The sequence below is a fragment of the Sorghum bicolor genome, chromosome 6 (genome assembly GCF_000003195.3).
Source record: "Sorghum bicolor cultivar BTx623 chromosome 6, Sorghum_bicolor_NCBIv3, whole genome shotgun sequence".
Lineage (NCBI taxonomy): Eukaryota > Viridiplantae > Streptophyta > Magnoliopsida > Poales > Poaceae > Sorghum > Sorghum bicolor.
The window spans coordinates 51532392-51600840 of NC_012875.2; the positions used below are offsets into that span (position 1 = coordinate 51532392).

General features: G+C 45.0%; 7 protein-coding genes across 16 annotated transcripts; 5 read left to right on the forward strand and 2 right to left on the reverse strand.

The window, feature by feature from the left end:
- LOC8082869 (WD repeat-containing protein 44) lies at positions 17844 to 23366 on the forward strand. 2 transcript variants are annotated; one of them, XM_021463232.1, is made up of 8 exons: positions 17844 to 19650; positions 20696 to 20801; positions 20894 to 20953; positions 21037 to 21194; positions 21274 to 21325; positions 21412 to 21494; positions 21598 to 21691; positions 22211 to 23366. In XM_021463232.1, the coding sequence occupies exons 1-8, from the start codon at positions 18307 to 18309 to the stop codon at positions 22759 to 22761; spliced, it is 2448 nt and encodes an 815-aa protein (XP_021318907.1). In that variant the 5' UTR covers positions 17844 to 18306; the 3' UTR covers positions 22762 to 23366. The 2 variants fall into 2 exon arrangements, with proteins under 2 accessions (XP_021318907.1, XP_002446829.1); XM_002446784.2 differs by lacking the exon at positions 20696 to 20801 and having other exon boundaries at positions 17848 to 19650; positions 20863 to 20953.
- On the forward strand, positions 26980 to 35632 carry LOC8082870 (RNA polymerase II C-terminal domain phosphatase-like 1). Of its 2 annotated transcripts, none has more exons than XM_021462378.1 (17): positions 26980 to 27639; positions 28674 to 29153; positions 29642 to 29852; positions 30033 to 30190; positions 30288 to 30358; positions 30533 to 30638; positions 30744 to 30830; positions 31500 to 32066; positions 32176 to 32242; positions 32778 to 32908; positions 32987 to 33040; positions 33250 to 33346; positions 33682 to 33887; positions 33963 to 34043; positions 34315 to 34380; positions 34687 to 34760; positions 34961 to 35632. In XM_021462378.1, the coding sequence occupies exons 1-17, from the start codon at positions 27373 to 27375 to the stop codon at positions 35064 to 35066; spliced, it is 2829 nt and encodes a 942-aa protein (XP_021318053.1). In that variant the 5' UTR covers positions 26980 to 27372; the 3' UTR covers positions 35067 to 35632. The 2 variants fall into 2 exon arrangements, with proteins under 2 accessions (XP_021318053.1, XP_002446830.2); XM_002446785.2 differs by having other exon boundaries at positions 32811 to 32908.
- Positions 43182 to 45144, forward strand: LOC8082872 (uncharacterized protein At4g19900). Its single transcript, XM_021463324.1, has one exon. It carries the CDS (start codon positions 43331 to 43333, stop codon positions 44852 to 44854), a length of 1524 nt encoding a protein of 507 aa, XP_021318999.1. The 5' UTR covers positions 43182 to 43330; the 3' UTR covers positions 44855 to 45144.
- On the reverse strand, positions 45410 to 49680 carry LOC8082873 (probable polyol transporter 4). 2 transcript variants are annotated; one of them, XM_021463322.1, is made up of 2 exons: positions 49203 to 49680; positions 45410 to 47145 (listed from the first exon to the last, which is right to left on the reverse strand). In XM_021463322.1, the coding sequence occupies exons 1-2, from the start codon at positions 49402 to 49404 to the stop codon at positions 45743 to 45745; spliced, it is 1605 nt and encodes a 534-aa protein (XP_021318997.1). In that variant the 5' UTR covers positions 49405 to 49680; the 3' UTR covers positions 45410 to 45742. The 2 variants fall into 2 exon arrangements, with proteins under 2 accessions (XP_021318997.1, XP_002448219.1); XM_002448174.2 differs by lacking the exon at positions 49203 to 49680 and adding an exon at positions 47616 to 48036.
- On the reverse strand, positions 49979 to 52603 carry LOC8056039 (general transcription factor 3C polypeptide 6). 6 transcript variants are annotated; one of them, XM_002448176.2, is made up of 5 exons: positions 52185 to 52603; positions 51554 to 51726; positions 51351 to 51401; positions 50753 to 50804; positions 49979 to 50360 (listed from the first exon to the last, which is right to left on the reverse strand). In XM_002448176.2, exons 2-5 carry the CDS (start codon positions 51686 to 51688, stop codon positions 50164 to 50166), a joined length of 435 nt encoding a protein of 144 aa, XP_002448221.1. In that variant the 5' UTR covers positions 51689 to 51726; positions 52185 to 52603; the 3' UTR covers positions 49979 to 50163. The 6 variants fall into 6 exon arrangements, with proteins under 6 accessions (XP_002448221.1, XP_021319003.1, XP_021319002.1 ...); XM_021463328.1 differs by having other exon boundaries at positions 51554 to 51753; positions 52185 to 52592; XM_021463327.1 differs by having other exon boundaries at positions 49979 to 50357; positions 51336 to 51401; positions 52185 to 52573.
- On the forward strand, positions 55541 to 61537 carry LOC8056040 (expansin-B17). 2 transcript variants are annotated; one of them, XM_002446788.2, is made up of 4 exons: positions 55541 to 55990; positions 57335 to 57641; positions 58658 to 58787; positions 60753 to 61537. In XM_002446788.2, the coding sequence occupies exons 1-4, from the start codon at positions 55807 to 55809 to the stop codon at positions 60954 to 60956; spliced, it is 825 nt and encodes a 274-aa protein (XP_002446833.1). In that variant the 5' UTR covers positions 55541 to 55806; the 3' UTR covers positions 60957 to 61537. The 2 variants fall into 2 exon arrangements, with proteins under 2 accessions (XP_002446833.1, XP_021319153.1); XM_021463478.1 differs by lacking the exon at positions 60753 to 61537 and adding an exon at positions 59902 to 60214.
- Positions 62475 to 66399, forward strand: LOC8082874 (adenylosuccinate lyase). The gene is made up of 10 exons (XM_002446789.2): positions 62475 to 62636; positions 62733 to 62915; positions 63057 to 63272; positions 63357 to 63539; positions 64153 to 64374; positions 64516 to 64632; positions 64759 to 64902; positions 65079 to 65180; positions 65660 to 65728; positions 65859 to 66399. Exons 1-10 carry the CDS (start codon positions 62475 to 62477, stop codon positions 66090 to 66092), a joined length of 1632 nt encoding a protein of 543 aa, XP_002446834.1. The 3' UTR covers positions 66093 to 66399.

Consider the following 68449-nt stretch of genomic DNA (forward strand, 5'->3'; position numbering starts at 1 on the left):
TGATTAACTACTTAATATGCTCGCAAAAAAAAGATTAACTATTTAATAGAGAATGACACTTTGCAAGGAAGACTACACTCTTTGTTCTCATCTCTTATTGCAACGAATACTAAGCCGTGCTTATAATATCTTCTCCAATCTCCTGGCTAAAGAAATAGAGACACTCAGGGTTTGGTGGTAGTCAGTCGTCACTACCTGCAGAATAAAATCGGCAGCTAATCAGCGGCTCCGATGAAACACCAGCCAGATAAAACAGGAACTGGTCGCTCTTATTTGTCCTGGGCTTTTAGCTGATGATTAAGCTATTCGTTTTTTTAAAAAACAAAAAAAAACAGATGATCTACGCTAGATATCGATTCCTTTCATTCTCAAGCTGGAAGGCGGAAGCTCATCAGCATTATCATATCTCATATGGACCCTTGACTTTGCTTCGACGGCACATGTACGATTGCTCAATACTAAGCTAATTGTGCAATCATACAAAATGGCAAGGAAATGCGACATCTCATGATGAGCTCTCTCTTTACCTACCGAGGACAAGATTGACAAGTATATATACTCCGTTGGTAGAAGGTTCCCGGTATATATGGCCTCGGTCCTCGCCTCCTCGGAGGCTCAGCTGAAAGCCTGACAATTTCACTCAAATGTTCGGAAAGCGTATATGAATGACTATGAGCGCCCGCCTCATCTCTTAATTAAGGTTCTGAATTTCGAAACGCTTGCTCACGAGCCACTACGCAGGGGCAGCTAATGTGCTAAATTTACATGAGATTTTCATGAAAACTACTTTACTTCATTTTGACATGATAAGTTGGTCAACTTGACCGGTACGTAAAGCGGTAACCAGTCCGGATCTTTCAAAAAGAAAAGTTGGTCAACTTGTGCAGAGAATTGTTCAAATAAGCTTTCAGAACAATTCGTTCAATTAACTTTATTATAAAAAATTTTTCTAACTAAATCTCATGCCTTTTCATGTGGATTGTGTCAATTAAAGAAAGGAGTCAGCCATGGAACACAAGGTGAAACAGCAATCCTGGCGACTAGGAGTTCTACGATAGCGACACACTCGTACAGTTGTACTGATGAACTCGTCACCCCACGGAGCTGGGTGCTCCGTGCTCTATATCTTCCTGCAGCACGAGGGCGTGGAGATCCACTGGACCCAAAAGTCACAAGCAAAGAGATAGGGACCAGATTGTGCCGTTCTAATAAAGCAGGCCCTTGAGGCTAGTTCCATCGAGAATCCAAGCCCAGGATGCAATACGAAAGCCTCGTCTCCATTACATACAGGGTCCAAGGAAGCCTTCCAGGAAAGGCCCGTGGTGGGTTCCTTACAGAAGTAAAGGCCCATGGTCCATGGAGAACTATGTGTTTTTCGATCAAAAGTGTTAAGCAAGGAACTCCCAATCTTGACGTTGTCTACTTGTCTCTAGTCTACTAGTCCGGTAGGAACTAAAAGTTAGGGTGCTGTAAGAATGTATAGGATGCACATAAATCCATTATTGTTTGTATGGATGTAACAAGGCGCACATAAAAATGCTTCTGTTGCGCAAGAACATACTCCCTCTTTGATCACAAATGCAAATGTCACACATATATGTTGAAATGTATTTCACAAGAGTATATATATTTATTGTTATTGATGACAAGTTATGTAGTTATCGTTTATGAGTGGGAGTAATTTACTCTCTCCATTCTAAATTATAAGCCATTTTGTTTTTTTTTGATAGATTTATTTTGCTATGCATTTAGGTGTAATAATATGATCAAATACATAGCAAAATGAATGAAAAAAAATCAAAACGACTTAGCAGGCTAACAAATACTTTTTTCATTACAAATTATATATCGTTTTGATATTTTTTTTGTTCATTCTTGCGCCGATTCCTTGCCCACGTGCTAGTGTATCGTTTGTTAGACTTTTACCTGAAGTTCCGCTCTGGAAGAGCCGAAAGACAGCGGCCTTCACGGCCATGCAAATCTCGAAACAAACCGACAGGAAGTCTGCGAAACAACGAGCGCCACAGTATCATGCAACTTCTGGGCGCCAAGAATGATACAGTACAGTGGTCGGCATTCAGAGAAGGCCCAAGGCCCATCCCCAGTGGAGCGAGTCAGTGGTGTCACTTCACTTGGGTAACGGGCGCGGCTGGGGTCCGGTCGAGTCGCTGCCCCTCACCAACCTGCCAACATCCACGAATCACGACCGAACCCTGTGGACTTCTGCTTTGGAGTTGGACGACGAGTCGACGACACATCTCTCATCCGGGGGCTGCCGGAGACCTGAGCCACCACATATAACCTTAAAAAAGCTAAGCCTACAGCTACTAGCTAGCAAGGCCAACGAACACACCTAGAGCTAGCCTAGGATCCTGCCCTCCGGTCCCTCGTGCAGTTTTCTTGCTTGTCGCCGCCCGGCTGTGAATGGCGCTCGCTGTACGTGTCCGTGAGCCGTGACCAGTCGAGAACAAAGCACGCACAATGATTGAGCCCACACACGCGTAACTGCTCAACCATCTCGGCTCTGGAGTCACATCGACCAACGTGGTCCGCACCATGCGAGCTATGCACTGTAATCCTAGATACAGCAAACTCAGCAATTTTCGCGTCGCTAGAACTATAGTGCAAGTGAAATTGTGCCGGTGCTCTGTACTCGCCGCCTTCGTGACCTGAAAAATGAGCAGCAATAGGACTACTCTGCTTCCCTGCTGTTGGGGTTCTGGATCAGATGTACATCGATCTGCATGCACGGCAAAAGCTGCCCCGGAACTAATCAAACGGGCGCGACAAACATACCGGCAGTAACAAACTTGCCAGGCATGCTTATTTCACAGTGAAATATACTCACCGTCAGCTAGCGCAGCCGGCAATCCCCGCTCTGATTGACAGCAAGAGCCTTTGCCGTCATGCATCACAAGTCGTGTCTCGCAGTGAGAACTGAGAACAGACTAGGGTTTTCCATCGATCGACGACCATCCACTACTACGCGCTGTGCTGTGCTTCCCGTAGAACAGGGGATGTGGGGGGGGAAATGACCAGCGAGCACGGAGCGAAGCGCCAGAAACCTGATTGTCGTGGTGTCCGGGACGGACCATCCTAACAGCAGTCAGCAGTGTGATCCAACAGTTGGTGGTGGCCAGCACGCAATAGTAGTAGTACGATGCAAAGGACAATCTTTCACTGTCAGACTGACACGGTAGCTAGAAGTTCGTTTTGGTGCGTGTCACCTTCAGTTTCAGATATCTTTTCTTTTTACGCACCTAAAGGTGCATCAACGTACGTATCTGCTTTGTAATAAGAGCCGTATATATGTACACGGGGACAAAATGGTTCCCAAAAAAACCCCGTATATATGGGGAAGAAAAAGGACGGGCCGGCCGCCGCAGCAAGCAACGGGAGACGGCCCAAAACTCAACTGGCTGCACTGCACCAGGGATCGGTGACACCATGACATGGACAAAGCCCGCGAGGCCGCGGCGACGTCGGCAACGGCCAACCGGACATGGGCAAACCTGCCGCCCGCTCGCCCGCGGCGCGACACCGTCGATTCGATCCTCGTCCCATCTGGGTTCTGCCCATCGCCGCCCCACGCGGCCCTATCAGTCATGGACTCATGGTGCAGGACAAAGCGGCCGGCAGCGGCTGTTGTGGAGTGGCTTTCGGGGCCCTAAACGCACTGACATGGACGGGAACAGGAGACGGTTGGGAACTTGGGATGGAGTGGAGTGGACGAAGATCCCTGGCGCAATGCCTCGGCGTCTTTAGATCGAGCAAGCTGTATGCACGCATCGATCGACACATAATGTCCGGCCATGAAGCTTGAGGAATGCATGGGAGTGGAGCTCGTGAGTTTGCTGAGCATTATTGCGTACGTCTGCTGTTTCTGCTCCACTGCCTCGGCATCTCTCTGAGTTTTTTTTGTTGGACGTGGTAAGGAGTGTTGTTGTTGGTCCATATATCCACACATGCCGCATGCAAACTATCATGCGTGTGTGTGCTTTCGAGACGGAATAATGCCTGTTCTTGAAATGTCTTATAGCCAGACGGGTAGCTGGTTGGCTAGCTCCATGGCACGTTCATGGAAGATTTAATAAAAGTAGTTTAAGATATTCGTGTAATTTTTTCTAAACTAGATCAAAGTTAGAGAAGGTCAACTTAGGCTTTTTCCAATGCACTTGTATCATGTCATTGTTAAGATATGGATTAAAGGCTTGGTGGGTTGAGGGGATCAAATTCCCTACAGATCAAAATATCTTTAATCCCCTTTTGGTCTTGTTCGATCAGTTAATTCCTCTCAATTCAATTGGTTTAAGGATTAACCGAACAAGCATTAAATGTTCTTGGCAAAGGAATTAATCAGGTGTTTAGAGGAATCTCAACAGCAGGATGGCTTGGTGGTGACAAAAAAAAAATGCGGTGGTGGATGATGCTGACCAGAGGAGCGATAGCCTGGTTGCAGCAGGGCTGCAAGCATCAGACAGTGGCATGCGCATGTTGGGTGGCGGTAGCGTGGGTGCAGGATCGTCACGAGCATGAATGACCATGCTGCTATGTAATCGGGGAATCGAAGGCCCAACATTGAGTAGAGGGCTAGAGGCCGTAGATAGAGGATAAAAAAGTTGTTACCCGAGTGGCCATATGTGTAGAAATAGTAGAAGATAATACTTCCCAAAACAAAAGGCATTGAAGCTACGTATGGTGATTCACCTATCTGTGTATTACAATTAGATCGATCTCTGTAAAGATGCATTAGAGTGGTTGAGAGTTCAACAAGTATTGATAGACGTACGTGCAAACCGTCTTCTACTAAGTCTGAGGCTCCGATGCACCGTGGACACATGCATCTGGTGCGTGACGACTGACGATCAGTCTGCACTCTTCAGTCCCGTTTTTTTCTCAATAATGGTCATCCATCCGTACTACATGCAGTGGACCGTATATGTGATACTAGTACTGTACTCATTCGTCATTCTTTTTTTCTTCTGATTCACGGGCGGGCTAAACGTAAGCCTGTACATACTACTCCTACTGCGTTGCGTAGCGTAGCTCGTGGTCATGGACCAGAACAGAGCCACTGACACAGTACATATGCTTAAAGACCTGCCAAAATTTTGGGTCCGATCTCGTGTAGAGTCTACACGTCTAGGACCTGAGTTAAAGGCCCGCACTTCCAATGCTAGAAACTATATATAGTTTCTATATTATATTCATTAATTTCTATAGACACTATATATAGAAACTATGGTCTCAATGGATAGTTTCTATAGAATATTTTTATATCCAATCGCATTCATTCTTTCTCCATTCTTAGGCCCTGTTTAGTTTGCCACCCAAAATTTTTTCATCCATCCCATCGAATCTTTGAACACATGTATGGAACATTAAATTTATATAAAAAATAAACTAATTACACAGTTTGGTTGAAAATCGCGAGACGAATCTTTTAAGCCTAGTTACTCCATGATTAGCCTTAAGTGCTACAGTAACCCACATATGCTAATGATAGATTAATTATACTTAATAGATTTGTCTTGCAGTTTCCTAACGAGCTATGTAATTTGTTTTTTTATTAGTTTCTAAAATACCCTCCCGACATCCTTCCGACACATCTGATGTGACACCCAAAAAATTTTCATCAGCAATCTAAACAGGGCCTTAGCCAATCATATCACTTCATGTCTTGGATTTTGTGTAGACATGGTTTCTAACACCCAGTTTCTATGATTTTTACTCTCTCTTCAATAACTACATTGCCACATCAGCAAAATGCTTAGATGGCACTATAATTAATGTGGTTTCTGCATTGGGAGTGGTGTTAAGTGCTAGCTGCCGCTGGACGTAGTAGTCGTAGTACCCATATGCATCAACCGGGCCGGGTCCTGCTCGTGGCTAGCTGATAGACCACTTCTGAGTTCTGACCGGGGCCGGCCGCCGGCGTTAATGCGATCGATGCGCACAGCACAGCTGCCGCCGCCGGCGTGGGCGCACTGCACCACCTAGGGCGCCTATGCCCGGTCCACGGGGAACGGATCACGCGCTCGGTGCACGCAGACGCCGCGCACGCTCTCACTCTTCCTCGTGCCACGCATGCAGATTGCAGAGGCGCACCGGCGCGCGGCTGTGCCTGCCTTGATGCCGTGCGAGTGCGGCTGCGTAGTGCAGGTGCAGCCACCATGCCGCAGAGGAGGCGCGCACGATTGTTCGGGGGGCGGCAGCGCCGAATCCGTACCGCCTGCTGTGGCGCTGGCCGATCCATGGGTAGGCGTACGGGGTACGGCACAAGCCCATGCCAATATGCCATGCATGCCGGGTGAATGGTGATCTGATCGCGCAGCGGCGTGGGGAGGAGGGTTTCGGGATCGGGCGCATGCGCCATGCGCGGATCTGGAATTATTGGCAGAACTGGTGGCCGATGGATCCGGCCGTCGTCCGTCCGTCCGTCCGTCCGTTGTTTTCTGGCCACCTTTCTATGAGCGCGGTACGTGATCCTTGATGATGGTACAATAATGTGGAGGCGATCCGTCCCGGCCCGACTAGCGGGCTAGCGGCTAGCCAGTAGTGGCTGCGTGGGCTGTGGCTCTGCCCTCTGCGTTCCATATGATGTGCCATTGCAGTTGCAGCGTTCCTTCGGTCTTCTTCCTTCCTTGCTTCCTCGAGGACGTACTGTACCCAGTTCTGTTTCTGACATGGATGTGCTCTGGGCAGCATCACGGAGTAGTAGCTGAGCGCCAGTGCTAGTCACCGGTCAGTGTGCATCGACCCGATAGCCGCGGAAAGGTCAGCGCCAGCGGTAGCTATGGCGAGAAGAAGCACTAACGGAGAAGCAGGTCTTCCGTGCGGAAGTGAGGTTCAGAGCCTTTTCTTTTGACGGCAACTGGAAGCACGGTGCTGCCGGCCTAGCCTCCCACGCAATAGTATTTAAGCTTGTTTTTGGTTACGTTCATTGCGAACCCAAGCAAATCTATTATACATCTATATCCATATCTACTTTTTTTTTCAATTATGCAAAGGACTTGTACATCTTTGTAATTAAGGTAGAAGGCTAGAAGTACAACTCCTCCCAACCCTAGGCGGCATATGGAGAGAGAATAAATCAAGAGGTAACGGTTTTAGTCCATCGTGTTGTTTCTTGGTTCCTAAATCTCTCGATGTCCTCTTGATTTTACTAAAGAGTAGTACGTACTAACCTAAAGGTAATAGTTTTAGTTAATTACTGTCTTGTCTGTGAATGTGATATGAACACACAAAGTCATGCTCATATTAGTTAGAATATAATGGATGTCTATGTACAAGTTCTATTCTAAAAGTATCTCCAATGTAAGAGGCAGGTGCAAACTCTTACATGTCATCTTATCCTACATGTCCCACATGTAAAATGTTATTTGTTCTATATATATCTCTAAGCAAAGAGAAGATAGAAAGTTTGAGCCATTTTTTTTATCGGAGCAAGTTATTTACTCATGGTAACTCAAAGTTTTTCTTTTCGCATGACATCTAATGATAGTCCACAACACCATTGGAGATGTCCTACGACGTATTGCAATAGATAAAGTAAGCTACATATTTCATGCAACGTGCATGTATGTTTTTTTTTACAACAGCAAATTATATATATATTTAAGCAGCCGTTTTACAACTAGGTCCTCCGCAGAGAACCAAATTACAACAAGATCCTTTGACCGGATAAGAACAACCACAACAACAGTGATGTTGACGCCAAAGAGTTCACCGGCGATGGGCCGTAGGGGCACCGATGGCGCATACACCCAGATGGAAAAGCCGCGCTTTGCGACGGTTCGCGTTGCGACGATTGAAGTTGGGCCGACAGAGCCGAAGAAGAAAGACTTTTCAGACGACCGAAGAGTAATTTTGATGCCGTCGCCGGATGTTGACGATGAAGCTCGGTGACGAATCCCAGGGGATGGCAAAGATGTCAGGCCAGCATCGGTTGAAGAGCTGCCATGGAGTCTGGATCGACCGGATTGATGGTTGCAAGATAAAGGTGTAGGCGGAGGCGATCTGCAGAGGATGCGAGTCGGAGCTCGGATCTAGCGGAGCGGAGGTAGAGGACGGAGGATCCGAGCCGCAGTAGGGGCAGGCGAGGGGATGATGGAACGATTTTATTTTATTATCACTTACCTGGGTTGCGATTTGGACGACGACGACGAAGCCGATGAACACGACAACCGCGACAGCGACGGCGACGGCGGCACTTCCCGGGCAGCGGAAACCACAAGGAAAAAACACCATGAAAGACACTCTAAAGAAACTACACAAACTAAGACTACTATAGCTGGCTGCCGGAGCTGAAGCGCCGCTCCCGACGCGCTCCGCCGGAGGCGGACGGGAGGGAGCCTGGTGGGAGGAGTCGGAGAGAACTAGAAGGCTTTCCTTCGAACCCACATGCATGTATGTTTGCTAGTAATACAAATAGGCAACACCTCAACATAGACCAAAGGCCTCTACATAGACCAAAGTTTCCAGTGGACTTGATTAGCTTTGCTATGCTGAACCGTAGAAGACGATGTCAAAACACTTGTCGTGTTTTTCTTAATTTATTTCATGATTTGACTTTATTTAGGGTTCACAATATATGTTAGGAGGTGTTCGGGACTGTTCCACAAACTCTGCTTCACAAACTCCACCGTAGAGTAGCTCTACAAAAAAACTAGAGTTTGTGGAGTACCTCTTTAGACATTGTTTAGTTCTGAAACTTTTTTGGTTTTTTGTACTGTAGTAATTTCGTTTTTATTTCACAAATATTGTCCAATCGTAGACGAACTAGATTCAAAAGATTTATCTCACGATTTACAGGTAAACTGTGCAATTAGTTTTTATTTTCGTTTATATTTAGTGATTCATGCATATGTCGCAAGATTCCATGTGATAGGGAATCTTGAAAAGTTTTTGGTTTTTGAGATGAACTGAACAAGGCCTTAGGTACTCTCACAACTCCACCATTTTTCCTCAAACTGAATGCGTGGAGCTGAAACTGTTTGGCTAAAAAAACGTGGAGCGGAGCGGAAAACATGAAGCTGAACAGTCCCAAACACCCACTTAATAGCTATGGGCTTTGCTTGGCAGAGTTCCGACTCTCAAAAAAAACTCTAGATCTACATATCCACACAGCTTTACTACAGAGCAGTTCCAAAATATTTTTCAAAATCGGAACTGTAGCTTTTTCGTTTGTATTTGACAAATATTGTCCAATCATGGACTAACTAGGCTTAAAAGATTCGTCTCGTCAATTTCGACCAAACTGTACAATTAGTTTTTATTTTTGTCTATATTTAATACTTTATGCATGTGTCTAAAGATTCGATGTGATGAGGAATCTGAAAAATTTTGCAAAATTTTTTGGAAACTAAACAAGGCCTAAGATCCTCGAAAAGCGTTTAGTACAGCTCCAGGTTTTTCTCCATCTCACTACAATCTAGGGCCCATGCGACAGAAAAAAAAATAAAAAAGAGCCTATCTTCTTCCTCCCGATGGGCTCAAGCGTCGGTGCGAGCAGGGGTTGTTCGAGGTGGTATCTTTAGCTAAAATCACTGTTTTTTTCTGCATTTTTGAGGTGGTGCATTTGCAGCCCTAAATATAAGCCTCTGTCTCAAAGGTGCAGAGGAAAGATGATTGTTATATTCATAATTAAAGCTTATTGACCGGGTCATGAAAGAAAGGACGCAAAGAATCAAACACGTCATGCTTAGTACTTGGATTTGGAAAAGCTCAACTCAGTTGAAACATATGGAAAACTACGGGGAGCTTCCATTGCTACGGACGCATCATGCTTAGTACTTGGTTTTGAACATCTCAAAGGTGCAGTGCAGTGGAAAAGCTCTGACACATCTTTTGGCTTTTGTTGAAAGGTTAGATTAAATACCAGTGACCTGTTAGGAGGAATAATACGGACCTTGCAAGCTACAAAGGTATTCTTTGTTCAAATGTCAACGAGACACTTGAGCACCTCTTTCTCCACTATATATCATTATATATTTTTATTTAAAAAGCCGTTGGATCTCTATTGATTTGCATGAGTCTGATGATTTGTACCGTTTTGAGGTGCTCGCATGTCCTTCAAGTTACAATTGGCACGGCCTTTTTTCCATTTAGATTACCACTAAAAGATTTTAGAGCATATGGTCAGCCAACCCTGAAATGCCCACATCTTTAATCACAAATCACAAGTGTATTCAGTTCAAGCCTGCAGAAAGGACACCTTCATTTTTTCCCCCAAAACTCATTATATTAAACAAGGCATTACAAGCAGAGTACCGAGATCAGGGATAGAAATCCCTGAGTACATGGAAGCAGCCAAATTACAACATGACATAAGACCCTTAACTGCTCTCTTAAGTCTTTAAGGAATAAGGAAAGCACATCGATCTGGAGGGTAGTGCATGACAATACAAACTTGAGTAATATCACCAAAATCAAATCTTTTTTGAACGTCACCAAAATCAAATCTCACAAAAGGCTCGGAGAGTCTTTATATTATGATGATGTCCCATTAGGAACGAACAAACACTATACATTGTCGGACAACGGTGACAAAGACACCTTCATTATTATTCATGCGTTTGCACTGGACCACTGCTTATTCATCGCGTTAAGAAGGAATAATTTTTCACAGATTTCTTATGTAATTTTATTTCCTTTCGAAGTACAAGGATAACCGCATGTATCCGTATATTCGTACCTGTATTATGCGCGGTTGAATTTGATCGATCTTTTTTCTTTTTCTTTTTGTTGTGTGTGTGTGTGTGGTCATGGTGGTGGTGGTGGGGGGGGGGGGGGGGGGGGGGGGGGGTCGACCCGTATGTAAGCGATTTTTGCTGCAATGCTCGTACGTACGCATGCAACCCATCCCAATCATAGAAGAGCAGAATTAAGCCAAGGATCGAGGCATACATATCGAGCTAGCTCCTTCAGTCCTTCACGATTTGCGCCACCAACCAGGCGCGTGACATGTTCTTCCCAGATCCCTTTCGTACGTGTGCCGGCCGGCTGTCCTGGCCTGCTGGCCTCATGGTCCAACTAATCCCTAGCTTAGCGAACGCGTGTCCTACTACATACGTAGTGTCCCTATCACACATCTAAACTCTTATAGCCCACAGCCTTGGCTTTGCCACACCATCTTGGCATCTTCAGCTAAATTAAACCCCCTACGTTGATCTTTCCCTTTGGTTTACACAGATGCACATGGTTGGTGAAACGGGCAGGCAGCGCGGGTGGCCTAGCTCTAGCCAAGCTACTAGTAGCTAGCAACCGATCGATCGAGCGCAGGACGTACGGCGAGCGATTGATAAAAGCATAGCGGTACGAGCAAGCGCGTTCTTGGCCAGCAGCAACGTGCCAACGTCACCCTCTCGCGGGCTGGGGGCGGCTCCGATCCCTGGCGCGTGGCCGCGCGTGACCCGGCCATCTCGAGAGGGGGCGCCATGAGATCGACCTCGACCGGCCGGCCGCGCCGCACGCCCGCACATGATGCCGCGCGCGCGAGAGCACACGGAATCACGGATCGGCAGGAACCAGGAAACCGCGCGCGCGCGGCAGCGGCAAGCGGCATGCATGTTCGTGGTTTCTCTCGACAAAAGAGCGAACAACGCCGGCACGTCGCGGGGTGCCTAACCAACCTTCTGCCGCCTGCCGGGGTGTGGAGGGGGAGGCCCATGATTTGGTCGGGCAAACGACGAAACCATCGATTACCAAGCGGATCGAAGTGACCGGCCTCTCAGTCTCTATCCCCTACAGTGGAGGGTGCCTGTGTTCTGCATGGTGCAATATGCTTGCCTACAGTAGAGGGGCATGGTGCATGCATGGTCCGGAGCGATCGAGATTCGTGTCGTTAAATATACGAGCTTTGGTCTTGTGTAATACGTATTAGCGGCGAATTGTCCATACGCCACATGTGGTCAATTGTGTCGACCGCTGTCACCTACGGGCTACTACGGCGGAGGCTTCACCCTCTACCACTGTAATTTTCTTCGTCAATCAAAAAACAAAAACAAACTATGCACAGGCAATGTCTTTGGATCAGTACGCTGGCCGGGATGCATCGATCTGAAAAGCATCGGATACGTTTGGCTGAAGCGCACAGAGAAGAAGAATTACGCGCGCGCAGACGGACACTTTAGAGGCGCGCAATGACAGAAGCATCGCCATCGATCGACGGCAGCCAGCCGCCGCCCGGATGGCAAACCGGAAGGCTTTTCTACATGCATTGAACATGCACCTTCAGCGCGCCAACTCTCGAGCAAACGCGTCACGAGCTAGCACAGCGCGCCAACTGACTTGCAACAGCAAAATCGATGCCTGCGTGCCGCCCTGACGCTGGGGATCGGAGCGTTGGCGCCTTGGCGGGGGCGGCGATGCCTCCGCGTCCCGGGACAATCGAATCGCCGCGGTTGTTGCGAAGGCAGGCAGGCACACGCCCTGTAGCTGTGGCCGGACCGGAGCGGCACCCACGCACGAGCCCACTAATGGCAGCTTACGGAGCTCCAAAAATGATTGTAGGACGAGTAGCCTTTTTCAGACACTTTCGAGAGCGACACTGTGCGCTGTGTGCATGCATCACCGGTTGAACAGTGCGAGCGCTCGAGCAGCCGCACTGTGGCCTTCTGTTTACCCTTTGCACTTTGGGGAATTTTGTCGCCCGTGCTCGTCGGTGCGGTGCAGCAGAGGCCGGCGTTACTGAGAGATCTGTCGGCTTCCGTTCACCGGATCGTCCGTCCGGTGAACTGCCCCGTACCCTGTAACTGTAACGCACGCACTTTGGACTTTTTGGCGTTAATACAAATGCAGGGCACGGGCGGGGGCGGCTCGCCCGGCACTCTCAGGTCAGGAGGGATTCTCTCGTGTCATCACTGAGGTTCATGTGTCGTTTGGAGCAGGCAGAGCCTTAAACCGCAACGGCCAGCGCTTGGGTCTGGGGGGCTCTGCTTCTGCTTCTGCTTCTGCTTCTGCTTCTGCTTCTGCTTGCTGGGGACTGGGACGACGACCGACGCGGCACTGTTTGGAGATGGCAACAGGTCATGCGCCCGGCACCTCGTTTGTTTGTGGTTGTGGCCTGTGGGTGTGCTTGTGCCCAGCCACCGCGGTAATCCATCCAGCGTATGCATTGATGGGGACACATGTTTCCGGTGACGGCTTTTTCAGGCTTTTTCCAGCCGGTACCACCCTCAGCCTGTGCGGCTACGGCACTAGGCTTTCCCCAGCCTGCCTCCTCTAGCAGGGCTACTACTCCAGTAGTACAGGCAGCCTTTCGTCAACACGCAGCAGCTAGCTGTTTAGCAGCACTAGCAGTGATAGAGTTAGCTGTAACAAGCTTGCTTCATCAGTTAATTAATTAGTCACGGCCCTACTATAGTGCTAATGTTGCTGCTTGGAGTTGGATGAATGGATGTACCCATCTTATCCACTGGCTGGTCTTCCCTTGCGACCCTGCGAAAACTCCTGTGCACGGGGTCACCGTGCCAGTGAGATTAGACTGGATGAGATTAGGCAATTTCATCTAGTGCACACTAAGAATTACGGTCATATCATCGTCCACCACCTTAGTTAGTCAAAACTCATGTGCGCATAATTTTATATATATATACGAGATCCCAGGCTAAGAGCTCAAAAGCAGTACTACACTATATAATTTTTGTTTTGAAGAATCTACACTATATAATTATATACTACTACTAGCACGTTGGAGCTTTGCTTTTTTGGACTAATGTATTCCCAAGCATTGTCTGTCATGTGCGCGATTTGAGGCATTGCGGATTTGAGTACTGGAGTAATGTAATAGTGTTGAGCTCACATGCTGATATAAGGTATTAGCAAGCCATAGTTGGTGCTGACTTTGTAGATGAGCACAACTCAGAAAGTATCATATTTCTTGGATGCTTGAGATCAACTTCATGGATTTGTTTAGTTTATTTATAGCAGCAGAGTCTAGAAGAAGAAGACATAATACAAGGGGAAAAGAGGCTAAGATCCAAGGGCATCAATATCTAGTGAAGTGAGTCTGTTCGTTTAGTGGAAAAGTCATGACTAAAAGTATTATTTATTAATTTATCGTGAGAGAAAAACACTGCTGAATGATTGATAAATTCAACAGATAACTTTAATCGAACATGGCCGTAGTCTTGATTTGCTTGCTGATACAATCTTGATACTCCATTCGTGAAAAAAAATAGCATATTCACCGAAAAAGGGATCTGCTATATTAAGAAGTGCACGAAAACTCTCTTTTTCTCAGACAACATAGGACAGCTATGAGATTACTAATTTATCTCTTCGTCTTTCGATTCTCCTCCTCCTCCTCCTCCTCCTCCTTTGGCTAGGAAGTGAGGCGCAACCGCCTGAGATTCAGACGTCTGTAGTTTAGGGAATGTGCGGAAAAAAAAAGATTTTGATACTCCATTCGGCTAAAATACTCTGCGTTGCAACGACATCCGTTTGCTGCTCGGTCCTTTTCTGGACATGTACAAAAGGGGGGCCGTATTAAGGAAGAAAGCATGGACGGTATGGGGTTCGCTTTGTTGAGCCGCAATAATTCAGCTTCCACATATATACCCATCCATCGTGCTTGAACCAAACCATGGACGGTGGATGTGGATCCATCGGAAGGAGACCCGCGCTGGTCGGCCACTGCGTGGACACAGATGAGCAAAACGGACAAAACCGGCCATGAACACCAGCTTTCATTTCACTAAGCTTGGCTTTGTTTAGTTCACCTAGAAACCAAAAACTTTTTAAAATTTTGTCATATCGAATCTTGCAACACATGCATAAACCATTAAATATAGTCAAAAATAAAAACTAGTTACACAGTTTGTCTGTAAATCATCGCGATATGAATTTTTTGAGCCTAGTTAATATATAATTAGACAATATTTGCCACAAACAAACAAAAATACTACAGTGTCCGAAAACTTTTTATTTTGCCAGCTAAACAAGACCCTTGTTTCCATTTCACCACTGTTTTGTTTAGTTCACCCTAAAAACTAAAAACTTAAGATTCTCCGTCACATCAAATCTTGCAGCACATGCACGAAGCATTAGATATAGACGAAAATAAAAACTAATTACACAGTTTGACTGTAAATCACAAGATGAATCTTTTGAGTCTAGTTAATCTATGATTAGATAATATTTGTCAAATAAAAACGAAAATACTATAGTGCCGAAATCTGAAATTTTTTTTAACAAGCCCACGTCGTTTTCCCGCCGAGCTGGCCACTGCGTCTGCGTGCCACCGCGCACGAGAAGGAAGCCTGGTTAATCAGCTCGGGGCCCCTTAAACCTGCCCGCCAAATCATGTTGGCCATGCATAAGCATAACCTGATAACCAGGTGCGTAGGAGACATGGACACTGTTGTTTGTTTGGCTGGGCCGTATACGGAGATGGCCCGGAGAACAGGCGTGCCAACCAGAGGCAGAGGAGCCTTTTTGCGCGTACTCCTGTATAGGACTACGTGTGCACCAGTACGGTACGGTGCGTGTATATGTCCCGGAATAATCCCGGCCTAAACCTAGAGGGGGGCGGCTACTGCCTACTGGAGTAGCATGGACATCCATCTGCCCCTAGCTGCTCCGACAGCGCGGGTAATTGCCGCGGGGACCCGCACCCGCCCCGCCCCGCCCGCCCGAGGACGGTGGTGGTCCGCCCCGCGCCCGCTGCGATGGCGCGACCGCAGCTGGGCGGCGGTGGTCTTGCTGCCTCTGCTCTGCTCGATTACGTCGGGTGCGCGCGGTTGCGTTTGCGCTTGCGCCACCGCGGCGGCCTGCTCCGCTCGTCCGTCCCCCGACGAAACGATCCAGACCGATCGCGACTCGTGGTCGAGCGCAGGGACCGAAGGGACACCAGATGCGTTCGTGCCTGCCGCCGTGCTCCTGCTGGCTGGCCCGGGACCGGGAGCGGGACCGCGCGGCGCGCCGCGGCAGCGCGGTACGTCGTCAGCGCGGGGTGCGCGGCACGCGCTCGGGATTCTCCAGTTGGGACCGGAGACTTGACTTCGGCTAACGCGAAAAGATTTTGATTCTGCTACCGTAGCACTTTCATTTGTTTATGGTAAATATTGTCTAATCATAGACTAACTAGAATTAAAAGATTCGTCTCTCGATTTTATAGTTAAACTATACAATTATTTTTTATTTTTATCTATATTTAATATTTTATGTATATGACAAAAGATTCGATGTGATAGAAATCTTAAAATTTTTTTAGTTTCTTTTTGGTTTTGGACTGAACTAAATCAAGGCCTTGTTTTCGCTGGCGAAGGGCTTTGGCCTTTGAGAGAGAGAGAGAAAGAGAGAGGGGACTGCCTGCCAGCATCGGATGCCTGCCGGCAGCTCGGCCGGCCGCGGGGAGGCTTTGGTGGATCCTTGATGAACTGTTGCGACTTGCGAATCGGATGGTCCTGACACGCTGCATGTGGTGCCAATCTGCTAGCCATGGCACATGCCGCCTGCGTGTGTGTGCTTTCCTTAATTTTTACGTGACCCCATCTTAATTTTTACAGGTGCCAACAACATCTCTCCTCTCGTTGACATCGATGGATCCTTCACTCATACAGTCAGATACTGCCTGCCTGCCCCCCCCCCCCCCCCCCAAATTTTTTGAAGGGAAATTCAAAAGACACTTCCTTTTCCACCTTCTGGAAAATCATCAATCAACGAACAAGACAAAACAGAGGCCACTGGTGGACGGAAAGTTTCACCACCAGCAAGGATTCGGGTACAGCACAGATGACGACGTCAATACCGGAGATGCGAGACGCACTCGCATCTAGACTACTCGGTCTGTTCTAAAATATTTATCGTTTTCATTTTCGATAAACAAGTTTGGTAAAATATATATTAAAAATGCTAATATTTATAATATACAATTAATATTATTTAAAAAGTTCTTTAAATCTAGTTTTGAATAAATTATTTAGAAATATAAATATTACACACTTTTTTTTATGAAATAAGTACAACTTAGGGTACTTCGAGACAGAAGGAGACAAGGAGCATTTTTTTTATGAGTCGGACAGGAGTATTCTTTGCAGCCGAAAAGTAAAAGAACCAAAGCGCACGGCAGATGCCTCTTTTCGCTCGCCTGGCCTTGTTTAGTTCGGAAAAGATTTCGGATTTCGATACTTTAACATTTTTTATTTAACAAATATTATTCAATTATAGGCTAACTAGATTCAAAAAATTTATTTATAATTTATAGACAAACTATGTAATTAGTTTTTGTTTTGATCTATATCTAATGTTTCATGCCTGTGCGCCAAAATTCGATATGACGAGAAATTTTGAAAAGTTTTTGGTTTTTAAGTAAACTAAACAAGGCTTTACTTAGTACTCGGCATGCGCCAGCGCCACACTTAAAAGACTAGTCAAATTATTTTTTCTAAAAGTATATTTGACTATTATTGAAAGAAGAACATATTCAACAGATTTTGAAAATGATTTTTCAAATTTAGTAGCTCTTCATCCCATCTTATTCGCTCTCTATTTTTGTATAGTCTACCTCACTAGCCATTCTTTTACAGAATCTATTGGAATACTATAATATTTTTTTTGTTAAATCTATTTTAGAGAGTAGCTAAATTAGTAAATTTGGCTAGTATTTTTTACTAATCTTTTAGGATGCTCTTAAAACGCCCAAAACACGGCCAAATTGACCGCATCACTCCATTTCCTGGGCATTCCCCCTTGGCACTAATCCACTTACCCGAAACGGCAGGAGCGGTTATCCTTTCCCAAAGTTGTCGCGCCCGATCGCTCCGGCTGACGGCTGGGTCCCACGGCCGCCGGGTTTTTAACGTCCCTTCCCTTCCCTTCACTTCCCTCCCCATGGGCGGAGGGCCGATTAGTACCGCCTGCCTACCCGACAGTAAACAGTAGACGCTGGTAAACACCGCCAACAACAACGATGCCCGCAGCCGCAGCCGCAGCCGCAGCGGGGGAGAGGAGGGGAGGGGGGTGGCAAGCGCAAGCATCACCACCGCAATAACAACGACGACGGCACCAGCACCAACCACCACTTTTCGAGGGAAGGCACAGGCACAGGCAGGCGCGCGGCACGGGGCAGGAACCCGTCGCGATTGGCCCGTCCGACGACGAACCGGTCGCGGGCCTCCTCGTGCCCGTGGTGGATCTGTCGCCACCTGCGCGCAGGCGCGGTCGCGGGCGCTTTGCTTCCCGCTCCTCCCTCCTCGTCGACGCCGCGGCGTCGACGCCTGCCGCCGACCGGGCAATTTGCATCCGCGGGACGGCAGCGCCGTGTCGACTCCATCTTCCTCGGCGGTCAATGCGGGCGCGGAGATGAGCGCCGGCGGCGGGGAGGAGGAAGAGGAGGAGGAGGAGGAGGAGGAGGTGTTCTACGAGTCGCGGGACCGCGTGCTCTCCTCCTCCTGCTCCTCCACCTCCGCCTCAGACGATGACGACAACGACCGCCCGCGACGGCGCCGGGACGGGGCCGCCTCTGCCGCCGCTGCCGCGGCGGCGGCGGCGGCGGCGCTCGACGTGTGGACGTCTGAGCCGGCGCCCGTGCAGGAGCGGCGCCGGAAGCTGCTCCAGATGATGGGGCTCGCCGGGGACCCCGCCCTAGCGCGCCTCGAGATGGGCCGATCGGTCTCCTACGACGGGCCCGTCCGCCCGGCGCCGGTCTCGCCCATCTCCCGATCCAGATCAGACGGCGCCGTGCCGGTCTCAGGGACCAAGCCCCCGCTGGGCGGGCGGTCGCGCCAGGCGTCGTCTTCGGGCTCCTCCGAGGCCACGCCCGAAGGGGAGGAGACCGACCCGAGGTGCCTAATCCGGAACCTCGACGACGGCAGCGAGTTCGTGGTCAAGGAGGAGTTCCAGCTCCGCGAGGTCGGCACGGGCCGCCAGCTCACCATGGAGGAGTTTGTTGACCTCTGCGTCGGCCGCTCGCCTATCGTCCAGGAGCTCATGCGACGCGAGAATGTTGCCAACTCCGGCTCAAACAACGGCTCGTCCACCCCAATCCAGAGGTCCAACTCCGACTCCAGCAACGGGGCAACGCGTCAACGGCGGCATAGCAGCTGGCTTCGGAGCATTCGAAACGTCGTCGGCTCCCGCGACCGCCGCAGCAGCGACGACAAGGACACGTCCTCGGAGAAAGGCGGGCGCCGGTCCAGCTCAGCAACAGATGACAGCCAGGACAGCGCCGGAGCCGTGCACCATGGCCCGGTACGCGTTAAGGTGAGGCAGTATGGGAAGTCGTACAAGGAGCTCAGTGGCCTATTCATGAACCAGGAGATTCAGGCTCACAATGGGTCCATCTGGAGCATCAGGTTTAGTCCAGATGGCCGGTACCTCGCGAGTGCTGGGGAAGACTGCGTGATCCATGTCTGGGAAGTGTCAGAGTTTGAGAGGAAACGCGAGGAAAACGGAGTGTGCAACCCTCTTGTTGCCATGGTGTGCAATGGTTCGCCGGAGCCAACATTAGCGTTGGCCAGCAGTGTGGATGGGAGCAATTGTGAGAAGAAGCGTCGGGCAAGGTTCTTGGAGGGTCGTAGTCGTAGGTCTGTGAGCTCAGACCGGCTAATGGTGCCAGAGCATGTGTTTGCGCTGTCAGAAAAACCGATTCGGACCTTCGTGGGGCATTCAGAAGACGTACTTGATCTCTGCTGGTCCAAATCCCAGGTATTTCTAGCGATGTTGTTTGTTCTAAAGTTTCCTCTAGTTGATATTTAGTAATCTGATAAATGCTGAAATCTAGAAGCATGCCATAAATAGTATAATGATTATAGATAGCAATTGCTTAGTTCTTGTTATTTGTTTTACTCCAGAAATGTTAATGGCACATTTTTATGAAGCATTATTTCAACAGTCCATCTTTGTGGTAATTGGGTTCAGTCATGCTAGGATAGAAATAACCTAGCACCTAGAGCTGCCCATTTTAATGCATTCTGGCGTAGTTAGCTGCAAAGACTGAATTGGTAACTTGTAATGCATATAATCAATTATTTGCTACCTACCTTTGGCATTTTTCCTCCAAGTTATTTTACCTTTTTGTATATGCACATATTGGTGATTTTATCAGCATATAACCATTATCAGGCCATGGCAAACGTTTGGAGGAAATTTTCTTAAAATGGTAAAAGAATATACCAAACACTAATGCCCAGATTGCCATGAACATGATACTTTTCAGTGCCTTGATAATTTATTCTTGTGGCTCTAAATGTAGGCTACTTGTTTATTCCCATCTTTTTCTTGTTTATTCAGCAAATAGATATTATATGTTTCATTGGACTAGGTGTGCGGGCTTCTAAAATATAGGATTATCTTGCCTCATCATGTGTTGTTCATTTTTTTAAAACTTTTATATACACTAAATGCAAGTAGAAAGTGTTGTTTGTTCAGTGCTCACTACTTAAGTAAAACATCATGAACCAGGCCATATAAACATGGCACTAAGTCATGTCACATCAAGTTGTGGAGTGTCAATTTATGGTCTCTTAGGAAACACATTTTCTAACCTGCTAGTCAGAACAATGGCCTGGCGCTAAGTCACATTGCATCAAACCATCAGTAGTGTACTGCTATTTATCAGGTTCTGCAAATTTGAGTTACCCCTCCCTAATCACGCTTATGTAGGGAAGGGGTTGCATTTAGCCACTGACCAGTTGCCTCCAAGAGCACAAACACATGATTAGACACATAACATTTGTTGGATTCCTTTTAGGTATTAAGTTGGCAGCTGAAAACATCTATTCCATACCTCTCTATGCTGTATACATATCGACTCTGTGCTCATCGACAGTGCAGTGCTTCCATACGAACTATGATTGGTAAAATTCCATTAACTCCTTACAAAATTTTCCAGTGATACCTTTTTGAAATGCTTTGCAGTACTTACTTTCATCTTCAATGGATAAAACAGTGAAGTTGTGGCACATTTCGAGCGCTTCCTGTATGAAAACATTCTCACACAGTGACTATGGTAAGAGTCACCCGCCCCATGCCCTTAATGTTTTGTCACTCTGCCAGCATGCTGAATTTTCTTTTGTTGAACTTGTATCCTAGTGACATGCATCCAGTTCAACCCTGTTGATGATAGATACTTCATTAGTGGTTCACTGGATGAAAAAGTCCGCATATGGAGCATTCAAAACCGTGAAATTGTTGATTGGAAAGATTTGCATGAAATGGTCACTGCTGTTTGCTATACCCCAGATGGACAGGTTTTAACCATCTTACATAATTCTTTGATCTAATATCTTCTTCATGTTAAGGTCTGACATATTTCTTTCTTTTTTGAAGAGTGCAATAATTGGTTCCAATAAAGGCAGCTGCCATATTTATGATACATCTGGTACCTCTCCACTTGCATCATATCATCATGGTTTCATGTTTTCTCTTCGGCTATGACTTACCTTTTCTTTTACTTTTTCTGACCAGATAATAAGCTTCTCCGAAAGAAACAAATTGACCTGCAAAATAAGAAAAAGAAGTCCAGTCAGAAGAAAATCACTGGATTTCAGGTGCTTAGCCCAAACAAATTTGTGTATACTTCACAAGATGTGTACACAGTAAATTTTTTATCGTTAAGCTTCCTGTCTTACTAAATAATAGTTCCTTGAATAGTTTCTCCCAGGGAGTACTTCAAAGGTCCTTATTACATCTGCAGATTCAAGAATCAGGGTTGTTGATGGCCTTAATCTAGTTCACAAGTACAAAGGTATCAAATTTTGAGTCGGGGAGTTTTTTTTAAGATCAGTAGGCATATGACATCATTTGTTTTTGCAAGGCATAGTTTTGTACTGACACAGTGTTTTTCTCTGCTTCTAAGAAGTGATTTAGTAAAATGACTGGTTCTTTACGTAATTACATTTTAAAGACCTGTTTTTGGTTGCTCATTAAAAACTTATTTCCCTGTATTAGAATCTACTGATGGGCAGCAATCAAATCATATAGTAATCATCTATTTACCAGTAACATGTTTCCATGTTCCATTGATTGGATCATGTAGCGTTTTCGCGTTTCTCCTGTCATGTGCTTTCGACAAAGTGACAAAACCTGTCATTCTCCACTTTGTTGAGGTGATAGGTCCTCTTGTTCACTTAACATGATAACACAGTTATATCTGCTCGTTGATGGGTCCAGTGTGCATTTTCCCCCCCTTGAAGCAATGATGCTAAATTTTCTACTCAGTTGTTTCCAGTGTGATGGCTGTTCACTTTGTTCTCTTCTGTTTCAGGTTTCCGAAACACTAACAGCCAGATTTCAGCCTGTTTAGCTGCAAATGGGAGGTATGTGATCTCAGCAAGTGAGGATTCCCATGTGTACATATGGAGAAACGATGATAACCTTGGACAAGGCAGAAGCAAGGGGAATGCTACTGTCACCAATTCCTATGAACATTTCCACTGCCAGGATGTGACGGTTGCTGTTGCACTGCCATCTAATGGCTCAGCAATAGTATCCAGAGCAAACTCCATGAAGCGCAACGAGCAGGATTCTGTATTGGAGCATTCTCTGCTGCATGTTGTCCCTGAAAAACTGCAAGATTCCTATGATCCTCAAAGTGGCAATATCCTAAGCACCAGTTCAAATCACAGCGGTGATAGAGCAACTTGGCCTGAAGAGCTCATGACGCCAACAAAGCAGAGCCCTCGTTCTAGTGCCAGTCTTCCCAGTGGCGCTGATCAAGCTCCAAGCCGGTCAGCCTGGGGAACTGTAATTGTCACGGCAGGCCGGGGAGGTCAGATCAGAACATTTCAGAATTTTGGGTTTCCTGCTCGAGTATAGTAACTATGAGGCTGCTGCCTGGTCTTGGCGTCTGCCCTGCAGCAAGACGGGTGATTTTTGTGTATAGATAGGTGAAAGTTTGGGTGATTTGCACAGCAGTCTGGGGTTGGATTTTGTTGCTCCTAGGTGCACCTGCTTGCGAACTTCAACTAACCTACGACCTGGTACTCAAGGTACGGCGAATTCGTTTGCCCGGAATTGTATATGAGAATGGAGCCCGGGAAGGACGAGGGGGCGTCGGCCGGTTGGAGCTAGATCTTTGGGATCTTTTGCCAGCCATCTTTTCACCTGTTTTCTCCATTGAGTCCAGTTTAGCTTTTCATTTTTACTTTATGTTTACCCGTTATTATATATTCTTGTAAGAAATCTTAGTTCTACAGAAATAGAAAAGCAAAAAAGAGTTGCATAGAGTGGTGAATTCGTTGTACTGGTATAGCAGGCTTGAGATGTTAGTGGTACATGGGTATAGTAGTAATTGATGGACTAGGAAGATATGAAAAAATTTTGAGTCCTGAAGCTTTTGGACCTTGCTTCAGGCTGGCAGGTGCATTTCTGATGTGTATCTGATGTCCCAACTGTCGGTTGTCCAACAAATTTCTTATCCATTTTCTGTTTTGCATCGTTGCTACATGCTCTTTAGTCTTTTCACGTGTCGTGTGTGGTCTGTGCACTCTGTATGACGTCCGTTTTCTTGTGGTCTGCTGGAGAAAACCAGTACCCCATTTCCTTGGACTCAACAGTTCAAATGTTCGATGGCGAGCGCCGATCCTGCTAGCGGTGGAGGTGCAGCCACGGTGGCAAAAGCAATCTCCCGGTGAGCTGGGAGATCCGACCTCCCACGACCTTGGTCTGTCAGATATGAGATATTAGGGGCATCCGATCGAGATGCCTATCGAAGGTGACGCGATAATTCATGGTCGTCTCGTAGCAGCACCAGGAATGGTGATTCGCGAGATCGTTTGATGTGATGCCAAACAAACATGGGAGGTCAACTAGACTGCTTGACGAAGGTAATTAGCGCAAAATTATTATGCCGAGCATGGAAGCATCTGCATCTGCATTTTTTTTTTAAAAAAAATATTCATTAAAAAATACAAAAGGAAGACTGCATTGCAGTGTTGATGCTGACGCCTCTGAACTGTGTGTCTTTAGGACCACACAAACAAATTTGTCGGCATCATCACCGATTCAACTATCTAGGGGTCCATGAGTGTAAACATTTGGTGGAATGGGCTCTTCTCGTTGTAAGATCAGACGATTTGGTCAACACCTTCATCAAAAGAATAAAGGGAGAAAATAGGAAATGAGTACATTGAAAGAAATCACCAGTTAGGAGTGTATAAACAGTACTTACCCCGTTTTAGACATAAGAAGGTTATAGTTTGCAATATTTCGTCCGTTCTAAACTATAGATCACTTTACTTTTGACCTAAGGTCTTGTTTAGTTTCATAGGTGAAAAGTTTTTGGGTACTGTAGCACTTTCATTTGTATTTGGTAATTACTGTTCAAACATAGACTAACTAGGCTTAAAAGATTCGTCACGCAAACTATAGTCTGTATAATTAGTTATCTTTTTTATCTATATTTCATGCTCCATATATATACCGCAAAATTCGATGTGACGGAGAATTTTTAAAAAAATTGAATTTTGGGTGGAACTACACAAGGCCTAAATCAAAATTTTCTATCTTCCAAAGCTTGCCAGCACATCTAGTCTTCTTCTGGCTCTAAAAATCCAAATGCACACCAAGAGTTAGGCTTTGTTTAGTTCACCCCAAAAATCAAATTTTTTTTTAAGATTTCCCGTCACATCAAATCTTGCGGCACATGTATGGAGCATTAAATATAAACGAAAACAAAAACTAATTGCACAGTTTGTCTGTAAATCGCGAGATTAATTTTTTGAGCCTATTAGTCCATGATCGGACAACATTTGCCAAATTAAAAACGAAAATGCTATAGTAGCCCAAAGCAAAAAATTTTGAGAACTAAACAAGGCCTTAAGTTTTTTGCCAGGCTGGTCTTAGTCAAGAGGATGAACGCTAAGACAATGCTTAGAAGGATGAATTTATGTGCAAAGAATGATGCACATTATGTACGACAGGGGTAGATGGGAGGACCTGGATCACCTATTTTTTGATTGTCATTCTCCAAGAGATGGTGGGAGAAGATAGGCATGCAGTAGAACACATGCCTCAATTTATACCCAAGACTAGTGCACGCAAGGCAACAGCAGAACACCCCTTTCTTCATATAAAAATAGTAGTCATTGTTTCCGGAGATATAGAAGATAAAAAATGATAGAGTGTTCAACAATGGTCAAGCCAATGCCGACATTTGGTTTAGAAACTTCAAAAAACAGTGTCTACTTCACTCTCTTCACTTTAAGGATGATCTAAGATTAGCCTTTTGTCTTTGACTAGATGCTTACAGTTAATTCTTATTGTAAGTTTGTACTATATTAATTCCTTTAAATTTATAAATGAAGTGCTATGGGGATCTCCTCCATAATTTTTGCCTTAAAAACACTTAAAAAAGCAATTAGACCTTTAATTATGTGGTCAACATCACCAAAATCCACTTACAGGCGGTTGCTGGGCTACATGGAGGTGGTGCCGAAGCCTGGGCTGTCGGCGACCTTCTCTTTTCATCCCCTTTCACCTTGCTAGGTTGGGCGTCCCAGCACATCCATTTCTCTGTGGGCTCCTGCGCTTCTACGGGTTGCAGCCTGCGGCTCACTATCTAACCCCGCATAGCGTCCTTCACATCGCCATCTTTGTAGCCCTGTGCGAGTGATTTTTGGGGATCGATCCCTACTTTGTACTGTGGATATGAGTTTTCTAGCTATCGGCGATGAAGACAGAGGGTGTTCCCAACTGAGTGGGCGCCATCACCATCTAGCTTTGCAACAATGTGAAGGCGCGCTACCTCGATCTCGTGGTCCCATTGTCAAAGAAGGGGTGGCACCAGAAGTGGTTCTATCTTCCTAATGTGGGGTTGGCGCTGCCCCTGTTCTCTGTCGACTGTGTTGATGGCAACGCACTAGAGTCGTGGGCGAGCCTCCCAAGCAGTGCAAAAGCAAATGAGAGCAAGTCGCTGCGGGATGCGATTGGGTGGTTGAAGGGCCATGGTTACCGAGCCTATGGTCACCGGGACGTTCATGGTGTGTCGCGTCCTACCGTTGAAAGCTCGAGCCCACACCATTTGGGATTATATCGGTGTAGAGGACCCGACGATTGAGTCAAACAAATTCATCTCCAGCAACTCGCTTGAATAGCAGCGAATTTTGGCAAGAGGCTGGACCCTGGCCCTGACCCCTTGGCAAAGAGAGACCTTGGCCCGCGAGTGGTCCCTTTGTGGAGATGAGCTCCAATCCCTAGAGCCTTGTTGGGGAGTTAGAGTACTAGGGGTCTGGGGATCATTCTACACCCCTGGGTGCTCTGGCGGCGCAACGTTCAACGCGTAGCCTCGTGTTGGAGGAAGCTTAGAGGCGAAAGTGGGAGGGAGCAAGGAACAAGGTTAGAGGGAGCTTGAAAAATGGTGGGAGGCAGGCATAATGTGGCATGTGAGTCATGCGGCATGGGTTGAGTGAGGAGTGAGATGAGGATTATATAATATGTGGATGGATGGATGGATGGGTTGCGTGAGGAGTCATGATAGAGAGTAGATAACAGACGAACGAGTAGATAAAGGGGAGGAAATTAATTTATGATAGATGAATAAACTTTATTTCAAAAAATAATCATAATTAATATTCCCTCGCCAAACTAGCGTCGAGCCAAACTTGAAAAAACTAACATTCTTCTCCCTCATCAACCTAGCGCTGGATAACCGGTATCTCTCACACCAATCCAAAACCAAGATACTCTCTTGTCAACTTAGGGTGTTCCTAATAGTTTTTAAATAACTAGTCTAGAAAGAATTTTATTGGCTATCAAGGAGAGAGATAAAATAGCTAGTGACTTCTAAATAACTAGTCTAGCTAAATCTTCCAAAACACCTCTATAACAGCTCATATAACTCTTCACTATAGTGTTTATTTTTTATTGTTTTTATGTTTTATCTAGCTAGTTATTTGTAAATTGACATTACAGATGCCATTACAACCAAGCCGAACGTAAATAATAAAGAAAATACAAACGTATCCTTATTATCTTATCTCTCACTAACCTAGCACCGGACCATCGGCAGATCAGTGGTAATAAAACATGTTGATGTCCCTCACCAACCTAACACCGAGCCACCCGTGGATGAATGGTACTCTGAATCTGATCAGACGACCCCTTCCTCCAGCCCCTTCCCTTCTCCTCCCTGAGCTCCCCACCGCGGCCATTGCCGTGGCTTCGCGTGACCTGCGCAAACCCACCCTCAAACCTACCCGGCGCACCAAATCGGCTCGTAATTTGCGAAGAACTCGAATGTGATACGAAGTACAATAACGCAGCAGCACGCGCTCATCTGTCCATTGCTGAATGCCTGAATTCTTGCTGGTTCTGGAGACTTGATAAGAACAGATCTTCGTGTGCGTGGACGTGCGTAACAGATTTGCTGACCCGAGGGATTTGGATCTCTGGAACCGCACGGATTTGTTTTTGTGCGGTGCGTTGGACATGATCAAGTCGCTGGTTTATTACGGGAACACCCCTGTTGGGGAGGTGGAGGTGTGGCCCAAGGGCCAGACGGACCTGGCATGGGCGCGCGAGATCCGGGTGGACCGGCTGTCCCCGGCCAGCGAGCGGTGCCCGCCGCTCGCCGTGCTGCACGTCGTCGCGGCCGGTGCCCGATGCCTCGTGATGGAGTCGAAGTCCACTGCCACAGCTCACGAGCCCCCGCCGCCGCTCGTCACCATGCACACCACTTGTCTCAAGGATAACAAGGTATATATTCGAATCATTCTTGACAAAGAAAACCAACCAAAAGCTCAATCAGAACTCATGGGACAGTCAAATGAACGAATTAAGCCTTTGAACTTTTGTACATTTACATCGACTAGTTTAGCCTGACAGGAGTCTTAATATGCCCAAGAAAAACTAGCAAAATTTACTGCTAATGATTATTGTAATGCAGCACGGACAATTCTGTTGATATGTGGACTAGGTTTTTTCTTTTGGCAAAGATGTGACATATTAATGATAATGACTGGAGTTTATATGAGAATTCAGTTTCTGTATGATGTTTTGTAGACTATGGACTTGGTTTTTACTTGATCTCAAGTGATAGAACAAATGCAAATGCGGAACCTGGCCTGACATTGCTCTATGGGGATGAGATTTCAGGAACAGTGTTTCATATTTCAAAAATGGAGCGAACATCAAACATATGAATTGAGCTCTTGAATGGGACATTGGTTGCTAAGGCATGCCTGAGATTATGAATAATTTGCTGCTATTCAGCAGTTCTTGACTTGGGACTTTGGATTAGTTTTAGTTGCCATCAGAATTTTATTGAAGCAGATTCTAACAGCTGAACTCCACATACCGACAGATGTATTTGAGGAATGACTGAAGCTTGCTTCAATTGTCCATGGAAATCATCTGCTGGAAAGTTAATGTGCAGCTTCATTTCACCGGATCCAAATTATTTAAAGAGCACACGTGTTCCTATATATAGTCACTTTTATCAATATTGATACTGCTGTGCAAATCGTTTAATTATTTTGGTCATAGATAATAGCGTTCAGCTGATCAACACTACAAAAATTAAGAACAAAACATACTCTTTGAGTGTTCCTTTCTACATAGTACTATTTTCTGTACTAACCAGGCACATGATACATTGAAAAACTGGGCCATCGTCTTGTAAATTTCCATGCATATTGTGTGCAATAAGTCTTCTATTTGCACTCTTTCCCTAATATGAAAGCATTCATTCCTTCTCTCATCTTGTTCCCTTTAATTCACTGTTTTCGCAGACGGCTGTTTTTCCACTTGGAGCAGAAGAGATACACTTAGTGGCGATGACTTCTAAGAGAAACATGCCAAACGGTGCATGTTTTTGGGGCTATAAAGTGCCATTGGGCTTATATAATTCTTGCCTGAGCATGCTGAATCTTCGATGCCTTGGTATTGTGTTTGACCTTGATGAAACATTAATTGTTGCCAATACCACACGATCTTTTGAAGACAGGATAGATGCTATTCAGAGAAAATTGAATAATGAGGCTGATCCGCAGCGCATTAGTGGTATGTTGGCAGAGATCAAGAGGTACCAAGAAGACAAGTCTATCCTAAAACAGTATATAGAAAGTGACCAGGTTACTGATGGAGGAGAATTGTACAAAGTACAATCAGAGGTCATTCCACCCTTAGATGATAATCATCAACAACCTATGACACGCCCGATTATAAGGTTGCAAGAGAAAAATATTATCTTGACACGTATAAATCCATCAGTAAGTAACTAGTAACTCTGACTTGTTCTAAAACCATGCGATGATCGGAACTTTCACATATATTATTAAACACCACTTTTTGGCAAGTGTAGTTACCTTGTTCAGTTTGTTTTTGCATGATGCTTTTTTAACTGAAATGTGCCATACTGCCATCAAAATTAACAATTAATATTTTAGACATCATGTTTCGCCTGATTTACATAGCAGAAATTTTTCATACGAAAATGCCAATTTGGAGACCATATTAATATTAAGGTAATTTACCTGATTTTACTTGACTGAAATGATGTTACTAATTCATGGTTTGGACATTTGCTTTCTGTGCTTGGATCAATCTGTATTGGCATATGGGGCAACAAAAATTAGCTCTTCCTTTTTTTTCTTGGCTGACCTAAACTTTATTTCGCTGCCCGATCAGGCTTTGATTCAACTACATTTACATGCTGGTAGACTGCCCAGTTTATTTTCCTTTCCTTTTTGTTTTTTAGATAAGAGATACTAGTGTTCTGGTGCGGTTAAGACCTGCATGGGACGACCTTCGGAGCTACTTAATTGCAAGAGGTCGCAAACGTTTTGAGATTTATGTGTGCACAATGGCTGAGAGGGACTATGCTTTGGAAATGTGGAGGTTGCTTGATCCAGATTCAAAATTGATAAACTCTGTTCAACTTCTTGACAGACTTGTATGTGTCAAATCTGGTATGTTTCGAATCCTTCTTTCAAACAGTACGGTATAAAAGGAGCATCATGTCATTTTGTGTTCGTACATTGCTAAGTTTGTTGATAGGGTCATTCTCTTCTGTGAACTTCCATGTGCATGGACATAACTGCTTTTGATCTTTCCATCCTTTTGAGTCAATGCTAAATCTATCCATCTAGGCTCAAGAAAGTCTTTGCTAAATGTATTCCATGATGGGTCTTGTCACCCCGGAATGGCCCTTGTCATTGACGACCGTTTGAAAGTTTGGGATGAGTGGGACCAACGTAGAGTTCACGTTGTTCCTGCATTTGCTCCATATTACGCTCCCCAGGCAGAGGTAAAGGTTTTTTTTTTCTGTACTTTACTATACAAACATAAGGCTGTTTTACTTTATGAGCTACTGAGGGTAGTATCACCTTGTCTTTAACTTTCAGGCAAACTTTCCTATTCCAGTTCTATGCGTCGCACGGAATGTTGCTTGCAATGTTAGGGCTGGTTTCTTCAAGTAAGAGTATATTTTCCTGTATGACCTTCTAAGTAATCAGTTGTCATGGCATTGTCCTGGCTAAACTGAATACACACTGCTGCCATGTATACTAGTGTTCCTGTAACCTACACCATTTAACAAGCTTGGACCATTTGTCCTTAGCCAAAGTTTTGTGGTTTATTTTATTGACAGAGAATTTGATGAGGGCATCATTCCAAGGATTACAGAGGTTTGTTATGAGGACGAACTGGATGACATTGCTTCTGCTCCTGATGTTTGCAATTATTTTGTTTCAGAGGTAAACTTTATAAAGGCAAATACTTGAGATTAAACCCAGTTTTATTTTGGAGCTAGGGTTTCACACCTAATTTCTACCAAGCAACATTAAATTTCTCTTTGTTAGGACGAGAATGCTGCTGTTTCAAATGTAAACAAAAATCCACTAGCTTTTGATGGTATGGCAGATGCAGAGGTTGAGAAGAGAATGAAGGTTTGCACTTTTAGTGCCTTGTTATGAATTCTTGGTTGAATATATAAATTTCAAAATAATGTAGATGTAGATTCAGGAAATGTGGTGCTGTTGTGTGAATCAAATCAAATGCTCTGTGAAATGAAGTATTGTGTAGAGTATATCTTATGCTATTTATGCCCATTGGACATGTTTTTAGGGTTGAATTGTACATTTTCGAATCTCAAGATATAACTGTTTAATCCTTCATGAGATATTTCATAATTTAAGTCGTGTTATGCCTGAAATGCAGAATCAAAATACAAACTCTTTTCAAAGAAACAATTTTATGGCGTAAATGCATAGCTTGGTACACAAGTTCTTTAGAAAGATACATTGCAATCTCTGATATAAAATATATTACGAATATTTTTGCAGACTTGACCTATATAATATCCAACCAATACCTCAAAATGATTTGCCATTCTGTATGGCAGTATTCCATTTTTATCATCTTTATCTGCTTACAACAAAACGGAAATGATAAAAACTTCATATTTCTTAGCAACTGCTGCATATATGGTTTCATTCCAACTTGCTGTGAGAAGGCTTAACAAAAGTGTGAATATAATCCACAAACTAACTACTGATGCTGTTTTTTTATCACTTTAAGTCACATCTGACTCTTTTTTGCATCTGAAAAATTTTCAGGAAGCTTCTTCCAGCTTTCAATCTGCGAATCCAATAACAACTAATGTTGATGTGATGTCAGTAGCCGCTAACCAACACTTTGGTACACCTATATCCTCATCTACTCCAGTAGCACCACCACTGGGTATGCTTTTGAATAATGATCAGGATCCTCAGCCACCTTCACTCAGATGGCCTGTTGCTCAATCTGGCCATGTGGACTCTTCCCAAGGTTCTCCGGCTAGAGAAGAGGGTGAAGTTCCTGAGTCTGAATTGGATCCTGACACTCGGAGAAGGCTTCTCATATTACAACATGGTCAAGACACAAGAGATCCTGCAGCGCCGTTTCCTGCTGGATCTCCTGCACAAGTCTCAGTACCACCTGTGCAATCTCATGAAAATTGGTTTTGCTTAGAGGATGAGATGAACCCTAGAAACCTGAACAAGGTTTCAACAGAATTTCATTTAGAATCTGATTCTGTACATTATGATAAGAAGCAATTGCAGCATACATCATACATTCCTATTGGGGATAATCCTATGTCTTATGATAGATACGATTATCAGAATCAGAGATATCCTTCTCAGGTTAGTGATCATTTATTTTGATCAGAATTTTAATTAGTCTTCTTTAAAGTAATTGGTATTTATTAGTGAGGTTTCTATGTATGATTTGCTTGATGTTTTATTTACTCAGCCACCTCACAGTGAAGGTCATCATAGATTTCATAACCATGCGCCTACAGCTTATCGATCCTTTTCTGGTATGTTTTGTTTACCCTTGATGGTTCTGTTGCTTCTCTTGTGGTGTGTTTCCATCTTTCTGGATGCAAGCTTTATGCAACCTTTCAGAGCCACCATTACTTTAGTAGGTTGCAATTTATTGGTTTGTTTACTTACTGGCGTCTGGTTTTCATTTCAAAACCAGATGACAAGGGGTTGTATTTGGCTGGAAGATTAGATTGAGCCTAGCTCGGTTGAGGTGTGGATGTATGCCCAGACCATCCCAGAAGTCACGTAGTTCCACCTGGTTGAGCCTAGCAAAGTTGGGTGCGTAGTCCTATTACCATATTGAATTGCATGCACCAACCAGTTTCCAAAAGCTTAAGTTGATGGGGAAGGCTTGGCAATTCACTTTAACAATACTGTTGTGTTGATTTGGTCTTGTTGTCAATCATGTTTTAGCTGAAATCCCTGTTGTTGCTAGCTAAGTCATGTACTCCTGTAACAAACTCCTTTTCTTGGACTGTTGTGGGTGTGTACTTAGTTTAGAGTATTTAAATTGTCTGCGATGTGAAGGTGAGGACATGGCAACTTGGTATGCTCCTTCAGGGCAAAGAAGCAGCCATATGGAATCAGGACGACATTTTGCACGATATGGAGGAATTCCAGGTGTATTAGAGGAAATTGCATTGAAGTGTGGATTTAAGGTAGTTTGAATGATGAAAATGCAGATAGCTCTTTTATTCTTTATCTGATATCTTATCCTGTTGTATTTGTTCACCTAGGTGGAGTACCGATCAACTTTATGTGATACGACAGAGTTGCAATTCTCCACTGAGGTACATTAAATTTTATGTTGGATCATGTTAATGGAGGTACATTACAAGTTTTTGTTCTTGAAAGCAGACATTCCACTGAGAATGATCATTGCATTGGGCATATATAGCTAAAAGCCTGTGTTATTTTTGGACAAACTATTTTTGACTTTGCAACTGATTGCAAATCACTGTCTCATAATTCTCGTTCCTATTTTATTTTTACCTTTCAGGTTTTAATTTTTGGAGAAAAGGTAGGTGAAGGAGTTGGGAAAACAAGGAAAGAAGCACAGTGGCAAGCTGCTGATACATCCTTAAGAAATCTGGCAGGTGAATTAATGTCAGACTCCCCATTTTGTTCGTTTCTAGTTGGCTTAGCAAATATGTAAGCTACATGGGGTTGATTTTGGATACTTACCATTTATTTTATTTTCAGTAGTGGACTAAATAGTTTATATTGTAATCTCAAAATTGTGACAAAGTTTGTCATTCTGGTTGTTCAATCACGTTTCAGTGCGTGTCAGCGTGGTTGCTGAATGTTTAGGCCTGTGTGTTTGTTCAACTTGCAATTCGTGCAGAATGCCTTCATAAAGTGTGGAAAAATGTAGAACACATCAATGATCTTGTAAATCTTGTACATATTTTGATGTGAACTTTATTTGCAGACAAGTTTCTATCATGGGACCCAGATAAGGTGACAGTTCTAAAGGAGAATGACTTTAATAGGCATCCAAAGTCACACAGATATCCAGGAAGTAATATATATGACACATTACCAGTTGCAAGCACTTCAGATGAGTCTAGATATATGAATGACAGAATTGATACTTTAAGAAAACCTGGTGCTTCTGTTGCTGCTCTTAAGGAGCTTGTAAGTTGCTGCCTAAATTACCTGCTTTAGAACAATTATAATAATTTATGTAAAGTATGTTGTGGTACATTGCAGTGTGCGGTTGAAGGGTATAATTTGGATTTCCATGCTCAGCCATCTGCGGATGGTTCAGTAGGTAAAGAAATTCGTGCTCAGGTCAGTACTTCGTCTGGATGAATGTATTCATCTTACATCTATCTGTCTGGTACATCATATAAATCTAGATACTGTAACCGCACTTAGTGAAGAACTAAAACTTGCCTCTGTTACCCTTGTGTATAGTACATAATTTGTTCTATGTTGCTGTCATTGCCAAGTAGCTTTTCTCCTTTTAGAATCAATTTTAGATGATGGCTTGAACAGAGAACTTCTTTTGCATTCATGTTCACTGCAGTTTACTATTGTGAAATTACATTTGTTTTTTCAGGTAGAAATAGGAGGAAAAGTCCTGGGTAAAGGAGTTGGAGTAACATGGGAGGAAGCTAAGCTGCAGGTTGTAAGCAGATACAAGAAATGATTTTCTTTTATTGATTTTATACGTTGTTCTCCTTGGGGTTTTGATATGAACAAATAAATCCAGTAGGTCTTTCTTGCATCCACAAAAAGGAGTGCTTTACTCTCTGCTACAATATTGGCAACTAGTTTTCCTGTTGCAATCAACAGTTTATTTGTGCATTTAACAACCTTCACTGCTAGCCTGTTTGGAAGTAAACTACCTACTGAAGTCTTGCTTTTTAAGACTGAAAAAAAATTAATTCTTCATTTCTGAACTGTTCACTCAAACAATATCCTTTTATAGGCTGCTTATGAGGCATATGGAACGTTGAAATCCATGCTCGGTCAATTTGTTCCGAGGCAATCTGCATCTCCAAGGTGATGGTTGGGTAGTGTCTCTGTTTTTCTCTTTGACCATGATTGCTGAAGTTAGCTAAGGTTTAGTTTATCAGTGGAAACCATAATTTCCTGGCACTCGTTAGAGTGGACATGGTACCTGCGTGCCCTGCCCCAGCCGGCCAGCCCCCAGCATTACCAAGCTTTGATCTATAGTATTTGAACTTTGCCTCTTTGGACAGGTCAATGGTGCCAAATTTTAATAAGCGCTTCAATCCAGATTTCTCCGAGGCACTACAAAGGATTCCTTCAGGCAGATATTCTAGAAATGACAGTCGTTTTCCTTGATATTATAATTCTGGATCCTGCTCTTCTAGTATTCTTCATCTCACGGGAAATGACTCGGAAAATCATGGCAGCACGTTGCTCCAGGACAAATCGACTACTTCGGTAACTGCAACTGCAACTATAGGCTGGGTGGCGCTGTGTACTGTGTTTTCAGCTGTGTGTACAGGTAATTGCACATTTCCAGCCGACATTATCCGTGATCTGTGAAAAGTAACTGCTGGAGCTTGCACATTGTTTGTTGTGACCTAATCTCTGTGAGCCCTTAAGATATCGTCTAACTTACCTCAAATCTGTCATTTGTGATGCTGGAGCTGAGGGGTTACAGTAGGGTGGCTGCTGGTGTAGGTAACCATTTCTTGTGTACATCGATCAAATTAGACTTCAGTGTTTATTGGTGCTGGGTTGTTGAGCTCGAGTTGACTGCCAATTATGTTCAGGCGGCGACAGACAGAACTGTGTTAACAAATCTTATGACACGTATGTTTCATTTTTCATTTTGGTCATATGTTTCAGATTCGGGATGTAATTTGATTTAACAACTTTGCATCGTGGTATTGTTTGATCTAGTCATTTGTACAACATGTTTCCCTATTTACCTCTTAACGCTGATTGCTCTTAACAGGTGTTTGCAGGTGCGCTAACGCTAAGCGTTGGCTATCATTTCCTTCCCTTACAAGCATTTTCATTATTTAAAATAAAAATAGGTATTCCCTCAATCCATAGCCCAAAAGATTATAATTCTAGGTTTAGGATGAGTCAAACTTTTTTAAGTTTAACCAAGTTTATAAAAAATAGTATTAATATATTTTATAACTAATCTGATGATATTGATATCATAAATATTAGTAATTTTTTGTATAGATTTGATCAGACCTGAAACCGTTTTACCTTCTGGGAAGTGAGACTTGCATTTGTTTTTTTTTTTGGAAGGAGAGTACGCAAAATAAGACTTCCCACCCCAATCAGCTGAGAGACTCACTCTCCACATAAAATATTTTGTGGTTCTTATTTTTTATTTGTATAATATTTCTCTCGTCGGATTAGCTGATGCTATCTGGTTTAGCTTTTTCACCCCCATCCAGCCATGCACGAGACTAAGAGCATCATTGTTTCTTGATATGCAAAATGCAAAAGATTTACGTATCACTAAAAGATTTACATATTATTATATTAGGGTAAGAGAGTTTAACGAGATAAATGACGACATGACACACGTCTCTAACGAGTGCTCTAGGAGATCGACAAACGGCCTGAGGCTAAGAGCATCATCACTTCATCACTGACCAGTCAACTCATGAGAAAAAAATAGGACGGGAAGATTGTTTGGTTACTCTTTGGTCAAGACTCCCTCCCGATCTCCCTATCTATTGCTCTTTCAAGGTTATCTAGGCTTGCGTTACGTACCAAAAAAAATGCCGTTGTCCTGTTTAATAAACGTAATAACTCGCCTAGATAAGTTTTTTCTTTGAGACGAAAGAAAAATTTTATTAGATAAAAACTGGATACATCAACACATTACAAGTACTAATAACTGATTTTCATCAAGATTATACACACTATGAATAGCTCCAGATCTCAAACCTAAAGCCGTATGACGCTTGATACAGATGACTGCACAAGCAAATACTCGACAAATGATCCCTCTTCTTCCCGCCACCAAAGAACAAGGAAGACTGATCTGAAACTTATTCTCCTCAGTCCTTCGTTATGGTCAGATCTAACCACAACAAAACGAAGAAGAGACCGGAGAAAATTATTTCATGGCGGCGACGTCATCTCCACCTTGATGTCACCGTCCAGAAAGAAAAGTCTCCATGTCATCGTGTCGATGAAGTTGTTTGACGCTGAAGTTGTCAGTCTCATCTTCATTAGCACCACCATTTAGAAAACGATTCCACCGTACCTCCACGCCATTGCTGGGGAGGAGGAGGAAGAAGAGGAGGAGGAGATAAATCTCTAGTACCAAGAAACTTGGCATGGAGAGACTCTAACCATAAGCACTCGACCTACTGTAAACTTATTAAAAACGATAGATCTCTACTCCCTCAGTCTCCGATGAGATGCTAAAGGAGAAGGGAGGGAGACTAGTGGTGGTGGAAGACAGAGGACGACGAACGACGACAGAGACGGTGCTCGGCAAGTCGTGAGGCCTAGGGGCAAGTCGAGTATTATTGAATGAGAAAAGGGTGCTTTTCTCCGCTGTACTCTCCCACATACTTTTCTCAGCAATAACCTCCACGAATCTGTAAAAAATTAGAGTCAAACCCTTCTCCCTTTGGATGATTCAATTGCTCTAGTGGTTCGATTCATCGAGGTCCAGGTAGGAAGATGATTCCTTTTTTTTTCTCTCCACTCGAGATGGCCAAAGAGCTTGTGCATCCGTTACTTTGATTTATGTGCTAAAGATAGCATCACTCTTTCTTAGCAATTTCTACTCTCATCCCTTAGCACCCCTTGGTAGGTCTAAGGTGATTTAAAACACTTAATTTTGTTAAAAACAATCTCACCACGGGAAGTAAATCTTAGCACTGGTATTAGATGTTATAGTTTTAGCACCAGTATTTACATCCCTAGGCCAGATACATTCCTACATTAATTTCAATAGCCTTAAAGGCTATCTCATGCCATATATGATTTTTTATGACATGGAGAGAGAGAGAGAGAGAGAGAGAGAGAGAGAGAGAGAGAGAGACGAATGTGAGAAATTGGTTGTTTCGTGCAACAACTAGTCAACGACCTCATGAGCAAAACTTTAGGATTTATGAGACAACTATTTCACCATTGATATTGTTATGCAACTCATAAACTTTCATTTGTTGATTGCTCAAATTAAGGATAATTAAATCATTATACAACAACTGAAAAGACAATCAATTGTATACGTTGGTTGTTCAATCGTTTCATGATTACTAAAAGATACCTCACATGTTGTTACTAGAAGATACCCCACACGTTTCATTGTGAAGGTCCAATGTACTTTATTGTATCTCGGTTGTGTTGGCTTTGTCTCTAGGAAGTCTAGAACGTTTGAGGTCTTCATGACCTAATTGTAGAGGCTTGGTGACCTTTCAAGGTTGTGACCCTCTGTTCTTTGTGTGGAGCGATGGCGTGTTAGTGTGTGGGTACGTAGAGACCCCCTACCTTGTGTGGATAAAACTCCATAGTGGACACGGTGTCAAGGTGACCACGATTGGATGGAGGTGGTGACTTGCCTTTGGTTTATATTTGACATTGTTTTCAAATCGTATGATAGTAGTGACAACTATGAGACTTGGTGACTCATGACACTGTCTTTGGTTAGGAGAGGCCTTGTGCATTTGGGTCCAACACTGTCGTAGTGATTGTGTGGCATAGGAGACTTTATGACTCCATTGCCTTTGGTCAAGCAAACAACGCTACCGAAATAGACTTGGTAACTAATTTTTTGCTAAAAAAACTAGGAGCGTACCTTGGCGGAGCTTCAACGAGCATGGGCAGAGGCAACATGATTCTTGGGTACAATATTCCTAGGAATACACAACTTATTTTGCAAATATTGTGTATATGTAAAATATATGCATTTATGTGTAGTTTCGTACTCGACCAAATTGATTTTTGAATTCCTAAACACCCTATCTAACACTAGCTACTTCTTTCCTCTAGCCCCACACTCTTGCATTAACATATTGGCCATCCTCTTGAGTATGAGATAACCCATTTCAACCACTTTGGTATAATATAATGTAACTCACTCTGTGTGTGTTTAGAACCTATCATCCACTTGGTCGCTCTATGTGTTTAGAACTTGAGTGGAGCTGGCTCTAAGTGGAGTTAGAGCTGTAGAGGGTGTTTGGCTAGAAGGGTACTTTAGCTTCAGAATGGTGTTTTATCAATTTGGATTGCACAATTTTCTCTTAATTTACATGAGTGTACTTCAATGATACGTCCAGCAGCAAAACAAGCACGAATTAAATTAAAGTACCAACATATTACAAGATAATCTACCAACGTAGTGCTTGCACCAAATATGTTGCAAGGTCGCGCACAGTTGCTGGTATGGCGGACCACCGTTTCTTCCCCAAACAACAATTTCCTTGCTTGATGTGTACTCCCCCATTCCAAATTGTATTTTGTTCGGTTTAAGTTAAACTTTCTAGTTTTAATAACAAAGTTAGAGAAAAATACATCAAATTCTATAACATGGAATTAGTGCCACTAGATACACTACGAAATATATCTTAATAGTGCTTTTATTTGGTTATGTTAAATATATTTTTCTATAAATTTGGTTAGAATAAAAAAGATGAGCGTGTCAAGTTTGGGACATTCCCATCTAGTTCCTCGAACTAAAAAAATGACTAAATCCCTAATCTAGTGTCCCCACGTGCCAAAGGTCCAAAATCTATTGCGTCAGCGCTAACAAGCCATGCTACAGTATTGTGGAACGATCACTTCAGCTATACACCATGGTCGTGCCAACTTTTCCACGGAGTACAGCTACCAGTGTGGCACGGCCACATCACCTATTGTTGTTGGGATGGTGGGTTTGGGCCTTTGATGCGCGATGGTAATAGATTAGAGACCTAGATCAATATTCGTTCTTTTGTTCGACAGAAGAAAATGTCTCTCAAAAATTTGAGGATTCAGCGTGCATTTTATTACTTTAAAAAATTGATTTAGGACACAACTAAAACAAAGTACATTATAGAACTTTATAAATGACAGATTATTTAACTACGACGTGTTTTACACGTACTTTCCTGCAGGGAGAATTTCCCAAGACCACATGGAACTCGAGCATAATCAAATCGAGGCATAGCAGATGGTCTCTTCGTGCAGCATGCCGCATGGAATGCCATGGGCCATGGCTACCACCATATATGGCGTAAGTATCGCTCAAAGCAACGTATTATATGTATGTTGTACGTTAATTATAGTGATGCGTAAGCGACCCGATGCTAATAAGGTTCATGAATCGCGCGCCATCGCTCATTGTTCTCTTCTCCTTATTGTTTATTATGGATGGTCGCTAATAAGATCCAACTTGTGGTCGTGAACATGTGCCCACGTTAACATAACGGGGATCGATGACCTTACGTCTGAACCTGCATGACGCATAGATAGGACTAAAAAAACGCTCATTAAATTAAGCTTCTTGATAGTGCTAATAAAATACTTCGTTCATCCCTAAATAAATTAATTTCTAGAATCCGTACAAGTCAAACTATATTAAGCTTGATTAACTTTATTATAGAAAAAATAACAACATCTATGATATAAAATAAGTATATTACCAAAATATATTTTATGATTGATTTAATGATACTAATTTGATGTCATAAATCTTAATTATTTTTTCTAGAAATTCGATCAAAGTTTAAAAATTTGACTTAGGACAATTCTACAAATTTATTTATTTACGAACAAAGAGAATAATTATATACATACATATAGGATTCAAGATAAAAGGATAATTGGAGTATTATATTATCCTTTTAAATTCTACATTAATGGGAGAGGACACAAGCTAGGATATACTACTTTTTTTTCGAAAGGACGGCAAAAGCTTTACCACGATTTCTATTAGACGAAGAAAGAAAGAAGGCAAGCGCCCCATCCAGTTTTTTGAAGTAGAAACCGGGCAAAAACCACATATACAAATAAGGAGGATACCCTACTCCAACCGCACGCCTAGGTACCAAGTCAACTCAACTCGCGCCAAGAGCGCCAACTCAACTCCACTCAGTTCCACGCTTGGTCGGACTCACACAAACCTCTAAACACTACAAACTCGGTCGGATTGGGTCGTCGACACGAGCCTCCACTCTAAACTACTAGGAGCTCCACAACTGAGGTAGCAAGAACCAAAAGACTAACAAAAACAACTAAAAGCTAGGCAACTAAAAACAAACTGTCTACTCCACCAAAGACACCAACCACGAACGCGCTGCCAAGAACGACGAGCTAGCACTGCCCAAGAAAACCCAACCGAGTCGAAATCCACAACGACGCCTTCAAGAAGGTTACGACGCCCAAGCGCCGCCGTCGTCCGTCCATAGAAGGACTAGGTTCTTACCCATGGAAAGTGGTGGGGACGCGACGCCCTCAGCAGGGGAATGACACCCACGAGTGTCACCGTCGCCAGGCTTTCGCCCAAAGAGAACCCCAGCACATACACCGATCGAGATCGCATGGCCCCACCAGACACCAGGACGTCGCTGCCGACCATCCAGAGAAAACCTCACCGGGGTCGACGCGCCGGCCACACAAGCAGCCGCAAAGTTGCGTCAGCACCCCGCGAGATCACCTGCCGAAGACCAGCCTCCCGCCACCGAGTACGTCCACCAACCGCCCGCCGAAGTCGTAGTCGCCGCCGACTACCACCACCGGCCGAGCACGCGTCGCAGGCCCCGCCACCCCCTAAAGGTACCGAATCTGGAGCACAGCCCCGGACCAGCACCCCCATGGGCGCCAAGGCCTCCGTCTTCATGACGACAACCCCACGCCGGTCGAAGGAGGCATGGGGGAGGGACTGCGTAGACGAAGACCGCCCCCCAACGCCAGCACACCCCCAACCACCGCCGCGACACGGCCACCATCAAGAGGAGACGGAAGGCGAGCAGGGGGGAGGGAGCCCCATCGCCGGCCCCACACCCAAAAGGGCAGCCACCCCACGACGCCCTGCCGACGGACCCGCCATAGAGGAGCCGCCACCAACAGGTCCTGCACAGACGGCAGCGCCGCCGCGGCACCACAGACCTGCCAAAACCAGAGTCGGCCACGCCACCACGCCGCCGTCGAAGAGCCGCTCCTCCTCCACCGAGCACCCCCACCCCAGAAACCGGCAACTGCCAGACAGCCGTGGCCGGCCAGCAGCGACCAGCGCCCACCCAACAACGGCCAGGTAGCACCGGGGGGTGGGGGGGCCAATCGTCGGCCACCCACGAGCCATCACCACCGGATCCGGCCACCACCATGCCAGACCCGCGCGGATCGAGTCCCCGGTAGCCGGAATCCGTCTGCAGCGCCGTCCACCCACCACTAATAGGCTCGCGCGAAGCGGCCGGGCAACGGGACAGGCAAAGGGCGCGAACGCACCACCTCCGCCGCGCCGCCGCCGAACCACCACATGCCGCCCCTCGCCACCAACGCCGCCATGGTCGTAGAGCTCCATCCTGCTCGAGGAGCTCGCACAGCCGGACAGGGAGCCAAGAGGCCTCGCCACCACCATCCTAGGATGCCGCGCGGACAACCCAGCGGCCTCCTCCGGCGGCGGTGAGGGGGGAGGGGGGAGGAGGGAGAGATGGCAGCGGCGGGGGTTCCGCCTCCTGGGGAAGCTTTCCTTAGTTTCCACACCACACAATTAATCTTCAGAGTCACCTAAGATAATTTTGCTTGTGTCTTCCAGAATTTCCACCCATTCATTGTTGACTTCTTCAGTTAGCCATCTAGTAAAAGTGATCTGGATAGTTCCCACCACCACTTGGTGAACATAACTATCTTTCTGTTCACATAATTTGAACAGAATAGGCCGGGAACATAGTCTCTAGTGATTTGTTATAAAGCCAAAGAAAAGGGTGGATTTCCATTGTTCAGATTCATGGTTTTCCCTGCAAGTAGATGTACCTTTTTTTAGAATTACACAGTACAACACAGACACTCACAACGCACGCATACTCACCCCTATAAACACACGTACGCAAACCTACTCCTATGAGCACATCTGAAGGACTGAGCCGGCAGATCACAAGATTCACGAAGTCACCACATACGTCTCACTATCGACGGGAACGTCGCCTACCACTGAAAGCATAGTGCCAAAAAATTCTAGAATAAATCCAAAAAATACGAACACCTGTGCCAAGTCGAAGACTTAAACCCAGGTGAGCAAGTTCCGCCACAAGAAATCTAACCAGCTGATCTACAAATTTTTAGCAGGTCAGTCCCACAGGAGAGTCAGTTCCTAATGATAAGTAAACTATCATATCCGAGAACGGATCTAGTGCAAACTCATCTTCTGTGCAAACTATGCAAACTCTAGTATGGACCATAGGATGTTGATCCATGATAATGACAACACATAGCATACTACCCCCCCCCCCCCACCCCCCCAACACACACACACGCACACAGCATACAGTGGGCAGTGCCCGTGGACTCTGAATTAAACACAAACCCTAAAGCTAGGCAGCTAGCAAGTGGCAAGCAGCAACTCTACTTAATTTTAACCTGTCAGCAAGAGCATCTGTTCATGCGGATGGCGCCTCTTGCCTTCCCCTGCTACAATGCGAAGACCAGATCGATCGAAATGGCTCCTCACGTACACAAAGCAGGCCACGTACGTGTACTGTGTGCACATGGCAGTAGCACCCAGGGTGCAGCAAGCCAAGAACAAAATGGTCACTCCTGCATCTCCGACGACGATGCCGGCGGCCCGGAAGCCGTTGCCCTTGCTCCTCCTCTCCCTCTCGCTCCCCGCCCTCCTGCTGGTGCTCTCCCTCGTCTTCCTCCTCTCGCACACCACTTTTAGCCTCCTCATCTGCCCTCTCCTCCCGAGGCTGTCTTCGACGCGCAATGCGACGAGCGCCAGTCGTCGTACTGGTGGTACCAGCCTCGGTGTCTCCATGGACGAGAACTTGCAAGCCTTCCATGCCTCGATGCCGACGATACCTTCAAGGCGCAATGCGACGAGCTCCAATAGTAGTACCAGCATTGCTGTCTCAGTGGACAAGACCTTGCAAGAAGCATTCCATGCCTTCGCGGTGGCGCCACCGCCGCCGCTGCCGGCGGCGTCATGGCCGCCGGCTGCTCCTGCTGTTAAGAGCAGCAGCAGGAAGAAGGCGTCCGCGAAGAGAAACAGGAGTCTCCTCAAGCTCCTGCTCAGGAAGACACCGCAGACGCGGCGGTTCGCGGCGCGCGCGGACGAGCTCTTCGCGGCGCCGTGCACCGACCGCTTCTTCATGACGTGGCTCTCGCCGCTCGCGCAGTTCGGTCGCCGCGAGCTCCTCGTCCTGGAGAGCCTCTTCAGGTGGCACCGCGGCGGCTGCCTCCTCGTCGCCTCCGATACCATGGACTCCGCGGGCGGCAGGGACAAGCTGAGGCCGTTCCTCGAGCGCGGCTTCCGCTTAGCCGTCGCCTCGCCGGACTTTGCCTACCTCCTGAACGGTACGCCCGCCGAGGCGTGGCTCGGCGCTGTCCAGCGCGGCGGCGTCAGCCTCGGGAGCGTCCCACTCGGGCAGAACCTCTCCAACCTCCTCCGCCTCGCGCTGCTCTACAGGTACGGCGGCATCTACCTCGACGCCGACGTCGTCGTCCTCAGGCCGCTCTCCGACCTCCGCAACGCCATTGGAGCGCAGGCCGTGGACGAGGCCACGGGCGACTGGATGCGACTGAACAACGCCGTGATGGTGTTCGACAGGGCACACCCGCTGCTGCACGAGTTCATCGCCGAGTTCGCCGCCGCGTTCGACGGGAGCAAGTGGGGCCACAACGGGCCGTACCTTGTGTCCCGGGTGGCGGCGAGGCTACGCCACCGGAGCCCGGGGCCCGCCTTCACGGTGCTGCCGCCGCGGGCCTTCTACCCCGTGCACTGGAGCAAGATCGGTGGGCTGTTTGTTGCACCAAAGGACAGGAAAGACAAGAGGTGGGTGAAGGCCAAGGTGGAGAACATCAAAGGCGAGAGCTTTGGCATCCATCTTTGGAACAGGGAGAGCAGTAGGCTGGAAATGGAGGAGGGGAGTGTTATTGGGACGTTAATTTCAGACAGTTGCCTGTTCTGCAATTCTTCCATGTTTGTAAAGCAAGGATAGGATAGCAGGGGATTCTGCACATTTGCAGCTGATGAAGTGAGATATTGGTATTTTGTGAGATGAAGCATGCATGTACTCCGTACATCTTACTTGAAGGAATTGGAAAGACATATAGTACAGAATTTTTGAACCTTTAAGTATCAGAAACTATCTTACTGATTGACAGGCTACTTCAGCGGAGTGCCAGCTATAATAATTGTAGGTGTTCTGATTGAACTATCCCAACGGGAACTGTGGGAATACGTATATGATCATCAAGTAGCCACTTCGATAGGTAGTGCAAAGTTATCAGAAAATGGTATGACAACCAGAAGATCTGACAAGACTCAAGAGTACATATTTTCTTTACATTCATCAAACATTGTTGTTTTTCGTCCTCGAGAGGGGAAAAAAGAATCTTATAATATCTGTCTTAGCGAAAAAAATATATGTAAATATCAGAAACTAGTAGAACAGAGCCTGAAAAGCCAATGAAGAACATATGTAATTCTGAAGGATATCCTAACATGTCATGGTTTTGAATGGGTTGGAGCATCAGATACCATGCAAACAATATTCTGCAAATAACAACTAACACTCATTTTTGTGTTATAAAAATGTACTTTGTAGAAGAACTTTTTTTGCGAGTACATTCTTTCCGTGGGAGATACAACAGATGTAAGATCATACATGACTGACCGCCTCCCAGAAAAATCATTGACATTTTAGACTAACATCACAATTAATCTTCTATGTTGCACTTATGCCTATCAAGCTTCTCTGTTTTCATTTCGGTCGTGGCTCGGTGTGACCAGATCATTTTTTAAATCAAAGTTCAGAATTCAGCTGGTCAGGTTGGCTCGTCATTGAAACATGGAGCTAATAAGAAGTTTATGGTTACTACAAATATCAACCAAGAGGCACAGACTTCTTGTTACTCGGTATTAAATGCTGTGTATCCTCAAGCTCAATTTCACCTCCTCCCCATTCGTCCCCACTTTCAAACATCATTTCGATCTGCTCCAGTGTTTTCCCTTTTGTTTCTGGCACACAAAAGTACACAAACAGCACAGAGATAGTGGATATTGCAGCAAAGACAAAGAACATTCCTGCCACTGATATAGCACGGGCCATAGAAAGGAATGACATGGAAACCAAACCACTGCTCACTCTACCACCTACTTGACCAAGTGCTGACCCTTGAGCTCGTAATCTTAAAGGAAATACCTCTGAAGACAAGACCCAACATATTGGTCCCATGCCAATTGAAAAGAATGCCACATTGCCACAAACTGCAAAAATTGCTAGGTCGATACCGATACGTGGAGACATAAGCCCCACAGCATGCTTTTGAAGTGTAAGTGCAACCCCCAAGAGAAATAAGCAGATAGTCATGCCGATGGTGCTCACATAAAGAAGTGGCTTCCGTCCAACTCTATCAATTAGGAAAATTGCAACCAAGATAAACACTGTCTTAGTGAAACCCACCGCAACAGTTGCAGCAAGAAGCTCCTGATCAGACTTGATCCCAGCATCTTTGAAAATTGTTGGGCTGTAATAGACAGTAGCGTCAATTCCTGTGATCTGTTGGAACAACTGAATACCGCAGCCAGCATACAGCATCCTACGAACAGCGGGAGAAGGGTTCAAAAGTTCTCTCCACACTTCTTTGTCCTCAGATTTCATTGATTTCATAAGACCTGCGGCTTCCTCGATCTCAGCCAGCCGTTCTTCAGCTTCAGCTTCAGACTCGCTAATCTGCAGCAGCACTGCCCTTGCTTCTGAAACTCTCTTCTCCATCATCAACCACCTAGGGGACTCTGGGATCACGAAAAGCGCAAAGCCAATGAAGACTGACGGGAGGATGCCAACACCAAGCATAATCCTCCAATTGATGTGCTCAGAAAGGCCTGAGAAGGCATAATTGGATACATAGCCAAGGAGGATCCCAAAATTGATGCAAATCTCAGGAAGTGATGTGAGAGTCCCACGGGCACCTGCAGGGGAGATCTCAGCAATGTACACTCCAGATACCATGGCACCAAAGCCAATGCCAACTCCAGCAAGGAGCCTCCCGATCATAAGCACAGTGAATGATGGAGCAAACGTCATGATGGCTGCGCCTATCTGGAACACAATTGCACCGAGGCCCATTGTCCATTTTCTGCCAATTGCATCAGATGTTCGTCCCCCTGATAGGCTTCCCAAGAGTGAGACCACGCTCAGACAGCCTACTAGAATTTCTTGCTGAAACTCGGTTATGTGGAGATCTTTCTGCATGTAGATGATCGCGCCACTCATTACGCCAACATCTGCAGATGAAAACACAAATCTCAGATCACCGAAACTGCAAAACGTTAAGCAGCAAGAATAATTGATTTCTGAGCATAGTGATTGTCAGCAGACTTGGAAAACTCAGTCAGCCTGGTTTCAGATGCTGGTTTGCACAACCAGAACAAAGAGAAGCCAAGATCCTCTAGTACTTGTGAAACATAGAGAAAAGGACAAACTAAGAGGATCTCGAACTTGGCTCATGTGAAAGGTTGTTGCTTGCAATCACCAAAAGCCCCCCTATAGTTGCTAGTAGCGTAAGAACGAATCTAGCTGTTGTCTCGTGGAAGGCATGAAAAGCGTTTCCATCAGACCAGGCTGCAAATTGCTATCGCTGTCGGAATCACGTTACGGTTCCATGATGGACCGGATGAACATAAATTGCCAACAAAAAAAAAGATGCCAATTTCATCCGTAAGCTTGGATCCCTGTTGGCGCGCCGCCAACTCACCGTAGCCGAGGAGGATGGCGTTGAGCGAGGCGAAGACCGCGCAGGCATACACGAACCGCTCCCTTCTCCTCCTCTCGCTCTCGGGTGCCGCCGGCCTCCTCCGCCCCTCCGTCCCCGCGTTCGGCTCCCGCTCCTCGCTCCGATCAAGAACCGCGTACTTGTTCCTGCCGCCATTGGCCGCGTCGCCGGCGTCCGCCATCGTCTTGCTCCGCGCGCTCCCGGCAGCTACCCGGTGGAGTTTCCTCGCCGCGGATTTGTGCTCGCTCCGGAGATCATCAGTGGCCCGCGCCCCCGAGCCCCCAAAATCCAATGAAGCGTGCGCGAGGAAGGTGGGAGAGGATGTCGATGTGGTGTTGGTGTTCTTGCTCCGTTTCGCTCTCTCCCGTTTTGCCAGTTTCTTTAGGGGTAGGTGCGATTTGTTTCCATTTCTTTTCTTTTATATATATTTTTTGAAAGGTCATTGTTTCCATTTCTTCTCGAAGAAATCCTCAGGACTACAAATCCTTTTCAAGAATGCAGGCGTGCAGCAGAGTAGTAGGGACCAAACTGGAATTTGGAGACCTTTCGAGGTTAACCTTGGTATTCGATGATTTTGTCCGAGTCATACTCGGTTTTGACATAGAAAAATGTTGGAAGGACGACTTGGACGAGATGCCGTGTTTACCACCTCTCCCGTCCTTCACGGAAGGTGTGTCACTGTGGCATTGGCGCTACTTGTTAAGGGCTAAATGATGATGACTGATTGTGGAAAATGAGATGGTTTATCGGCTTAAGGATCTACCGGGTGGCAACGCAAGATAGACAGATTCACAGATAGAAGTATAGAACGTAGTAACTGCTACTAATATCTTTTCAGTTGTCTCCTGAGGATGTCGCTTTCATTCGAAGTCTAAGCAAAGGCATGGCGGTTTGGACTAATCAATCCTCGAGTACGAAAGGAAAAAATATCACAAAGCTCCCTGGTCCACGTCATGACAGTGGATGTCCCCAAGACCCCACCTCAACTCCCCATTCCAGGTGATTCCCGAGTCGTTCTCGTCAGAAATCTCGCCTGAATTTGCCGAACAAGTACCGGCAGGCAGTACGTGGTGAAGCTGGTATACCTTCGCTCTTCTTCCTTTTTTGTTTAGTCTTTGTTGAGGATGGTTTCGCACTAGCGCAAGGTTATTAGCAGCTGGAGGTTGAGGCAGGAAAAGCAAAGACGACGAACAGTTTCTTGGCATGGAACGGGTCAAACAGCCGGCAGCTAGCCTGTTTGGACTTTGGAGCTTGAGTTTGGACCTCGCTATGCGCCCACGCTAAGCTCCTGCGACGAAGACGGGTGTCCAAACTGACTCCTAGAGTTCACCGATCGTCACACCAGAATCAGAAATGGATGGTTTCATTTGAATGGTTGGTTTGCAGCTAAGAAAGCAAGAGGAACATCCTATACCATGATCTATTCGTTCAATCCCAGCGCGCAAAAAAAAAAAATCGAATTTCGTCTCTCCCTCCCTCAATCCCCCATGGCCATGGGAGAAACGGAAAGAAAACGATGGCAATTTGCAGTCCATGCAGGTGGAGCATGTAGAGGGAGCATGGACTGACCGTAGCCGAGGAGGATGGCGTTGAGGGACGCGAAGAGCGCGCAGCTGAAGGCGTAGCGCTGGCCCCGCCTGCGCCGCTGCATCTGCGCCTCGGCACGGTGCGCCCACTCCGCCTCGTCCAGCTCCTCCCCCTCCTCGCCCACCTCCATCCTCCTGTACTCCCGCTTCGTCGCCATTGCCGCCCTCATCTTCACCGACTCCATGATCTCCCTCTCCGCCGGCGCCGTGCTTGTACCTAGCTAGCTAGCTAGCCTTCTTGCTTGCTAACACAGCTGCCACTGGCAACTACAACTGCGTTGTGACCTGCATATGCAGATCTGACGCGAGGTCAGGGACTCCAAATGCGGCTTTAGCGTTCGCTCGCTCCGGTTCATCGGCTCATCGCACAAGAAATGGTTACTCAAGGACCTCTGGAGCTTATTTTAGAGTCGCCTCCACGTTCACGGCAGGCCGTCATCTTTTTCTTCCTAATAATTCTATGTTGCAAGTGGCACGGGTACAGCGACTTGCGAACAGATAGTCTCTCACAAGTTTAGATCTGTTTGGTTCCGCTTCCCGAGGACGGTTTAGACTAATAGCTAGTGCCGCCAAAGCTTTGGAGCTCAGGATGGCCCTCACTTTCAACCAAAGTACAGGATGGCATTGCAGAGTTTATAAGGTCCTACAGCCTACATGGCCCTAATAAGCCTAACTTGTTTCAGCAGTCTTTACACGAATCTCGGTGCCTTAGTTTGCCATAATGCATATATAAAAATACTCGTACCACACAAGAAAGGGTTAGAGAGAAACAACAAGACCAACAAACCAATATAACAGTGTGATTCTATCAAGCAAGGGGCCGCTATCCACTTATCCAGTACAAGAACTAAGCAAAAGTTTGGAGGGGTCAACTGACTGACTTGCCTCACTGTACACTGAAGCCATCGAAGAACAAAATGGCAGATAAATTAAAGGTTTTTTATTCAGATTTCCTTGTCCTTGTGCTGATACGCTAAATGCTGAGGACGCTCTGCGTTGACTGGCCGGAATTTGAGGATCTTTTGAACGCTTGCAAGATGATTCACCTCCTTTGACAGAGCTTCCTTACTGCAGCTGGTTGGTTTATCTGTATTTTCTTCAGAAGGCCGCGTCTCATTACTAGCAGGTTTTGGTTGAGCTTCTGACAAGAGAAGAGGAGAAACAGTGAATGGATCTACTCATATATAAAAGAAAAACTGCATCAGGTCAAACAATGGAGGTTTCCAGCCTCTGCAGAAGCGAGGTTCCCCAAAAAAGAATGAGTTGACATTGATTATAGCATGACTGACAAAGTCAGTACAATCACAAGAAAATTATATTCACTGCTTCGATCCTATGCTTGTGAATGGATTCAATAATAGAATGGGTGTTCTACATCTCATATGAAATGAAATGAACATCTGAAATTTTCGGGAAACAGCATCACCATAATCGCACAGCAACAAATTCACTTCAGGAAATTTAACAGGCCGTGAAGAAATATCTGCAGAACATAAGATGTGGGGAGGGAGGGGACTTTTCAATGTTGCTTACCACTTTCAGAGAATAGATAACATGTGCCAACAGTTTCTTCATATTCTCCAATCTGTCATTAAACAAGGCATTAACACTAGCACGAGCAAACTTTGTAAGCAGGTTAGAGCCTGTAAAATCAAAGGTACTAATTGGGAAGTTTCAAGTTTTTTTCACATTTTACAAAGAATAAAATTGTCAGCATAAGTGAACAGATACAAATGCAGTGCAACAAAATAGCTAATCAGCACTTAATGCATGTTCGGTACTAAATGAACTATAAGCACTTATGGGTTTCCATCTTGTCCAATTAAAGTTTTCAAAGGCGCAAGGACAGTTAAGAATCTTTGACGGATATGTACTCGATAGTCACCAACAATTGAACTCAAACACTATTCATTTGATCTTGAAGAGTGGCAATGAAAGTAGACTGGTGGTATGTAAAAAAAAAGACTTGATCTAAAATTTGGAGCTTAGAAAATCAGATTTTGTGTTCATGAAAATGAAAAAAAAAAAGAAACAGTCTTTTGCAGCTAGTGAAAAGCACTGTTACAACCCACAGGGCACAACCCAAAAGACACAGTACAGAGTACAGAAACATTACCAGAACATGACTTACCATCTTCAGACCATTGCCTACTATCAAGGTAGGCGTTAGTGTATCCAATCCCTGAAAAACATGATTCTCACAACTTAATAACCTAACATAAATGCGATGAAAAAAAAATCCGGACATAGCTGCGAGTCATGATATTCAATGATCGTATGACAAACATAACAAGTTAATTGCAGAGATGTAGATCCAGATAAGAACCAACTTACAGAGAGTACAAACGGAGCACCTGGTGATAAGTCTGAGTAAAGACAATCGCCCAACTCCAGCAATACATACTCTTCCTCTTCCACTTCCTCTTCCTCCTGACCAAGTTTCTTGTCTTTCTCAAGTGTTTCTGACATCTCCAATTGCAAGACCAAGAAGACTCTTCAGTTCTATTCTGCACGCAGGAGACCAGACCAGACGCCTATGTTATTATATGCAAACGTCAGCACAGTGCAGAAAACACTTGTAACCAGTAATGCGTTCTAATATCAGTATCAACAATTCAGCATTCAGCAACTATGTAGTGACCTTCAATATTCAGTTGTTCACAGATCAATGTGCAAACAAAATATCATATTATCATTTGCGTTCCAGTGGCAGATATAGAGAGATAGGGTGTACTGTTTCCTAATTTAGACAAATAAAAATTGCGGCTAATTTTAACTTGCAATCGAACTGAATCAGACCAAACACAAATTGCAACCAAACAATGTATGCACCTGCCACCTAGCAAGGAACTTGGTAGCCAGCAGCGAGCCATACCATAGAAACCTCACAATTTTGATTCTTGAGCATCATATAAATCTGAATTTAACCATTTAATGAGGGGGGAAAAGCAATGTGAATGCATACCTAGCAAGGGGCTCGGCAAGGAGGCAGCACACCGGGGTCACGACTATCGTACGGCAAGCGGAAGCACAGCAACGTAAGGAACGGCCGTAGACCCCGATAGGGTGATGATAGCGACTGCCAGTGGGTCTCTCCTAGCTGCGGGCTGCGGCAGCGACCGGCGGGAGGGACCAGCCGACGGGCGGCGGTAGACCAACAGGGTGTGAGGGTGATGATCAGCGGCGGCCGGTGGGTCTCCCCTAGTTGCGGTAGCGACCGGCGGGAGGGACCAGCCAACGGAGGGCCGCGGTTGCGCGGCAAGGCGGCGGGGAGAACAGGAGAAGGAAGGGAGGAGGCTGCGCGCCTGCGCCCGTGTGGGCTTCGGCCAGCTGCGGCTAGGCGCTCGTGGGCCGAGACTGGCGAGCGCGCGGTGTGGGGTCTGCGAGCGGTAGCCCATAGGCCGTAGCCAGCAAGAAGAGATGGAGGAATTTCCATATTTCATACTGTATTTGACATCTGAATCCACCAGCCCAGACAAAAGTCTGCTAAAAAAGTCTGAATCCACCCTAATTTTGGCCTCACTAATTGACCACTAGACTATTAATATAGTTTGACTTACACTCTAAAACCAATTAGTGAGATAAATCAGACGGTTTTAAAGTTGGGGTATACAAATATGTTTTTTATTGAGGGAGATAAATTAAACTTCCTCCATCGTAGGAACATAAGGATTCGAAGCGTACCGTAGATTTGAAGGATATCAAAGATTCAAAAAATCTGGTTTTTTCTAGGGTAATAACTTTCAAGTTTAATGTTAAGTGAAGAGGTTTATTTTTCCAAAATAATAGATTCATAGTTTAAGAAAAAGGAATATCTTATCTTATTTATATATATAGCACTTATATATATAATGGAAGCTCTTTTTTCATATATATATATATATATATATATATATATATATATATATATATATATATATATATATATATATATATATATATATATATATATATATATATGTGGAGTAAAAAGGAAATATCCTATATATCTATATATGAAAAAAGAGCTTCCATTCCTAAATTTTGTTCAAAATGTCGACCACTTAGCATAGGCCAATTATAGTTATTTCTTCTAATCCAAAGCACAACTTGTTCACTTGGTTGAAACGTTGTTCCTTGATTTGTTGTAAGAGAAAAATATTACACTTACTGTGGTCTAAAGTTTAACCAATAATTTTTAGGCTATTTTTACTCTTGAGGTTTGAAGCAAGAGGTCTAAAGTTTAGATTATCTCACAAAAATTTAGACCACACAAGCAAGCTAAAGTGGTCTAAAGTTTTAAAGTTTTAGTCCTCAGCTTTAGTCAACTAAATTGTAGACCTAAGAGTCCAAACGGACCCTAAGTAGTGTCTTAGGGGTGCAAAGCTAGGATACGAGAAAATCATGACAAAGAAGTGAAAGATCATTTCAGCTTCTTTTGTCTAGCCTAGCATCCTCTTTTTAGTTTTTCTCGCTCCACAACCGAGTGTTTTTTTAATCAGTGACGTTCTAGTTATATCCTAAGTCAACAGTTTAGCATGTGGCCAAGTTTCTTATAAGAAATGCATCCACAATAATAAATAAAAAGCACAATTGATACATTTTATGATGTATTCCATGAAATTAATTGGATACTATAGATGCAGGCTTATATATTTTCTATATAGATCTTGTGATGCTATTTATAACAAAACTAAAGCAACATGTATTTCAAAGTGGAGGGAGAAGTAAGCATGTCCGCTTCTCGACCATCCAGTCATTCACGTGGCGATGCACACCCCGTGAGGCCGTGACAGGAAACAGGATACTTTAGGCATTGTTTAGTTCACCCCGAAAACCAAAAAGTTTACAAGATTTATCGTCATATCGAATCTTTCGGCACATGTATGAAGCATTAAATATAAACGAAAATAAAATCTAATTCCACAGTTTACATGTAAATCGCGAGACGAATCTTTTAATTCTAGTTAGTTCATAATTAGATAATATTTACCACAAACAAATGAAAGTGATACAGTAGCGAAATCCAAAATCTTTTCGCAGCTAAACAAGGTCTTAGATTGGTTTCACTCCTAGAGCTGCGTGTAGAACCTGAAGAAGTCGGAGACAACACTGTGGAACTATGGCGAATCGCATGATCTCCCGCGCTCCACTGCCACTCGACCAGCCCAGGCCTTGTTTAGTTCCGAAAAGATTTCGGATTTCGATACTGTAGCACTTTCGTTTGTTTGTGACAAATATTATCCAATTATGGACCAACTAAGATCAAAAGATTCATCTCGCGATTTCCAGCTGAACTGTGTAATTAGTTTTTACTTTCGTCTATATTTAATGGTTCATGCATGTGCCGCAAGATTCGATGTGACGGGGAATCTTGAAAACTTTTTGCTTTTTAGGGTGAACTAAACAAGGCCCCAGTAGCCCACGAGGCCACAACCACTCAGCGTCACCGTGATCCCCTCCAGTCGTCCAGTATCGCTGTCGCCCACCAGTTCACCACCACGTGACAGGGTATCTGGGTTGGTAACTCACATGGCTTTCCGTTAGGGTTGACAGGTCCATAGCGGTAAATCTTGCCACTGTGCATGCAACGGCAACGGTCAAGCGAAGCGAGGTGGGCACTGGGCAGACCGCCGCCACCACGGCAGACGCGCACGTCAACGGTCTTCCGCCAGCCCCGAGGGGCGCTTCCGTGGTGTCGCATCCCCAGTTCCCCCACTTTCACAGTTTCACTACCTCCCTGCGCGTCCGCGGCACAGCACCAGCATGCACATGGGGTGAGGGCCCGGAGAGCGGCAAAAGGTCACTCCTGCACATTGTAGCTTTTAGCCCAAGTGTTTAACCATGCCATGCGTATTATTAAGGTCTTGTTTAGTTCACTCAAAATCTAATTTTTTTAAAGATTTTTCTATTACATTGAATTCTACGGTGCATAAAATATTAAATATAGATAAAAAATAACTAATTATATAATTATCTGTAATTTGCAAAATGAATTTTTTAAACCTAGTTAACATATAGATGGACAATGATTATCAAATACAAAAAAAATACTATAATGTCAAAATCTAAAAAGAATTTTTAATCTAAACAAGGCGTAGACAAACAAAGCCAAGAACAGACATCTCCGTAGTTGCAGCGTGCCGTTGCAACATAACAACAGCCCGTTCCGGTTACGGCCAACTGTCACAAACAAAGCGACACTCGTGGCTCCAGTTCCACTAGCCGTGGGACTCACACACCGGTCACTTGGACCGTGGACCCTGCCGCACACTGCATTCCTGATTGCTGTATTTCTTTCCCCAGTATACCTTTTCCGCTATAAAACCTGCCCATCTTGTACAGACTACAGAGCAGCTACCACCCAGGCGCCCAGGCCAGCCAGCCGAGAGCACCTCTGCCTCTGACTGAGAGCATTGGGGCTTGGGATTTCTCGAAGCCATAAAAGAGCGAGCCCCAAAAAGAAGCCTACCAAGTACCACCATTCCAGTCAAGTCCAGTCCAGCGAGGGGAAGAAGAAGAAGAAGAAGAAGAAGAAGAAGAAGAAGAAGAAGGGGAGGAGGGGGCGAGGAGCCAGAGCCAACCCAAACCTCTGAACACCCCCGCAAATGGGTTCCTCGCGCGCCCTCGCTCTCTTCCTCCTCTGCGCTCTGCTGCCCGCGCCCCCCATCTCAGTCTCAGCCGCATTGCTGTTCGGCGGCGGCAAGTCGGCCAAGGCGGCGGGAGCCGACATGGAGTGGCGGCCGGCGACCGCGACGTGGTACGGCGAGGCCGAGGGCGACGGCAGCGACGGTGAGCACTCTCCTCCTGGGCTCCTCAACTCCGTATCGCACTGGTCTTATCCTAGCGTTTACTGGGGGGCATAGTAGATACGGAGTAGTTGTAGTATAGGATACGAGCAAAATACTTGCAGTGTACAGCCATACTGTCATTCTTAATTCACTCGGTGAGTTGATTATTACCGCAGGATTCTTCAGCTGTTACTCTATCTATCTACTGCTATCGCAGTGTACAATTTTCTTTACCGCGTATAGAAGAAAATGGTTTTGTGGTGGCTGGTAGTGGTAGCAGTAAAAAAAATAGGAGAGGAATAAATAATTCCACCCGTTGCGACAATTTTTTTTGGCGGGACCTCCCTGCGCATCCCATGAATCGCGGAGCGAATTTCGGTGGGCCCGGGCTGGGCCCCAGTACGCGTGTCAAGCGCCTAGGTGCCCCGTTGCTTTAGGATTCGTGCTGCCGCCAGCCCGTTCTCTCAGCCCCGGCGACCTTCCAACATGCAACAGGTCCATGCAGTCCCCAGTCTTCGGTACCGTTTGCTGAAATCTTGACGAATTAATGCAGCATTGCACTCTCTGCCCCGTCGTCCACCGACACTGCGGGTAATCTCCATGCTATCAAATCAGTAGAAGTTACAGTAATCCCTGCTCGGTTTTTAACTGCTGCCATTTACGCCGTCCTGAGCAGTACAGTACATACGTCGTGCACTGCATGACCTTCAGGTTTGTCGTCCTATTGACGCGTCTCGCAACTGAACAGTACCCACGTATGAGCCCGTGACTTTTGTCCATCACAATTGGGCCTTGTTTAGTTCCAAAATTTTTTGCAAAACAGGTACTGTAGCACTTTCGTTTGTTTGTGACAAATATTGTCCAATCATGGACTAACTGGGCTCAAAAGATTCATCTCATCAATTCCGACCAAACTATGCAATTAGTTTTTATTTTCGTTTATATTTAATACTTCATGCATGCGTCTAAAGATTCGATGTGACGGGGAATCTGAAAAATTTTGCAAAATTTTTTGGGAAGTAAACAAGGCCTTGACACACACAGCCCACAGGCTCTGTTCACGTCAACCTGCATTTTCCATGCCCTGTACGTCTCGGCTGTTCCCTTCCTAATTTCTCTTCTTGTGAAAAAATTTTGAATTTCGTTACTGTAGCATTTTTATTTAGGATAAATATTATCCAATTATAGACTAACTAGGGTTAAAAAAAAATCGTATTGTAATTTACAGTCAAACAATGTGATTAGTTTTTATTTTCGTTTATATTTAATGCTTAATGTATGTACCGCAAGATTCGATTTTTTTGGTTTTCGGTGTGAAGTAAACAACGCCTTGTTTTTCTTTCAGGCGGCGCGTGCGGGTACGGGACGCTGGTGGACGTGGTGCCGATGAAGGCGCGGGTCGGGTCGGTGAGCCCCGTGCTGTTCAAGGACGGCGAGGGCTGCGGCGCCTGCTACAAGGTCAAGTGCCTGGACCGCGGCATCTGCTCCCGCCGGGCCGTCACGGTGATCGTCACGGACGAGTGCCCCGGCGGGCTCTGCGCCTTCGGCCGCACCCACTTCGACCTCAGCGGCGCCGCCTACAGCAGGATGGCAGTCGCGGGCGCCGGCGGCCGCCTGCGTGACCGGGGCCAGCTGAACGTCGTGTACCGGAGGTGAGCACCACACCACGCACAACCCCCTCTCTAGGCCTGATTTAGTTCTAAAATATTTTGCAAAATGGACACGGTAGCTTTTTCGTTTGTATTTGACAAATATTATCTAATCATGGACTAACTAGGCTTAAAAGATTTGTCTCGTCAATTCCGACCAAACTGTACAATTAGTTTTTATTTTTATCTATATTTAGTACTTCATGCATGTGTCTAAAGATTCGATGTGACGAGAAATCTGATTTTTTTTTTTATTTTTTTGAAACTAAACAAGGGCAGTCTTGCTCTGAATGCTTCGTCAGTTCAGAATCAACTGCTGCAGGTGTCTCGTAAATCGTGATGCTGTGCTGAAAAATGGCCACTTGGCGTCTGAAAATATCGCTGGTGCTATGATTTACCCCTGTAGGAGTAGTAGTACTTAATGTACTACGATCCTGATTCCTGCGGGGGTAGTGAATTCAATTGTCCAGGGTTAAATGGGAGGGAATGCAGCCCAGCTGTCCGTCAGTCTGAGAACTGCTGCTGGTGTTAACCCTGGGTTAAACATGCTGCTGCCTGAAATAACTCAGTCAGAGTCGCATCTGATCACTTGTAAATACCTCCTGATCAATCTCTGCAGGGAAGGGGGTTACTAGAGATTGCAGCAGATGTCACTACTAGGGCCTTGTTTAGTTCCGAAAAATTTTGGAAAATCGACACTGTAGCACTTTCGTTTGTATTTGACAAATATTATCCAATTATAGACTAACTAGGCTCAAAAGATTCGTCTCGTCAATTTCGACCAAACTGTGCAATTAATTTTTATTTTCATCTATATTTAATACTTCATGCATGCGTCTAAAGATTCGATGTGACGGGGAATGTGAAAAATTTTGCAAAATTTTCTAGGAACTAAACAAGGCCTAGAAAAAAAACGATTAGTTCAGTTACTGGCTTTGGCAGTTAGATTCCCTGTTTCGTTTTCTTTCTGAAACTGACCGGTGCAGTGTCGTTTGCCTGTATGCATAAACGGATACCAGGACGGCCTGCAAGTACGGCGGGAAGAACATAGCGTTCCGTGTGAACGAGGGCTCGACTAACTTCTGGCTCTCGCTCCTCGTCGAGTTCGAGGACGGCGAAGGCGACATCGGATCCATGCAGATGAAGCAGGTAAAGGACGATTCTTTCTGTGAATAATTATTTTAAATTACGGTAGTCAGGGATTTGAGCTCGAGACATATAATTCTAAAATCATATTAAATTACACACACCGACTAATTTAACTTACAAGCTTAATTCCATTGAGAAGACGGAGAATTCATTTTATATTTTAGGAGTAAGATACATATTTCACCCTCCAAGCACCAACTGGCTAAATCGGTGGTTTTACGTTCTAGTATAAATAATAATAATAATAATAATAATAATAATAATAATAATAATAATAATAATAATAATAATAATAATAATAATAATAATAATAATAATAATAATAATAATAATAATAATAATAATAATAATAATAATAATAATAATAATAATAATAATAATAATAATAATAATAATAATAATAATAATAATAATAATAATAATAATAATAATAATAATAATAATAATAATAATAATAATAATAATAATAATAATAATAATAATAATAATAATAATAATAATAATAATAATATGTTTGACCTCAAGAAACTCATAATTAAAATGTTATCTACATGTAAAGCATCAACACTTAAATAACATTTTTAGAATAAAGTTGGTACTAGTTTCGTGTTTTCTAATTTATCAAAAGAAATTATTTATGAATTCTAAAAACTAAACCAGATTTTTATTATTTTTTAGAAACCAAACATAGGGACAAATTGACTAGTTTCAACAGTTGGAGGGTGTCTGTCATCCCATTTCAGCGCTCAAAATTGCAGTGATATACAACCTAGGTTTGGAAAAATATACTTTACCCTATGTATATTTTTACACATCGTAGAGTAGTGGCACACAGCAAAGCCATCGGGAGGAAAAATAGACTATCCCCTCTCCATGGGCCATGTATAGGTCTCGAGATGCACCGAACAAAAAAAGCCACAGCCCATAGCTTAACCCCAGAGCATGTTGAAGACATCAGACGTGTGCGTGCTCCAGTGTTGCCGCTGTCGTTTGGCCAATGCTATCCTGCCCTGTCTGGTAGATCGAATCGATGTCTGTCGATATGAAGAGGCGAGAGGCCGGCCAAAAGATCTGGCAGCTAAAAATCTCTTGACGTTCTTTACCCATTCTTAAGGTCACACAAGGTCACAAGGAAAGGAAGGCAGCACCTTATCTGGAACAGGGAAAATCCAGCACCGCATGGAACAGACCACAGAGGCGTGCGGTGCAGCGTGCTAGTGCTGCTACTTTCTCGCGCTGCGCTGTCTACCACACAAGCCCCTAGTCAAAGCTTTGCATAAACCTAAATAGTTTAAGACATGCATGATCTTCTTTGCCGAATGATTCCCGTTCTGAATGTGTTGGAAAAGCAGCACGTGAGCCCCCTGGCTGCTCATGCTGCTGTCTGTTGCTCCATCGAGGACACTCATCTCGATCAGTCGCCTTTACGCCCCCTGTACTGTAACTGTAATGAACTGCTCTGTGCCGGCCGCCCATGATGTTGTTGTTTCTTCATCAGCTTCGGTCTGAGTCTAAAGACGGCCATGAAGCTGGAAGAGTAAAGAAACCCATGCCTGCTTTGCTTTTGCGTTGCACTAGTGAGTGCTTTCACGGTGGCCGTTGAATCCGAGACAGCCATGCCCGTGCCGTGTGCCCGGTGGCATGCACGCTAGCTTGTGGCCGATCGAGTCGTCGTCGTCCTGGCCTTTCCTTTGTTGGGCTAGGGAATCCAAAGATGCCAAGGAATCCCATGCGACTTCTTGGTCCCTTGGAGACGTGCTGTGCTGCTGCCTTTGTTTTGTTGCCTTTGTAAAAAGTTTCAGACGCCGCTGCGCTTTGCCTAGCCCTAGTGGTAGTGGCCTGGGGTTTTAACTAGCAGTAACAACAGCTGTTCCCTGCTATTGCTTTACATTCATTCACCTTTGTGTTTGCTTGCCAAACCATTTGTCATGCAATCGCTGCTCTGCTATGCTGTGTATGTTGCAGGCCAACTCGGTGGAGTGGCTGGACATGAGGCACGTGTGGGGGGCCACGTGGTGCCTGGTGCGGGGCCCGCTCGTGGGCCCCTTCTCCGTGAGGCTCACCACGCTGTCCGCCCGGAAGACGCTCACGGCCCGCGACGTCATCCCCAGGAATTGGACGCCCAAGGCCACCTACACCTCGCGCCTCAACTTCCAGCCGTCTCTCTAGGGAGGAGCCCCGCCGGAGACTGCCGGAGGGGAGAGGGGGCGCGGCGACCGGGGGCCCACGTTTTATCGGCCCCGGACTCTGCCTTGTGGGCCCGCAAAGGCTGGTGGCCCACTTGGCAGGCAGCCAGGCAGGAGGAATCCAGACTGTTTTTTTTTTTTTTTTTTTTGCTGTAGTGCAAGCAGCTTGGTTTTATATGATTTTATTTTATCCTCGTAGCGTAGCTAGCTAGTGTGAGGTGATTCATGATCATCATAGCAGGCATCGGAGGACATGCATGCGTGATGGCTGATGAGTTGAGTCCGTTAGGGGGCCCAGAGTGTCAGGTACAGGCAGCCGCCCTCTCCAAAGGAGAGAGCTAGCGCTCGCTGCTTGCTCTCGGGCTCCAGCTCAAGCCCTTGGAGGCTCGGAATCCGATGTGGAAGCTGGTTGCGCCGTGAGGGTTTTGGATCCCTCGTGGTGTCTGCTTCTGCTTCGCTCGTGTGTGGTGTGGCTGTGTTTTTGGCGTCGATGTGTTTCCTGTCTTGTGTTTGCCCTGTTGATGAATGCAGGGTTCGTGACAAAAGTTGTTTATCTGTCCACAATGAGGAATGCGCGTCTGATGCTGCTCAGAAAAGGAAAGAAAAAAAGAGATGAACATTCGTGGCATATATATGTAGTGAAGATAGAAACTCATCCCAAAAACATACTTTGAACCCTTGAAAAACTAAGCATATATACAATATCCATAATGTGTTAAGAGATGACCTTTTTTTAAGCAAAAGTTGAGATGCAAAGTCGTTGATGATTTTTATTTATTAAAAAAAACGATTTTGCTTCCTAACTTTTGCACAAGCAGCGGCGTATATGGAAAAACTAAGGATGTGTTTGAGTTCTCGATAGACTGAACTGATTTTTTTTCATGAGAAAACTAGGCTCTATTTTTTTTTATTACAACAAATAGGTATGTCTTCGTTCAAAAACAAATAGGTATGCCATGAGCTGTTTTATATCCGTAATAACATACATGCACTCAACTAGTAAAAAATAAAAAAAAATAAAATCATCTTCAAAACTATTTATAATAGGGCTAGAGAGGTAAGATAGATGATTTTAAAAATTAAGAAGATGTTTTGTTCGATTTTGAAATTTAAGGAGGAAAAAAGACTTTTACCAAAGTTGAGAGAGATAATGTTAATTTTTTTCCGTTCCTCCTTGCTAAAGACCGAATAGTATTTCGGTCTCCATGCTCTCCGGTACCAAAGCATCGAAGGTCCAACGCATCGAGCCCATGAACCAGCCCATTACTCCGTCTCCAGCGCAGGTCCGCGTCCTCCCTCGCAACCACGCGGCCCTCCCCTCCCCGCGGTCCGCGGAGGTCGCGGCCCACAGGCGCTCGGCCCTCCCCGCCGGAGGTTGCCGCCCCGCAGCTACGCCGTCCTCTTCACGCCGCATTTTCCCCGCACCCGCAGCCAAACCCCACCGTATCGTCGGTTCCCCTGAGCCTAGGGTTTAACCAGCAAACGCCGCGCTTCTCGAAGCATGTCACCGCCGTCGTCGCTCAAGCACCTGCCCCCGGCAACCGCCGCCGCGGCCTCTCCGCGCGCGGTCGCCACCCCGAGAGCCACCGGGATTCGCGGCCTCTGTGCACTCCCGACTTGGCGCCTCCGGTGCTCAGCCTCCGCCGCCGTGGCCGCCACCGAGGTGATGGTGCACGCCTCCTCCACGTGGAATTTCCCGGAATCCTGCTAGTGAGGTATTGGTTGCTTTGTGACTTACGGGCTGTGCGGTGTTGTTCAGATGGTTGGTGCTCCGCTGGACTGGGCGGGGAGGTCGCTGGAGGAGTTGCGCAGCTTGCCGGACCACGACACGTTCTGCCTGATGGCGCTCTCGCCGCTGGACGGGCGATACGATCGCTTCGTCAAGGAGCTGATGCCCTTCTTCAGCGAGTTCGGCCTAATCAGATACCGTGTTCTCATCGAGGTATCTGACATTTGGGACAGTTTAAGCTCCTTGCAAACTCTGCATCTGCCTACAATTTTGATTGGAGATTGGACGCTTGAGAGCCTGTTTCTGGTGTTATTGTCAATGCTGCTTAGCTGACGCACCTTTCTTGCTCTTCAGATCAAGTGGCTACTGAAACTTTCTCAAATTCCTGAGATCACTGAGGTGCCTCAGTTCAGCAAGGAAGCCCAGGCTTTCTTGAATGCTATTATTGAGGATTTTTGCATTGACGATGCAAAAGAAGTAAAGAAAATTGAGAAAGTAACCAACCATGATGTGAAAGCTGTCGAATACTTTCTGAAGCAAAGGTGCAGCTCAAATCCAGAGATTGCAAAGGTTGCAAGTAGGATCTTGTTGTGTATAGGATTAATTATTTGTGGTTAGACTTTAAGCTGAGTGGCATCTTGAACCTGTTTTCAGGTGTCGGAGTTCTTCCATTTTGGTTGTACCTCTGAAGATATCAACAATTTGTCACATGCATTGGCTCTGAAAGAGGGGGTAAATAGAGTTATGTTCCCTGCCATGATCGACATATGCAGAGCATTGTGTTCCTTGGCAACACAAAATTCAGGCTATCCTATGTTGGCTCGAACTCATGGGCAGGTATGACTTATGAAGCCACCTTCACCATAATATTTTATTGCTGTTATACAGCAAGAACAAGAAGTTTTTTGTACCCTTTGTTTGAAACATAGCTTATCCATAGTCACCTCTCGAAGGACTTCTATGTGAGATATATGATATAAAATAATTACTTATCGGGGCTTAATGTTTTGTAAGTTTGCCTGGTTGATGCAGCAAGGTGATTTTGAGTGATAGTAAATTGATAAGTTCATAATGAAAAGAATGGAATTGAATGACTTATCAACTCATTCAGCTTTTTCCAAGGCAACATGGGTGGAGGAAATACAAACCTGCACTATTTATCAACATAGTCTAGGAGATTTAATAAAAAGATTATTGTACTGTTCTGGCAGATAATCTTCAACCTTTCCATTTGTACAGGAAAACGGAAAAATATTTCTATATGTAAAAAAATTGTTCTTCAGCAGTGTTGCTTTGTGGAGTTCAGCTCTGTAGCTCTTTTGATACAATAGTTATTAGTTAACATAATTGTCTTGCTCAATTGCTTGTATGTTAGTGGAATGCGCTTGCTTTGCCAAGAAAGACATGATTTGGAACCCTGTCTTAAATTGTTTCCAATTCCTGCTTGTAGCCAGCATCACCAACAACCGTGGGAAAGGAGATGGCAAACTTTGCGGCCAGATTATCTGATATAGGAAAGAGTTTCTCAGAGGTGAAGATACTAGGGAAATTTGCTGGCGCTGTTGGCAATTACAATGCTGATGTGGTTGCATATCCTGAAGTTGACTGGCCTAAGGTGGCAGAAGAATTTGTTAGATCCTTGGGTTTGCAGTTTAATCCCTACGTTACTCAGGTGATCTATATTCTTTGTTTTGACATTTAGTTTCTTCTCTGGTCTTCTATGTTCTTGCACAACTAGGGAGTCTTCTCAAATTCCAGGGTGATCATAACCATCAACGTAGTTGGTTCTGATGCAGTTTTATCCCTTTTACAGATTGAGCCTCATGACTACATATCAAAGCTCTTCAATCTATTCACCCAGTTCAACAATGTGTTGACTGATTTTGATAGAGACATGTGGTCCTATATATCATTAGGCTACTTCAAGCAGGTAAACTAAAATGGCTTGACACTACAGTGTGGGAGGATTAAACTTGTACTGCAAGGGAACAAATTGATGGTATTGATTTTTATCTTCCATATTAACTTGCAACATCTTCCAAAACTCTTTTTTCAGATACCAAAGGCTGGTGAAGTTGGTTCTTCCACTATGCCTCATAAAATCAACCCCATTGATTTTGAAAACAGTGATGGCAATTTATGTCAGGCGAATTCTATATTATCTGGTATAAGCATGAAACTGCCAATATCCCGGATGCAGGTATTGTCACTAATCCAATTTTATGCCTCAATTTCAGTTTTTCTAACATGAGGTGTCAGGATGAAAATCTGGTGCCTGTATTCATGGCACCTATGCGAGATTGGATCTTAAATTACATTTACCATATCATTAGTATATACACACACTAATGAACCACCATGTTGTATCATTGACAGCGTGACCTGACAGACTCAACTGTTTTGAGAAACTTGGGTATGGGATTAGGTCATTCTCTATTGGCTTACAAAGCTACCATACGTGGAATCAGCAAAGTTCAGGTAGGTGGCCCAGAGCTCGTCCTTTGTCTAGCTTGTCTTTTTTCTCGTTACAGATGATATAGTTGTAGCTTCAACTTCAATATAGTTGATGCATGTTTAATTTTAAGTTTATGATTATTATAAGTACTTGCAGAATGCTTGATGATCAAGCAGATAGACCTACCTCACCACTTGCTCTTTTCATAAGTTTTGGCTTGACGGGGGAAGATACACTATAAATTAGTGGTGACTGCTAGTGTAGGTGTTTACCCAACTAAAGTCCACACCACTCAAACCAGATGAGGATAGCTGGCTTAGTAGGATAAAGATCTTCCTTTTATGCAGTGCTCAACTGCACGCACTTCTTGCACCAATACATGGGAATATCAGATGTTTACTTTTCTTTACTATTGAACTGAGATAACTAGGTTAAATTTTTGCATGCATTTTTAGTAATTATGATCAGGCTAGAAATTTGTGCTGAATCGGTGCCTATACAGGTGAATGAATCACGTTTAGCTGAAGACTTGGAGCAAACTTGGGAGGTCCTTGCTGAGCCAATACAGACAGTAAGCCATCTGATTTTTCATTTTCTGTCCATTTCCCCTTAATTCTGTTCTGGTTGCTGCCACAAAGTGCTTGTTGTGTGCACATCAGGCATGTATCATGTTACTGTAATACTGTTATTACTCTTTGTAGGTGATGCGAAGATATGGAATACCTGAACCTTATGAGAAGCTGAAGGAACTGACGAGAGGTCAAGCTGTGACCAAGGACAGCATGCAGCAATTCATTGATGGTCTAGACATACCAGAGGAGGTTCGATCAAAGCTTTCGAAGCTAACCCCCCATTCTTATACTGGGCTAGCGGAGGATTTGGCCAGAGACATCGAGAAGTGGGTTGATCTGGAATCTGGATTTCAAATCAAGTGAGCTTCCATTTAAAAATGGATAATCCTCCCCACTTTTTTCCTCTTTGACAATGACAAAAAAAATAACAGACGGGAGCCCTAGAAAACGAAAATTTTAATGGGTTGTGGCCTCTGAATTGTCGACCAAGATAATTTACGTGGTTCTCATTTATGATAATTTTTGGCACATGTAAAATGCGCCTCAAGGAACTTATGCTAGCTGTATCTTGGTGAAAAATTATCGAGCTAAAAAAGTTGCTTGCTCGATTTCTTATAAGTACGGAGTTGTTTTGCAACGCCTGGTGCGGTAAGCTAAAATGCTTATATTATGCTATTTCTTTTTAGTTACTGCATACAATACTTTCTGTTCGGTTGCTTTGTTGAGGGTCTTGTCTTGTGGGATGTAAAGCCTCCATTCAGCACGTCATATACAAATAAAGGTTACCTATTCTACGTACCGGCTAAAACTGCAATCACGTTGGGCTCAAAATGACTTGTAGAATAGAAAGTCGAAACGAAGATGGAAGGAGGGAGAGCTAGCGAGAATAAATAAGAATGGCAGTGTGTGCACCCATAAAAGACGGAGTGGCAGGTAATCTGGCAGGTGAGATTTTAATTTTAATTAGACAGTCACACACACAGACACTCGACGCACTGCAGTGATATTTTCGATTTTTGGAATGATGCTAAAGCGACTTTGGTTATCGGAAGCACTGAATGATGCAAAAGCAGACTTGGGTCATCGTTGGATGCTCACATTGGTTCCACACGCATTGATTCATATACAAAGCAATTGGTTCCATACGCATTGATTCGTACGAAAAGCAAATAATGCTCGATAGCGACGGAAAAGGAGGTTTACGAACTTTACCAGCCAGGCAGCCGGGTAGGGCAGCCACCCGTTCGGAATTGACACCAGAGGTTGTGCAGTTGTGCCCCTGAAACGGTGTTTCATCGTTATCCGGGTCCTTATCCGGAGCTAACCAGCTCCCGATAGTTTTTTTTTTCTGCAACGGCACGGAAGACGGCGGGGGTGAATCCTTCCGGTTTTTTGCTGCTTCAGATTCGCAAAAAATAGATGGAGCATGATTGATGCTAGCAGGCAGCTGACATTGTTGCTTTGCTAATGCTGTTACTACTAAGGCCAGTATCAGTGGAAGTTTTATGTGAGTTTCGTTTGTATTAAATTAGTTGTCACATAGGTTTTTTTTATGACATGGCGGTGTATTTAAGAAAAGAGAAACTCTCTTAGCACGATTATCAACCCTCTATGAGGTTTGTAATTAAATGTCTATGAAACTATGAAATGAAACTCTACATTGAAAGTGGGTGTTTTATTCAAGTTTTATTCCATTTCACATGACATGGCAGTCTTGGAAACGACGTCATGAAAACCCCCCACTGAGACTGGCCTAACGCGAGTCTGTTTGCTGGTCCGAAAAGCTAGCCTGTTCGTTTGAGCTTATCGGCCGAATCTGCTAGCCATTTAGCAGCGTTTTTCTCTCACAACAAATCAGCCAACAATACTTTCTTTCATGGCTTATCAACCAAACGAATAAGGCGCTGAAAGTATTCATTGATAGTATTGTTCACTGATTTTGTCGGGTACCGTAAGCCAGGGTACCCTAACTAATAACATAAAAAGCCAGAAGCTGCTTTTTCAAGACAAAGGTCAAGGTCCAAAACTCCTAAAAGGCACTCCCAGGTTAGGCTGAAATCGCTCTTTTTCAGCCCAGGACAGGCCTCGAGCAACAGGGACTCCTCCTTGACTCACCCGAGGCTAAGACCAAGCCTCGGGCGATTTCACCACCTCGCCCGAGACCCGGCTCACATCCTCTGTTCCCACACTTCCTGCCCATGGTGATCGAACCGCGGATGGGACGTGAGGCATGCTCCCACCCATGCCACGACAAGGAATGGCGCTCGCTGTGCTACCTGCTCTCGTCGCTTCGACACCTGACTCCTATCACTGTGCATACGAATTGAGTCAGGAAGAATAAGCAACGTTAGATCCCGAACGCTGTCACAACGGGGCCCGCCAACATTTCTCTACACAGGTTAGGGGGAGAGGCCTTGGGGACTAGCCTCGGCATGGCAAGAATAGAGCTCGAGATAGCGACAACAGGGCCAGGCGTCATATCTACAACGTCAAGGATGGCTCGACACGATCAATGGAAGCAACCACCCCACGATCACAATCACAGAATCACTACAGCTCTAGGGATGAAGCACCTCACTGTTACCGCGCGAACACCATGCCTCGGCCCGTGCTCTGGGTCGGGTCCGTAGCATCACTGCACCAACACATGTACTCCTTCCCTCCTCTTGAACTATAAAAGGGGGGAAGGGCCTCATCTGAGGGGGGTTCACTCACACAAC

What these genes read in the sequence shown, in the direction of transcription:
- LOC8082869 (XM_021463232.1), top strand. Translation starts at nt 18,307, where the DNA reads ATGAGCGCCGGCGGCGGGGAGGAGGAAGAGGAGGAGGAGGAGGAGGAG. An exon ending in GCTATACCCCAGATGGACAG is followed by an intron (nt 21,195 to 21,273) that starts GTTTTAACCATC and finishes TCTTTTTTGAAG; the next exon opens with AGTGCAATAATTGGTTCCAA. An exon ending in CCATATTTATGATACATCTG is followed by an intron (nt 21,326 to 21,411) that starts GTACCTCTCCAC and finishes TTTTCTGACCAG; the next exon opens with ATAATAAGCTTCTCCGAAAG.
- LOC8082870 (XM_021462378.1), top strand. Translation starts at nt 27,373, where the DNA reads ATGATCAAGTCGCTGGTTTATTACGGGAACACCCCTGTTGGGGAGGTG. An exon ending in CTTGTCTCAAGGATAACAAG is followed by an intron (nt 27,640 to 28,673) that starts GTATATATTCGA and finishes CTGTTTTCGCAG; the next exon opens with ACGGCTGTTTTTCCACTTGG. An exon ending in GTTAGGGCTGGTTTCTTCAA is followed by an intron (nt 30,359 to 30,532) that starts GTAAGAGTATAT and finishes TTTTATTGACAG; the next exon opens with AGAATTTGATGAGGGCATCA.
- LOC8082872 (XM_021463324.1), top strand. Translation starts at nt 43,331, where the DNA reads ATGCGAAGACCAGATCGATCGAAATGGCTCCTCACGTACACAAAGCAG.
- LOC8082873 (XM_021463322.1), bottom strand. Translation starts at nt 49,404, where the DNA reads ATGGAGTCGGTGAAGATGAGGGCGGCAATGGCGACGAAGCGGGAGTAC. An exon ending in CGCCATCCTCCTCGGCTACG is followed by an intron (nt 47,146 to 49,202) that starts GTCAGTCCATGC and finishes TTTCATCTGCAG; the next exon opens with ATGTTGGCGTAATGAGTGGC.
- LOC8056039 (XM_021463326.1), bottom strand. Translation starts at nt 51,688, where the DNA reads ATGTCAGAAACACTTGAGAAAGACAAGAAACTTGGTCAGGAGGAAGAG. An exon ending in AGATGGTAAGTCATGTTCTG is followed by an intron (nt 50,805 to 51,335) that starts GTAATGTTTCTG and finishes GTTTAATGACAG; the next exon opens with ATTGGAGAATATGAAGAAAC. An exon ending in TTATCTATTCTCTGAAAGTG is followed by an intron (nt 50,361 to 50,752) that starts GTAAGCAACATT and finishes TTCTCTTGTCAG; the next exon opens with AAGCTCAACCAAAACCTGCT.
- LOC8056040 (XM_002446788.2), top strand. Translation starts at nt 55,807, where the DNA reads ATGGGTTCCTCGCGCGCCCTCGCTCTCTTCCTCCTCTGCGCTCTGCTG. An exon ending in CTGAACGTCGTGTACCGGAG is followed by an intron (nt 57,642 to 58,657) that starts GTGAGCACCACA and finishes AACGGATACCAG; the next exon opens with GACGGCCTGCAAGTACGGCG. An exon ending in GATCCATGCAGATGAAGCAG is followed by an intron (nt 58,788 to 60,752) that starts GTAAAGGACGAT and finishes TGTATGTTGCAG; the next exon opens with GCCAACTCGGTGGAGTGGCT.
- LOC8082874 (XM_002446789.2), top strand. Translation starts at nt 62,475, where the DNA reads ATGTCACCGCCGTCGTCGCTCAAGCACCTGCCCCCGGCAACCGCCGCC. An exon ending in CAAATCCAGAGATTGCAAAG is followed by an intron (nt 63,273 to 63,356) that starts GTTGCAAGTAGG and finishes ACCTGTTTTCAG; the next exon opens with GTGTCGGAGTTCTTCCATTT. An exon ending in TTAATCCCTACGTTACTCAG is followed by an intron (nt 64,375 to 64,515) that starts GTGATCTATATT and finishes TCCCTTTTACAG; the next exon opens with ATTGAGCCTCATGACTACAT.